This window comes from Lolium rigidum, chromosome 2 (genome assembly GCF_022539505.1).
Source record: "Lolium rigidum isolate FL_2022 chromosome 2, APGP_CSIRO_Lrig_0.1, whole genome shotgun sequence".
NCBI lineage: Eukaryota > Viridiplantae > Streptophyta > Magnoliopsida > Poales > Poaceae > Lolium > Lolium rigidum.
The window spans coordinates 195,767,343-195,829,907 of NC_061509.1; the positions used below are offsets into that span (position 1 = coordinate 195,767,343).

A 62,565-nucleotide genomic window follows, 5' to 3' on the forward strand; every position below is an offset into this window, starting at 1 on the left:
GGGGGGGCCTAAAACCCTAAACCTGCGGCGGCCTTTAGTCGCGGTCGGCCAGAAGAACCGCGACTAAAGGGCCTCCGCCCCGACGGTCGCCTGGCGCCTACGTGGACGGGCCTTTAGTCGCGGTTCGTAAGCGACCGCGACTAAAGGGGGGGGGGGCTTTAGTCGCGCTACTTTGGTCGCGGTTGCGCAACCGCGACTAACGGCAGTTGCGAACCGCGACCAAAGGCCCTTTTTCCACCAGTGTATGTTGCTATCTTTGTGTAGAAGTTTGGTAAAATTTGAAAATGTTTGACTCCCAAAAGAGGAAAACATACACTTATTCACGGACGAAAGGAGTACATCACCAAAGTACCTAGGATACCGCAAAAAGAACCACCCATTCTCAAAGGCCTCATACTTGATGGCATCAATGCCTTTGTAACTTCCAAGCGGGCCATAAGGCCGCCTTTCAATTCCGCCATTGCTCGTAGCTTCTTGACATCATGAACTCATATTTTTTTTGTTCGAGTCAATTTCTTTTCCATATTTGGAATATATCCAAGTTGATAAGTAACTTATGCATGTTGATACATCCAGAACATCTCACATGGACATATACTTGTCCTCCGTTGTTGCATATTGCGTGTTATTCAAATGGAAATAAAATTTCCAATTTAAGTGTGTTTCTATTATAAATTTGAGTTTTAGATTTAAATTTCATGTCTAATTCCTAGAGTCAATTTTCATACAAGCTTTTCGCATGGAATCCAAAATAATGATTTTACTTTGGTTTCTATTTGGAATTTCATATTGCAACGGAGTTGACGTAGTCATCCACTTAGTAAGATTTGTATCTACTATACCATCTTAATTCAGTGAGATGTTCCAGAAAAATGTATTTGATTTAATCAGTCAACACATATGAACTAAAAACTAATATGTTCCACGATGCATAAGAGCTCGAGCTACATTATGATTAAATGTTCCTTTTAACAGACTCAAATTTGGATGAAACATGTAAGTTCATATGACGAGTGGATAATTCCAATAGTCCAAACAGGAAAACAAGCCAAAAAAAATGAAATATTAGACAGATGCATCACTTCACACAATTGATTTTTGAACGTTAAATTTTTGGCCCTGTGCATTTTTCATGAAAATGTACATGTGGGACGAAGGCTAAGCATTGGATTATATTATAATTTTCTGTGTTTAAACCTTCTAAAGTTTTAGCATTAATTGGAATCATTCTGTAACAAATTTAGCTAAAAACTCTTATCACTAGTTTCACCACATATCATTGCCAAATTTTGAAGATTAATGAATATTCACTGAGCATAATTGCATGATGATCACCAAAATAATGCATATATGGTTCTCGTACTTACGTGCAGTTCAACTACAATTTCCAGCCATTGAAATCTTGATGTATACCTGCATGGAATGATATTGGTAAAGATGCATGGCTGCGGAAAAAAAACCCTACACTAGTAGTAATCGACAAGACCACAACACAGTGAAATATCAGTGTGCAAGTAGACATCGGGCAGCAATAATAGGCATCGGGCCTGGTCCACCCTCGCTACCAACCGAACCAATTCAAGGTGACCGGCCATTAGATGGAGAGATCCAGAAGGAGAGATGCAAACTTGTGCACGTCATGCTTTAGCCAATCGCATCGTCGTGTCGCTGCAGCCTCTGCTTTTGGTTGAAAGGGATGGGAATGGGATGGTCATGGTGGGTAGCTAGCTAGTTCATGTCTCGTATGCGTTCCCCGGTTCCTATCCACTTGACCCGGTTTTAGCTTGAACAATTCATTTCAAAATAATTATCTATTGTAGAAGTTCATAAAAAATACTCCCTATGTCCCATAAAATTTCTTTTAGATTTATCTAAATTATGAGTGGTGTTTGCACATGGGAGCTACACTCCCTCTATTTTGAAATGCTACACATAATTTGATTTTCTTAAAAAAAAATTGAACGAAAAATCCGCACGTACATCTTCACGCGCTATGCGCTCACAAAGTCGTTTAACGAAAAATCGACTTGTCGTGTAGCGTGTGTAAAAAAGATAAAATTTAATGTAAAAAATAAAGATTTTTGGAACATTTTCTCTTTTTTACATAGACCACAAAAAATATTGGTCCTTGCGAAACTTGACGAAAGCACATATGTTGTGGAGATGTACGTGTAGAAATTTTTGTCAATTTTTTTGACATTTCGAAATATAATTTTTTGGTAGAGGGGGAATATGCACCCGGGAGCTGAATTGAATTTCCAAGTGTATCCACTACAAAGCATCTCAAATATAATAAAAAATTACATTACAATATTTAAACCACCGACCGCCGTCAAAGTGAGCCGCCAACGCACCTTTGTTGCCGCTCCTTTGCACAATTGACATTGTCTATCTCACACTTCTTTATATACAATAGTTCATAAGATATTTGCACATCGTTTCAAGAATGCATGGTTTGCATGCAAACAACCGCTATCGTAGCTTGAGAAGGAGTAATCATTAGCAAAGAAAATTGAAATGTATCAAAGTTATCATCTCCCTACGGAACAAGAAAACATTTACACATGCCATTTTCTAGCGATGCTAATGACAAACCAAACCATTCTAGATGGGGAGCCAATATTTGGCGAGCATTGGACTCTTGGAAGCGAGGGCGAAGACTCACTAGAATTAAACCTCCTTGCACACTAGTTGATTGATAATTTGATATACTCCAAAATTTGAACCGAGATATCAAAATTGAATGTGATAACAAGAAGATTACACCCAAAAAAGCTCCCTGGTTCCACTTAAATGAAACCAAGAGTTTCACAAGAGAAAACGAGCCATCGAATCGTCCATAATAGGCTTACAAAACCGATAATACCTAGAGCTAGGAGTAGTCTAACACGTAAATGGAAAGACCGTGATAGCAACAAAGGAAACGACTATGAAGATGGATCAACGTAAACAAGCATTCTTGAGTAGCATCTTGCAGGCAGTTTCTTGGCACCATCGGAGGAGGAGGTCTGCTGCCGAGCCATCAGATTTTCAAACGGCACCCAACAACATATTTTGTAGCGATTACAAGGGAGACACATGCACGTGGACACATTACCTTTTTTTTTAGGGAACATGGACACATCCCCTTAACTAAATCAAGATAGTGTGCCCCTGGACACGGGATAAATCCGTGAAAACGATAATTTGAACATGTTGTGATGCTAGCGGTGATCTTGCACCTCGAATATCTCAATGAGATACTTCCTCCGACCAAAATTAATTTGTGCGGCCATATATATGTTTGAGTCACATTAATTAATTTGGATCAGATGGAGTAGTAGTTCTAAGGAGTACTATGTAAGTATGTTGATAATCGGTGCTCCAGAAAGAATCAAACAAGTTGCCAAAATGTCAAAGCATTCTCGTCAACTACGCAAATATATACTTTTTTTTTCACTTACGTGCAGTTTATGTCTGCTCCTTGCACGCCACACGTAGTGAAAGAGTTCCGTTCCAGTAAAAATACTCTGCTTGGCCGACTAATCGGATGCTGAAAATATCACCATCACAATTAACCTTCAAACCTACCAGCCTCCTCCTATCACAGTTCCAAAAAAACAACCACTCCCAAACTGGGCCCTCGCTGAACGCAAACCAAACAAACGTAGGCCACACATCCCGAGCCAGAGCCGTCGTCGGCCATTTACGGCAACTCGGCTGCGAGCCACGAGCCGAGCGGAGCCAGGTGCGTGCGTGCGTGGGAAAGGAAAGGCTCTGCCTGGCGGCAAACGCCGCCGTCATGTGACGTCGCGCACCTACGAGCCCCCTCACAAGACTACAACCAAACACCGTCAGCCTGCGAGGCCATAAACACACGCCCTCCTTCTCTCTCTGCCTCGTCTCCTTCTCCAACAAAAGAGAATCTCTCTCTCTCTCCCTCTCTTTGTGCAAAGGACACCAGAGCCTCCTCCTCCTCCATTGGGATAGATCCCAGGTGATTCCCTGGCTTCTCCCTACTCTGTCCTCCTTGCCTTCTCCAATATTTGGCGCTCTGTCATGTCGTGTTTTCTTTTCATTGTCTGTTTGTTTGTGTTTCTGTTGATATAATTTTGTTCGGTTGTGTGTGTGTGAGAGAGAGAGCTCTTGCCAATTGGTAGGATTCAGAGGCCTGGCTCCTGAATCTAGCTAGGGTTTGAGGTTTCTGCCATGGATGTTTTAATCAGGCAATTCACACACTTGTTTAGATCTGTCATGCTCATGTGTCTTGTCATCCTCCTCTATATTCTTCCTTTCGAATTGATGTGATTTAATTACATGGTCCTAACCAGCTTCGTTTATTGAGGGCTATTCTGTAGGAAGAAGGACAGCTACCCTTCTATCATTAGGGATTTCTTCTTTGTATGTCCTGCAAAGTTCAGACACCGTCTGTTCTTTGTGCTAGATAGATATGGCTTGCCACATGTGTTCCATTCCATTTTCATCTAGATCATATATAGCTCATGTATTTCTTGTTATGCAGAGGTATTTTCTGAAATAATTTCCTGTTTTGATGCAATTACATCGTCTCTTTCTGAAAATTCACACTCAATTATAGAAATACAGGAAATTTTGTCTTGTCTCATGTTTGACAACATATTCCTTAAAGTAGATCCTAGGTTGTTTAAACGGTTTCTTGAGTAAAGTTTATATGGGTAGTTGTAGTTCTGTCTCCTCTTGTAAGGTTGTGGTCAAGGCTGGTTCTTGGTTATTGCTCATATATGGAGCTTTGGTTAAAATTCAGAGCCACGAAGGTGGCATCCCCATACCTCCAACGATCTTTCTCCGAGGCCACAGGTACTGGAGCATCAGATCGTTTAGTCAACTGGATGAACACTTCCAATAAGCATTGAAAATTATGCTCGTTCTCGTGGCTATGAATGTTGACCCAGATGGTTGTACTGTAGAGGGATAATCATCTCTCATAGCTGTAGCTATTAGGTACGACTTGAACTAATCTGACTCCAACCTAATTAACTATACTTATATAAGTTGGGGGGCAATGGATGGTGTCTCACAGATTTATCAATTGTTATATATGCACTAGGGGATTTATCAATTGCTGCAACCTTCTTTCTAGAAAGGAAAAGAAATGTGATTCATTTATCTGTTCAATAGGGGTTGTGCAGGATTCGTAGGCTCAAAAGTTTAGCCTAGTTGTTTAAGTAAATTTTAGTATATTAGTATGTGGCTACTATGCAAAGGAAGCTTTGACTTATGCTATTGTGCACTTGATATGCCCTTTATGTCTCTTATTCTTAAGGCATGGACAATGATGAGCAAAACGTTACATATGTCAAATCATATGTCCAGGTTATCTGTTTTTGTCGAACCATATGTCTTTTTGTGTTGAATTCTGTATGTGCTCATTTGTCAAACTTTCGACTTTACCTCTCCAAGCTGACGCGAGCTTTATGGTTTGACGAAAGGAGAATAAACTTCGATTTCTGTGAGAAGGTTTTGGTTGGTGTTCTTATTTATCATATTGAGTCATTCATAATTCCGATCTTTTACTGATTCTGCGGCCAACTTGAGTTGCATCTCACGAATATTCACTCTACCGGTCCTCTGCTTGCCTACTAGTAGTTTGATTCCCATTTCAATCATTGTGTAAGATTCCGCAATGTTCTGTGGTTGGCATGGAGCCAAATAGTCAATCAGATCACTGGACGAGAAAGGTCCCAAAAAGGAAATAGCTAACAGAAATTCCATTTGACCAAATTATCTTTAGCTTCAGCAATTCAAGGCCCTTTTCTGGAGCCACTGATTTGTTCTTTTACCGATTTATATGCAGATATAAGTAGACCGTTCTTTCTTCTGATTTTGGTTCTTTTGGTTCATGGGTACTTGCTTTTATATGATACTGCTAATTAGGAGTCACATTAAGCTCTCTATATATAGCATGAGCACCACCTGACTTACCATTTCCGTTTTGTTGCAGTGCTGTTCTAATCTGAAGATTGCCCTGGCGCATACATAGCATTTTAGCTCCTCTGCTCCTAGTTGATGCACAACATCTAGTTGAAGAACAAGGAACATACTGAAAGATCAACTACCATATAAGATTATCAATGTACCGGATGGTTTAGTCTGTCAGAGCTCAAGTACCTGTGGGTCACAAAATTTTGCTGAAACCAGAAGGTAATGGACAGGGCAGACACATCAGGTTTTGTTAGCAGCGGATTCAACGGTACCTCGCTGCTGCTCATATTCTTCGACTTCGTCTACTCCACCCTGCACATATAAAATATCAGGAATCATCTGATCTTCTGTTGTTTCTTCCATCACCTACATTCAGTTCAAAGGAAAGCAAAAAAATCTCAGTTCAGTGTACAAAGCTTGATCTTCTGTTGTTTCTTCCACCACCTACATTCAGTTCAAAGGAAAGCAAAAAAATCTCAGTTCAGTGTACAAAGTTTACTTAGCCTAGATGAATAACGGCTTCGCGGATATCCGTCACCGTGGAAGCCAGCCCCTGATGGACAGCTCTGTGGTTTTGATGGCTGGTCATTCTGTGCCGAACTACACGACAGTCGGCCATGGCCCGACCTCATTTTCCTTGGACTTCCGGGGTTCAGCAAGTGACAACTGCAGCCGTGGCAACAGCAGGGGTGTCCGGAGGTCTGCACATGTTTCAGCACAAGATGATGCGTGCAGGCTGGTACTTGGATTGGGTCCGCCGCCTGAACCGAGCTCCGTGGATTACCAGCAACCTGCCGGAGGTGCCGGCCAGTCGAAAACGCCGGTGACTCTATTTGGTCGGAGCTTGTCGTTCACTGATCCTGGGACGATGAGCCATGGGCTTCATGATCAGAGGGGTAATGCTGAAGCTATTGTTCAGCGTTCTGAAGCGCCTGAAGGAAACATCATATCCTTCTCCGTTGTCGACGAGGGCTCAACCTCTTCCAGGAGGAGCTCCGGTGGCTACATGCCGTCACTGCTCTTTGATAGAGTGGCTCAGGTAGAAGCACACGATGATATGCTGGATTACACGGACAACGGAAATGGGCATGCTCAACATCACCTTCAGTTCAGCCCTGAACCTTCAGCAACGACCATGACAGAGACTTCTTTTGGTGTGAGCTCTGATGCTGTCACCGGTGTAACCAATCCTGGACAGCCGGCTCATCGCCGGCATCCGAAGAAATGCAGGTTCAAAGGGTGCTCCAAAGGTGCGAGAGGGGCATCAGGCCTGTGCATTGCCCATGGAGGCGGGCAGAGGTGCCAGAAGCCGGGTTGTTACAAGGGTGCCGAGAGCCGCACCGCCTACTGCAAGGCCCATGGAGGAGGCCGCCGGTGCATGCAGCTCGGCTGCACCAAGAGCGCCGAGGGTAAGACGGATCACTGTATTGCCCATGGCGGAGGTCGCCGGTGCGGATATAACGACTGTCCTAAAGCCGCGCGGGGCAAGTCCGGGCGATGCATCAAGCACGGAGGTGGGAAGCGGTGCGCAGTCGAGGGCTGCATCCGGAGCGCCGAGGGGAAGGTCGGGTTCTGTATCTCCCACGGCGGCGGCCGCCGTTGCCAGTACCCGGACTGCCGCAAGGGGGCGCAGGGCAGCACGCTCTACTGCAAGTCCCACGGCGGCGGCAAGAGGTGCGTCTTCGATGGCTGCTCCAAGGGCGCGGAAGGCAGCACGCCGCTGTGCAAGGCGCACGGCGGCGGGAAGCGCTGCATGTACGAAGGCGGCGGCCTCTGCCCCAAGAGCGTCCACGGCGGCACCAGCTACTGCGTGGCGCACGGCGGCGGGAAGCGCTGCGCGATTCCCGGGTGCGGCAAGAGCGCCCGCGGACGCACGGACTTCTGCGTGAAGCACGGCGGCGGCAAGAGGTGCAAGGTCGACAGCTGCGGCAAGAGCGCGCAGGGCAGCACGGAGTTCTGCAAGGCGCACGGCGGCGGCAAGCGGTGCACGTACGGCACGGGCTGCGAGAAGTTTGCCCGCGGCAGGAGCGGCCTCTGCGCCGCACATGCGACGCTGGTGGCCTCGCAGTCGTCTCAGCAGCGTCGACGCGACGGCGGGGCAGGGAAGAGCGGCGGCGGGAGCCTGATCGGGCCGGGCCTCTTCCGAGGCATAGTGTCGTTGTCGGCCGCAGCAGCCAGTGCCATGAACTACGAGTACTCGTCTTCGGGCGTGAGCACGGTGTCGGAGTGCGACGGCTCGCCCGTGGCCACGGCGGGGAGGCAGGAGCTAATACCTCCTCAGGTGCTGGTTCCCCTCTCTATGAAGTCCTCGTCGACATCCGTGCCGTCGCCGTCGGATAGGCGCAGAGAGGGTGGAGATCTCGCTGTTCCGGAGGGGAGGGTGCACGGCGGTGGTCTCCTGTCATTGCTCGGTGGGAGCTTCAGGAACGTCATCGACGTCGACGATCTCTGACAGTAGGCGCTCGCTCTGGTCTAAATTTCTGCCAATGATTATAGCTGTTCTTAAACCCACACACAAAGTTGAACGTTTTAAAGATCGTGTAGTAGATGTTAGATTGGTGGATTATAAGGGAGTATGGCACTTTATAGATTATGATACTATGATTGGTGGCATTTGTGACCAAGAGTCTAGACATGAATTTGTCAGGGGCTCTTGAATGCTTAAATTCTTGGCCGGTCCGCAAGTTTTTGGGATGGGAAAGCTTTCAGATTGTAATTCTTGTTGATCACACCGATATGTAATAATGCAACATTTATTTTGCTACAAATTTGATGGATTATCTCATCGATGATTCTCTCATGTATTCTGTTGATGATAAAGCTGCTGCCTGGGTTTAAATGAGATCCGAATGCATTTTATGTTGAGCTGTTTGTCATTTGCAACAACTTTTCGGTAGGAGATTTGGTGCACTTCAGCACTAGTGCTCCCGATTTTTGAAATATTTGAAAATTATACTTCTATATTTCAAGAAATCATAAAATTCCTTCCATGAATACATACACATGCCTTGAATACTGTGCGAAGTTTCGGTAGAAATTGTGTTGTATTTTGATGTACAGGGAAAATAATAGGGATAGTTTTTGTCTGAAATTTGTCTTTTTATATAGTTCATAATACAACATATTTTCTCCAAATTTTCACCATACTTTGAGAAGATTTCTATATATATGTGCGTATTTATGCTCTGTTTTTTTGGAATCTCAGAAATATGTTTTTCAAAAACCGGGAGCAGTGGTGCTCATGTGTGCCAAAAGCATTTTTCGCAACTTTTGTCACTAATTTAGTCTTGATATATGGTGTTGCCAACTTTGCTTCATGGTTCCCTTAATTAAGAAGATATGGAGTACCTAGTCCCTTGCCCCATAATATATGATGTTGTTATAATTGATATGCTTATATATTGGTCGTAATGACGCATCTTCATGCAGGCCTAATCGTTGATTCCCGTCGCTCCCCCAACTCCGCCGCCGTCACCTTCGTGGAGGTGCATGTGGCTGTCGCCGGTAGGATGAAGCGCAAACGACGGGGCGTTCACGTTGTGGGGATTGTGGTAGCGACAGGTTCTGGCCTTCCTATGGCTACGCCGCCGCTCCGGTTTTGTACCAAATCATCGAGTGAGGTGCCACGGAAGACGAAGTGGAAGGCTATCTGTGGCCCCGTGCCCCCTCCGGATACCCCATCCCCGACTTCGTCTGCTACCAACGGTTCCGCGGTGGTGCAAATTGGCACAATAGGTATACCTATTTGCCCTCACTCTTATCTTTTGATGTCAACAATTGAAATTGGGGTAGAAATCTTAGTTTGTAAGGTTGCACAGAGACAATTTGCATAGCATTCCGACCTCATTTCTCGATATGCTGGAGGGGAACGAGGTCGGCATTCATCGCGCACCACTCCAACCATTCGATGAAGGATATGCGTACGAAGCGCGGATGCGATCGACAAGAGGAAACTCGATAAGATAACAACGTGGGAAGCAATTAGAGAAGATGTGAAGAGAAGGTCAGAATTTTGAAGATAGAAATATCCGCCTCGAAGAGGAAAATGAGATCTAGGTGATGATGATGGATCCAAACAAAAAGGTTCCTCTAACAAAAAAATGGTGGGAGATAAGAATGACCGACGTATTGGAAGATAGAAAGACAAGAATAGAGGTGGCTAGAGCTGGTGGTGGTGGCGACAATGACATCGGTGCTCCGGCAACCGGTGGTGGTGGTGGCGGCGACAACAATGGTGAAGGTTCTTCTTGACCGGCACCATTTTCATCCCGAATTGCATGCATTTTTTTTAGAAACACAGTACAAGACTATGCATTTGATTGAAACATTGTTTTTAATTTGAATTATCTATGTTTATTTTGAATATTGATGTCTCACTCAAAGCCTCTTTATGTTGAAAACCCTCATTTACGGTATATCAAGTGTCGCGGTAGAATGGATCTAGAATACCCTCTATCGTAAAACAGAATATTGTAGTTTGGGGTGCTGCGATAATTTTTGCACCGCAAAATGGAGATGCGGTTACCCGTTACCGCATCCGCATTTAACGGTTCCATGTTAAGCGAGAGATGTTCTTATGCCAACATTTATGTGTACATTAGCTTGTGTTTGGAGACGACTATTGTAGTGCAGTGTCGCATACCAATAAACTAGCAGCAGCTAGGGCCTAGGGGCACCCATGCAAGGCGCACCAGCATGAAGCGAGCCTAGGTGGGTCTCACCTCACCCACAACTCCGGATGGCACGGGTATGGAGGCGGGTTTGCCACCTCCATACCCGCCCCGTGCATCTCTCCCCGCCACCGCCACCCGCCTCCATACCCACCGGAGGGTCAAGAACGCCACCATACCCGCCCCGTGACGGGTACCCGTGACCCGTTGGAGACCCGCCGATGCACAAAAGTACAGAAAATTTTGACAGCATGTTTGCTCATTTAGCAGCAGATTGACAACAAGATATTAACAAATATATTGACAGCAAATACATTGACTAGATTTCAACAATAACATTCTAACACATCATGATAGCAGTACAAGTTCACATATTACAACAAATTGTCCACAATAACAAGCTCCAGGAATCCAAGTGTCTAAGTCCAACACTCCAATATTACAAGTTCAACATAAAAGCAGAAACACATCACAAGCACGGTATTACAAGATCATTTCAGATCACATTTTCCGCAAGGCAACAAGTCCATCAGCTCCATGAGAACATGAACCAGTTTGCATCCGTTTCCATGCATGCTTCCATCCATCCATCCAACAAGACCAGAAATCATACAAAGCAGCATGCTTCCATCAATCATTCCAGCAAGGAAGCAGCATGCTTCCATCTCCATCCAGCAATCATACAAAGGTTATCTCTGAATCCTATGGTACACAGAAACAAGAGTGAGTTAATTTATTGTTTATCATTAAATTCATATAATTTGCATGCTAGAACAAATGGAACATACTAACCTCTTCTTGTATGTCTTGAAGACAAGACCAGAAGCTTTGTTCACCCAAATGAGCATCTGCAAAAAATAGATTTTCCATGCGAGTAAGACAGGTTAGAAGCATTAGTTGGAAGAGACATTGTAGAGTAGAGAGTAGAGACAGATGTTTTAAAAATGCATCATTTTCTCACCTTTATACTTGTTCCTAAGCCAATCTTGATAGCACATCAGAACCTCAAGCATGTGAGAAGTGAGGCGGCTCCTATGTTCATTCACTATTCTGCCACTTGTGCTAAATGCAGATTCTGAAGCAACACTGGTGATTGGAATAGCAAAAATATCTTTTGCCACCTTTCTTAGTGTAGGGTACCTTGTGCCAGCCACTTTCCACCAATCCAACACATTGAACGTTTCAGTATATGGCACCACGTCATCAGACAAGTAATGCTCTATCTCACCTTGAAGTCTAGCTGCTGCAGGCTTTTGTTGTGCTACAATATCATGGAAGAAAGACATAATGGCAGGGGCTGGCTTTTCAGACAAGGAGCATTCTTCTTGTTGTTGATATTCATCTCCATCCAGCTCATACTCCTCAATTAATCGATGGAGATCAGCAACAACCGAATCTACCTTTTCAGTGCATTCGTAAGAGGTTGAGGTAACGCCATGGAGCATTGCAAAACATGCTACCAGCATATGCTTCTTATATCTAGGATCAAGGAGTGTAGCTATGCCCATTAGCCCTTGGATATCTGTCCAATATTTATCAAATTTGTCTATCATGTTATTGGACATCTCTTGGATACATAGATCGAGTAGAGGTTGCCCACTGCCTAATTCTCATCTTGATTTCACGGATCTTAGGAAAGAAAACATTGGCAGTGACATAATCTGTGCCTGAGAATAATGTAGTTATCTCATAGAACAAACTAAGCCTAGGTACAACCATGGCAGCAAAGTCCCACTCATCAGATGTAGGCAGAGATTCATACTGCTTGTCTACTACTCTGGCTCTTTCAAAGACAGCTCTATAAGGCAAAGCTATGTCAAGCATGACGAAAACTTCTTTGTGATTTTTACCTTCTTATACTTAGCCATCTCTTCAAATTTCTCAACTCTCTTTGGTGTGGCAGTCCAATATGCAACACGCTCTCTAATATTGTGTATACCGGATTTTATCACATCTAAGCCATCCTTTACTATCAGATTTAGAATATGAGCACAACAGCGCATGTGAAGCATTGTACCTTGTAAGAGCGGCTTGGACTTCCCTATCTTGGAGATCATAAGGTCAACCGCCTTGTCATTTGAAGTGCAGTTGTCAACTGTCACAGTCAATAGTTTCTCATCCAAGTTCCATTGCATCAAGGTTTCATGGAGCTCTTCGGCTATAACATCTCCGGTATGCGGTGCCGGCACATATATAAACCTGCAATAAGCATACATACCCAATAAGAACAATTGAGCCATGTAGAGAGAACGATTCGCAGAGAGTAGAGAGCAATACATACCCCATAAGAATGCTTCGCAGCTTCCATGATTCATCAATGAAATGGCCTGTAACAGCCATGTAGCCCTTCTTTTGGTTGTCAGCTGTCCACATATCAGTGGTGACAGCCACCCTTGATTGCAGCATACTCATGTACTCGATTGCCTTTAATTTTTCCTTGTCATACCGACCTATTATATCCTTCCTACAAAACAACACAAAACAAGATTCATTAACACAAGGTAAGGTTAACAATCATCATGCACCAAACAATCATCATGTAGAGAGCTATACCTGATAGTATTCCTTGTATGCATCTTGAAGAGTGGCTGCAATGCATGAACAAACCTCCTAAATCCAGCATGGTCGACGATACTCAATGGGTAGTCATGCAGCACTATCATGTCGCCAAGCTCTTCTCTACAAGTTTCTTGATCAAAGGTATAGCTCTCTACATTGACCTTCCCTTCAGCTTGAGCAGTCATCCTCAACTGAGACTGACACAATGATTTTCCAGAAGTGGACCTCAACTTCAACATCCTTTGAGTACATATCTTCAGATGGTCACGTAGATGTGAAGTGCCACTCTTGGCTCCTGCAGTTAGTTCCTTGTGACAGTAGTTGCATATGGCAGTAGGCTTTCCACGCACCATCTTCTTTGACATCTCGAGCCATACATCAGATGTGAGCCTCCTTGTAGCAACAACAGGCACTTCCTCAACTTCATCATCAGATATTTCGTTGACAGATTCAGCTGGAGCTTGACTACTACAGCTTGTCCTTGTTTCACTAAACAAAAAACAAGTGCTAGCATATTAGTATTATCACAAGCAGCAAGCAAACAATAGTAAACAGCAATAAGCAAAAAATAGTATCTCATATAGTAAACAACAACAAGCAAACAATAGTAACCAGCAGCTACAATATTAAAAACAATACTATCCAGCAGCTTACATGAGCAAATTATCTCATACTCTAGCAGATTACATGAGCAAATTAAAAACAAGTATACTACTACAGCTTGTCCTTGTTTCACTAAACCAAAAACAAGTAATAGCATATTAGTATTAAGCAAGTAAACAGTAGCAAGCAAACAATATCAAAAACAAGTGCTGGCTGCTAGCAGTACAGTACCATATGCTACTAGAAATTATGACAGCAGCGACCAAACAATTTCGTTCAGATTCGTATAGATCGGAAACAAATCAGTACACAATTTCATTCAGATTCGTATAGACAGCAGCAAGCAAGCATAATTGTTTTAATTTTCCTGCTCATATTTCAGGAAACAAATCAGTACACAATAATTTCTCAGTACACAACAATTTTGTTCAGATTCGTGCTTCTCTTATGGATCAACTGCAACAATATGCACACATTTTCGTACAGACACAACAATTCCATTCTCAAATCGATCAACTACGAAAGAAAAATAAGAAGACATGATAGATGATACCATGGAGATTTCTCCTTCTGTGGCTGTGCATCGCCGGCGGCCTCCTTCCCTCTCTTCTGCTTGCTCTGTCGATGTGCGTCGCCATCGGAGGGAGGCTGCCGGCCCCGCTTCCGGGTGTTCCCACTCCCGCCCCCTGCTACAGCACCCACCGGAGGCAAACCAGACCGTGGCGCAGCATTGGATGCCGGCCGCGACGGGGCCACGCCGAGGAGGAAGCCCAACCGCGCCCCGCTCCGCGGCGCCGGGATCTGCAGATGCGGGGCATCCGCTCCAAGCGCCGGCGGCTCGGCCTGGTCGCTCTGTTCCTCGACCGGCATGGTCTCCATGGCAGCGGGCGTTGGCAGCCGGGAGGGAGCAGGGTGGAGGCTGGAGGGCGGTGCTTGGCGGCGGGCAACAGGCGGCCGCGGCGTGAGAGCAGAGTGGGGCGGCGGCGGCGTGAGAGGCTGAGAGTAGAGGGAGAGGGGGGCTCGGGGTCGGGGCTCGGATTTGGCCTTTGGGGAACGGTAGAACTAGGGTTTGTGCCGGTTTGGGTCTTTGGGGAGTGGGGACTGGGGAGTGGGGACGTGGGGTGTCTCTTTACTCAATGATAGGTGGGCTCCATATGTCTGAGGCGGGTCTACGGGTTAAAGGGTATGGGTTTCATACCTCCATACCCGCCTCCGCCAGACCCGTTGGGTCAGATAATTTACCATTAAGGGACCCATGGAGTTTTTTTCTCACCATACCCTCCTCCATTTGATGCGGGTACCCACCGGGTTAACGGGGGACGGGTACCCATTGCCATCCGGACCCACAACACATACCTGCAAGAACGATAGAAGCAGGAGAAAAGTCAGCGCCCAGCAGGCAATAGAGTGGGCTTCACCAACACGTTGTATAGAATCTTGATGAATGCGATGTGGAGAAATTACGCTAGCGACCAGGCTGAGCGTAGAGCTTGCCAGACCACAAATATCCACAATGCCAACATATTATACGCTTAAAACTCATGTTGTATGAAATCACAAGACAATTCATCACAATAGTACAATTTTCCGATAATGATCACAATCATACAATGTTTGTTGTTCATCAACCAAACACAGGCTGAATTAACGGTTCATCAATCACAAAACCACACTCTCTTGTGGACACAAGTGGAGTATCTGGACACGGCACACCCTCTTATTACAAACAGACTTCAAACCAACACAAATCCGTTAGGCTAGTGAACATCGCACCAAGCATGAAAGCTAGGACTCCAAGTAGCAGAACATCACACACCAATCCAAGCATACCAAGGACCAAGGTCATGTATCGTGGCGAAAACACAACTTTTATTCACCCGCGAGGCTGCGAGTACAAGTAGTAGTAGCAGTGCAGCACGGACCGAAAACTCGAACACAGACACACTTTGCGGACACACCTACGCAGTTGGGAACACCCCGGATCTGTGAGATCAGGACTTGTAACAACAAAGTGAAGCTTCACGTAAGCCCAACCTCCTCGCACCGCGAAGCAACACATGCCAGAGTAGCGCAACATATCACCTGACAAATGAAGAACGAAAAACAGATAATGAAGTTATTCCTTCTCCCGAAGGAAAAAATGAAACAACTTTTCTATCGACATATATGCATACATAAGAAATCTATGTGCAACGGACCTTAGAAACGAGACCATCGGGAGGGTCTTCCTGTAGTAGGCTGAGTGGCGCGTTTCGAAGAGCGATGGGTCATGACCGGCATCCAAGCCATCCCACTCGAGTTTGTTCCACCAGTCCTTCTCGCAGTCCACCACCGGCTTGGGACCTTCACGTGCTACGGCCGGCAGACGCCTGAGACCCGAGCAATCCCGGAGGCCGGTCGTCTGCAGCGCCGGCGCAGTCAATCTGACTTCGCATATCTGCCCCAAATTGTGAAGATGGTATAGCTTGATTTGCTTTAGGTTCTTGAATGTGACACCTGATGATATTGCTGGAGGGTACTTGTCGTCCAATGGAAAAACATCTGGGAGGTTACTGCAGTATGCGATCTGGAGGGTCTCTAAGTTGGGTAAGCTGAAGGAAATTGATGAGGACATCCCATCTCTTGATACAACCGCTGTACCTACAGCCACATAAATACAAGGACCAATCACTCGAGCTCGTGCCAAACAACTTAACTATCAGATACTTTCGTTTCTTGGAACTATTCCTCACATACATGAGAATATGATGCTGCCTAAATCAGATGGGTTTGTTATTCTTAGGAATGATGGACCAAGCATGGATGAGGAGGACAAGCATTGGAGCATGATCACGCATTGAGGAGATGGCAGCAAGCATTTGAGGATTGAAGATGATGCCGCAAGTGGAGATTTCAGAACTTTGAAGCCACCATAAGAGGAGATGAAGACATGGACGAAATATAGAGTTTTCCACTTCATAATTTCGTCCATAGCATAATATGGTGTTGCGTCACCTTTAGTTTTGGGCCAGGCCCACGGAAATTCAATTCGGCTCCCGGGCGCGTATGCTCCCTCTACTAAAAATATATATTTCAAAACGTCGAAAAATTTGGACAAAAAATTCTACATGTACATCTTCATAATATACGTGCGTTCGTCAAGTTTCACGAAAAACCAATATTTTGTGTGGTCTATATAAAAAAGATAAAGTTTATCTTGTGAAAAGCATTATTTTTAGCACTGAATTTTGTCTTTTTTACACACGTCACATGATAAGTCGATTTTTTATGAAACGACTTTGTGAGCATGTAACACGTGAAGATGTACGTGCGAACTTTTAATTTCAATTTTTTCTAAAATTTAAAATGTATGTAAGATGCATTTCAATATATAGAGAGCATATGGACCCATGTTCCAAAACACCGCTCCCCCAGGCCCATGTCATTTTCGCAGGAATTAAGTCAGCCACTTTTTAGAGTCCGTATTGAAGGGGGAAAGGCCTTCTAGGGTTTGGTTCGGCCACCATACGTATGGCTGGCCGAAACCTCACCTTTTCCTCCTTTAAATACCCCCAGATTAAAAGTTAGCCATCGGTGCAACTCTCGTGTACTTCTTTTGAGGCCAATGCCCAGAACAAGACCGACTATTCGGAATCCCACCTTTCTTTTTAATAAAGCTTTCATCTTTCATTCGCAATATTCTGATTGCATCTTTAGTTCTTACTTGTTCTCGATTTCAGGTAGGAATTAAGACCCTCGCTGGTCAGGCTGATCGCGCAACCGCAAGATCAGTAATTCCCGGAGATTGTCCTACCGATTGCATTGGCGCACGAGCTTTGCACGTGTAGTCGGATCATCAAGCACGAACTCCACCAACAAATCGACGTTATCATACTCTCATCGAAAGATCGGCCACCTTTGCGCTATCAAGTGGTATCAGATTTCAGGTTGCTCGGTGAGATTTTACTGTTTTCCTAGTGTAGATTGCATCTGCCATCATACCCATAAACCATGAAAAAGCCAAAAATACAGTTAGGGTTTAGATCATATCGTCCCATAAACCCCCTGCCACGCCTTGCATTGTCTTTTCAGTTTTGCATAGTTGAATTTGTGTCTGCATCTTCGTGTCGAGTTGCTGGTCTTAGCGTCTAGTTCCTTTAGAGTTTCGAGTTCTGGTCATATTAGTCACGCCGCCGCAGGCCGCTCACACCATACGCAGATCACCGCCATATACACCCACCATATACTTCCGCCACTGCCATATACACCCACCATATACTTCCACCACTGCCATATACACCCACCATGTACTTCCGCCACTTCCATATACACCCACCAGATCGTTTCCGCCACAATCATATACATCTGCCATATACCCTGTCTCCTACTGCGACACAGATTCGTGTTGTTTCTCTGCCGCGATAGAGTCCGTGTAGAATTAGGTTTTATTGTTTTTTCTACTTAGCTGTTACCTTCTGATTTCGTCTGTGCTGTAGAAAAATTTCCGTGAGATAAGTTTCCGTGAGAGTCTGGAACTGCCTCCGAAAAAAAAATTCTGGCTATACTGGTTTTTCACCTTGGCGATCGCTTTCGCGACTGGCCGTTATAGTGACTTTTTTTTTGCGCCTGCGCGCTTTCCGGAGCACCTCCGAAATTTCGACAATTTTTTTCTGAGGCTATACTGTTTTTAGACCTCGGGGATCAGTTTGAGACACTTGCCATCATAGTGATTTTTCGCACCTCGCGTCGCCACATCATCGCCACCTCATCACTGCTAGTTGCTTGTCTGTCGCGCCGTGACCTCGTTAGTATTCTAGGCTCGCGTCTCTAGTACGGTCTAGCCTAGGACCAGCACAGTACCGTCGTTGAGCATACTTTCAATACTGCATTGCTGTTTTGACAATTGCTGTTTTGCTACCATATTAGCCTTCCTACAGCTCTACATATTGTCTCCACGTGCACTGTGTCGACACCTGGTAATCTCTTTGGCAATCTTTGGAGACGCTGATCCTTGCTGGTTGTTACATCGTCTTCCTCCTGTTTGGTAAGAACTTGTAAGAGCTTTGTATTTTGCTTGACGAATTGCGCGTGAACCACCATATTCCGTAGTTTGTAGGCATATACATTTTTTCTTTTTTGTTTACTAACCATGTCAGGACCAGTTGATCCGGTCGCTGTTGACCCGGCCAAGATGACTAGTGAGGCGTTGCATGCTCACTTCACCCACCTTTTGGCATGCACGTGACGTCGATGCGTGCATTGGTGATGTGGACGCCAAACTCACCGATGCGCTGGACAAGCTGGATGGCCTCGAGACAGCTTTCAACTCCAAGCTCGACGCCAAGTTCCAGGAGCTGTTGACTCGGTTGCTGCCACCGCGCGACAACGTGCGACGACACGCACGTGATACGTCTCCAACGTATCGATAATTTCTTGTGTTCCATGCCACATTATTGATGTTATCTACATGTTTTATGCACACTTTATGTCATATTCGTGCATTTTCTGGAACTAACCTATTAACAAGATGCCGAAGTGCCGATTGCTCGTTTTCTGCTGTTTTTGGTTTCGGAAATCCTAGTAAAGAAATATTCTCGGAATTGGACGAAATAAAAGCCCGGAGGCCTATTTTCTCACGAAGCTTCCGGAAGACCGAAGACGAGACGAAGAGGGGCCACGGGGTGGCCAAACCCTAGGGCGGCGCGGCCCCCTTGGCCGCGCGGCCCCGTGGTGTGGGCCCCCGTGCCGTCTCTCGACTTGCCCTTCCGCCTACTTAAAGCCTCCGTGACGAAACCCCCGCACCGAGAGCCACGATACGGAAAACATTACCGAGACGCCGTCGCCGCCGATCCCATCTCGGGGGATCCTGGAGATCGCCTCCGGCACCCTCGCCGGAGAGGGGAATCATCTCCCGGAGGACTCTACACCGCCATGGTCGCCTCCGGAGTGATGAGTGAGTAGTCTACCCCTGGACTATGGGTCCATAGCAGTAGCTAGATGGTTGTCTTCTCCCCATTGTGCTATCATTGTCGGATCTTGTGAGCTGCCTATCATGATCAAGATCATCTATATGTAATTCTATATGTTGCGTTTGTTGGGATCCGATGAATAGAGAATACTTGTTATGTTGATTATCAAAGTTATGCTTATGTGTTGTTTATGATCTTGCATGCTCTCCGTTTCTAGTAGAGGCTCTGGCCAAGTTTTTACTTTTAACTCCAAGAGGGAGTACTTATGCTCGATAGTGGGTTCATGCCCGCATTGACACCGGGACGAGTGACGTAAAATTCTAAGGTTGTGTTGTGCTGTTGCCACTAGGGATAAAACATTGATGCTATGTCTAAGGATGTAGTTGTTGATTACATTACGCACCATACTTAATGCAATTGTCCGTTGCTTTGCAACTTAATACTGGAGGGGGTTCGGATGATAACCTCGAAGGTGGACTTTTTAGGCATAGATGCAGTTGGATGGCGGTCTATGTACTTTGTCGTAATGCCCAATTAAATCTCACTATACTCATCATGATATGTATGTGCATGGTCATGCTCTCTTTATTTGTCAATTGCCCAACCGTAATTTGTTCACCCAACATGCTGTTCGTCTTATGGGAGAGACACCTCTAGTGAACCGTGGACCCCGGTCCAATTCTCTTTACTCGAAATACAATCTATCGCAATACTTGTTTTTACCGTTTTCTCTGCAAACAATCATCTTCCACACAATACGGTTAATCCTTTGTTACAGCAAGCCGGTGAGATTGACAACCTCACCGTTTCGTTGGGGCAAAGTACTTTGGTTGTGTTGTGCAGGTTCCACGTTGGCGCCGGAATCTCCGGTGTTGCGCCGCACTACATCCCGCCGCCATCAACCTTCAACGTGCTTCTTGGCTCCTCCTGGTTCGATAAACCTTGGTTTCTTTCTCGAGGGAAAACTTGCTGCTGTGCGCATCATACCTTCCTCTTGGGGTTGCCCAACGAACGTGTGAAATACACGCCATCAAGCTCTTTTTCCGGCGCCGTTGCCGGGAGATCAAGACACGCTGCAAGGGGAGTCTCCACTTCTCAATCTCTTCACTTTGTTTTTGTCTTGCTTTATTTTATTTACTACTTTGTTTGCTGCACTAAATCAAAATACAAAAAAATTAGTTGCTAGTTTTACTTTATTTACTGTCTTGCACTCTATATCAAAAACACAAAAAAATTAGTTTACTTGCATTTACTTTATCTAGTTTGCTTTATTTACTATTGCTAAAATGGCCAACCCTGAAAATACTAAGTTGTGTGACTTCACTAGCACAAATAATAATGATTTCTTATGCACACCTATTGCTCCACCTGCTACTACAGCAGAATTCTTTGAAATTAAACCTGCTTTACTGAATCTTGTTATGAATAATCAATTTTCTGGTGTTAGTTCTGATGATGCTGCTGCCCATCTTAATAATTTTGTTGAACTATGTGAAATGCAAAAGTATAAAGATGTAGATGGTGATATTATTAAACTAAAATTGTTCCCTTTCTCATTAAGAGGAAGAGCTAAAGATTGGTTGCTATCTCTGCCTAAGAATAGTATTGATTCATGGACTAAATGCAAGGATGCTTTTATTGGTAGATATTATCCCCTGCTAAAATTATATCTTTGAGGAGTAGCATAATGAATTTTAAACAATTAGATACTGAACATGTTGCTCAAGCTTGGGAAAGAATGAAATCTCTGGTTAAAAACTGCCCAACCCATGGACTGACTACTTGGATGATCATCCAAACCTTCTATGCAGGACTAAATTTTTCTTCGCGGAACCTATTGGATTCAGCTGCTGGAGGTACTTTTATGTCCATCACTCTTGGTGAAGCAACAAAGCTTCTTGATAATATGATGATCAACTACTCTGAATGGCACACGGAAAGAGCTCCACAAGGTAAGAAGGTAAATTCTGTTGAAGAATCCTTTTCCTTGAATGATAAGGTTGATGCTATTATGTCTATGCTTGCGAATGATAGGACTAATGTTGATCCTAATAATGTTCCGTTAGCTTCATTGGTTGCACAAGAAGAACATGTTGATGTAAACTTCATTAAAAATAATAATTTCAACAACAATGCTTACCGGAACAATTCTAGTAATAACTATAGGCCATATCCTTATAATAATGACAACGGCTATGGTAATTCTTATGGAAATTCTTACAACAATAATAGGAATTCACCCACTGGACTTGAAGCCATGCTTAAAGAATTTATTAGTACACAAACTGCTTTTAACAAATCTGTTGAGGAAAAGCTCAATAAAATTGATATTCTTGTTTCTAGAGTTGATAGTCTTGCCTTCGATGTTGATCTTTTGAAATCAAAAGTTATGCCTAATAGGGATATTGAAAATAAAATTGTTACTACAGCAAATGCCATTCAAGTTAGAATTAATGAGAATATAAGATTAATGGCTGATCTGCGTGCTAGGTGGGATAGAGAAGAAAATGAAAAACTAGCTAAAGAGAAGAATATAGCTAAAGTTTGGACTATTACCACCACTAGTAATGCTAATGCTACACATGTTGCTGCACCTCCTACTCATACTAATAAAAGAATTGGTGTTAGCAATGTTTCCACTTCTAATGCAAAGCGCGAAAAACTGCCCGAAACTGCTAAAACCGCTGAAACCGCTCCGTGATAAAGTCGCTGAAATTTTTTCCAACATTGGGGATGATGATCCCATTGCTTTAGATTATAATGGTTTGAATTTTGATGATTGCCACATCTCTGAAGTTATAAAGTTCTTGCAAAAACTTGCTAAAAGTCCTAATGCTAGTGCTATAAATTTGGCTTTCACGCATCATATTACAAATGCTCTCATAAAAGCTAGAGAAGAGAAACTAGAGCGCGAAGCCTCTATTCCTAAAAAGCTAGAAGATGGTTGGGAGCCCATCATTAAGATGAAGGTTAAAGATTTTGATTGTAATGCTTTATGTGATCTTGGTGCAAGTATTTCGTTATGCCGAAGAAAATTTATAATATGCTTGACTTGCCACCGCTGAAAAATTGTTATTTGGATGTTAATCTTGCTGATCATTCTACAAAGAAACCTTTGGGTAAAGTTGATAATGTTCGCATTACCGTTAACAATAATCTTGTTCCCGTTGATTTTGTTGTCTTGGATATTGAATTCAATGCATCTTGTCCAATTATATTGGGAAGACCTTTTCTTCGAACTGTTGGTGCTATTATTGATATGAGGGAAGGTAATATAAAATATCAATTTCCTCTCAAGAAAGGTATGGAACACTTCCCTAGAAAGAGAATGAAGTTACCTTATGATTCTATCATTAGAACAAATTATGATGTTGATGCTTCATCTCTCGATGTTACTTGATACACACTTTCTGCGCCTAGCCGAAAGGCGTTAAAGAAAAGCGCTTATGGGAGACAACCCATGTTTTTACCTACAGTACTTTGTTTTTATTTTGTGTCTTGGAAGTTGTTTACTACTGTAGCAACCTCTTCTTATCTTAGTTTTGAGTTTTGTTGTGCCAAGTTAAGCCGTTGATAGAAAAGTAAGTACTAGATTTGGATTACTGCGCAGTTCCAGATTTCTTTCCTGTCACGAATCTGAGCCCACTGCCCTGCAGGAAGCTCAGAAAATTATGCCAATTTACGTGCATGATCCTCAGATATGTACGCAACTTTCATTCAATTTGAGCATTTTCATTTGAGCAAGTCTGGTGCCATTTTAAAATTCGTCAATACGAACTGTTCTGTTTTGACAGATTCTGCCTTTTATTTCGCATTGCCTCTTTCGCTATGTTGGATGAATTTCTTTGATCCACTAATGTCCAGTAGCATTATGCAATGTCCAGAAGTGTTAAGAATGATTGTGTCATCTCTGAATATGTCAATTTATATTGTGCACTAACCCTCTAATGAGTTGTTTCGAGTTTGGTGTGGAGGAAGTTTTCAAGGATCAAGAGAGGAGTATGATACAACATGATCAAGGAGAGTGAAAGCTCTAAGCTTGGGGATGCACCCGGTGGTTCACCCCTGCATATATCAAGAAGACTCAAGCGTCTAAGCTTGGGGATGCCCAAGGCATCCCCTTCTTCATCGACAAATTATCAGGTTCCTCCCCTGAAACTACATTTTTATTCGGCCACATCTTATGTGCTTTTTCTTGGAGCGTCGGTTTGTTTTTGTTTTTGTTTTGTTTGAATAAAATGGATCCTGGCATTCACTTTATGGGAGAGATACACGCTCCGCTGTAGCATATGGACAAATATGTCCTTGGTTTCTACTCATAGTATTCATGGCGAAGTTTCTCCTTCGTTAAATTGTTATATGGTTGGAATTGGAAAATGATACATGTAGTAATTGCTATAAATGTCTTGGGTAATGTGATACTTGGCAATTGTTGTGCTCATGTTTAAGCTCTTGCATCATATGCTTTGCACCCATTAATGAAGAAATACATAGAGCATGCTAAAATTTGGTTTGCATATTTGGTTTCTCTAAGGTCTAGATAATTTCTAGTATTGAGTTTGAACAACAAGGAAGACGGTGTAGAGTCTTATAATGCTTTCAATATGTCTTTTATGTGAGTTTTGCTGCACCGTTTCATCCTTGTGTTTGTTTCAAATAAGCCTTGCTAGCCTAAACCTTGTATCGAGAGGGAATACTTCTCATGCATCCAAAATACTTGAGCCAACCACTATGCCATTTGTGTCCACCATACCTACCTACTACATGGTATTTTCCGCCATTCCAAAGTAAATTGCTTGAGTGCTACCTTTAAAACTCCATCATTCACCTTTGCAATATATAGCTCATGGGACAAATAGCTTAAAAACTATTGTGGTATTGAATATGTAATTATGCACTTTATCTCTTATTAAGTTGCTTGTTGTGCGATAACCATGTTTATCGGGGAACGCCATCAACTCATTGTTGAATTTCATGTGAGTTGCTATGCATGTTCGTCTTGTCTGAAGTAAGGGCGATCTACACTGAGTTGAATGGTTTGAGCATGCATATTGTGAGAGAAGAACATTGGGCCGCTAACTAAAGCCATGATTCATGGTGGAAGTTTCAGTTTTGGACAAATATCCTCAAATCTCTAATGAGAAAAGAAATTGTTGTCAAATGCTTAAAGCATTAAAAGAGGAGTCCATTATCTGTTGTCTATGTTGTCCCGGTATGGATGTCTAAGTTGAGAATAATCAAAAGCGAGAAATCCAAATGCGAGCTTTCTCCTTAGACCTTTGTACAGGCGGCATAGAGGTACCCCTTTGTGAAACTTGGTTAAAGCATATGTATTACGGTGATAATCCAGGTAGTCCAAGCTAATTAGGACAAGGTGCGAGCACTATTAGTACACTATGCATGAGGCTTGCAACTTATAAGATATAATTTACATGATGCATATGCTTTATTACTACCGTTGACAAAATTGTTTCATGTTTTCAAAATCAAAGCTCTAGCACAAATATAGCAATCGATGCTTTTCCTCTATGAGGACCATTCTTTTACTTTCAATGTTGAGTCAGTTCACCTATTTCTCTCCACCTCAAGAAGCAAACACTTGTGTGAACTGTGCATTGATTCCTACATACTTGCTTATTGCACTTATTATATTACTCTATGTTGACAATATCCATGAGATATATATGTTACAAGTTGAAAGCAACCGCTGAAACTTAATCTTCTTTTGTGTTGCTTCAATACCTTTACTTTGAATTATTGCTTTATGAGTTAACTCTTATGCAAGACTTATTGATGCTTGTCTTGAAGTGCTATTCATGAAAAGTCTTTGCTTTATGATTCACTTGTTTACTCATGTCATACACATTGTTTTGATCGCTGCATTCACTACATATGCTTTACAAATAGTATGATCAAGCTTATGATGGCATGTCACTCCGTAAATTATCTTTGTTATCGTTTTACCTCGCTCGGGACGAGCAGTAACTAAGCTTGGGGATGCTGATACGTCTCCAACGTATCGATAATTTCTTGTGTTCCATGCCACATTATTGATGTTATCTACATGTTTTATGCACGATTTATGTCATATTCGTGCATTTTCCGGAACTAACCTATTAACAAGATGCCGAAGTGCCGCTTGTCGTTTTCTGCTGTTTTTGGTTTCAGAAATCCTAGTAAAGAAATATTCTCGGAATTGGACGAAATAAAAGCCCAGAGGCCTATTTTCTCACGAAGCTTCCAGAAGACCGAAGACGAGACGAAGAGGGGCCACGGGGTGGCCAAACCCTAGGGCGGCGCGGCTGTCGTGGTATCGTCACGGCATATGCTACGGGGTAGCTAAAGTTAGGTGGTTCCTGTATGGGCGTCGACGGTATCCGGATGCGGGATTGGTACACAGCACGCGGTGATGTACCCAGGTTCAGGGCCCTCGCGGTGGAGGTAAAACCCCTACTCCTGCATGTCTGATGTATATGACAGTATATGGTGTTACATAGTTGCTCCTTGAGCTGTTTGTCCTGAGGAGGAAGAAGCTACTGTGAGCTAAGAGGGAGCCGGGCCAGCTTGAAGAGAGCCTGGCCGGCTGCTCGTATCTGAGCCGAGTGAGAGAGAGGGCAGCGTTGGCCCTTGGAGAGAATGAGCCTGAAGGGCTTCCCCCTGGTGTGTCTTATATAGTGGCACCCAGGGGACAAGGGATGGCCCACATGCACTGTACATGATATGACTGCTGGGGTCTCATCAACTGTACACTACAGTGCTACTATTGCACCACAGTGAGTCTAGTCTACCTATCGATAGCCTGTACGTAGCTGCCTGGTCGTCGTCCCGATCGTACTCCTGACAGGGGATCCAATGCCTTGTATGCTTGATCGATCCTATCTTTGGCCTTGGATGCTGGGACGTGGAGCAGCTCATTGTATGAAGCCGGTTGATACGTAGCCTGGAGGAGCGGCCGGCCATGCATGATGCTTGCTGTACGTAGAGGTTGGAAGTAGTAGCAGGAGCCGGCCAAGACGTGCTCCCGAGCGAGCGTGGGCGCGCGTGAGGAGCTGCAGCAGCCGGTAGCTGCCAAGCTCGAGCGAGCCGGCCAGCGCTGGGGCGTCATCCGGCCCAGTGAAGGAGAAGCCGGCCGAGGGCCCGCGAGCCGGAAGCTGGCCTGGGATCGGCCGAAGCCGGACGCAGTCCAGCGCGCGGGTAGGCCCAGCCGGAGAGGCAGCCCAGCCGGCCGGGGGAGCCGGACCGGGCGAAGCCGGATGGGCCACAGGAGCCGGAAGCCGGCCCAGCGCACGGTTCTCCTTCTATTTCTTCTTTGCTTCATATCTTTTGATCCGTGGCACATTTTCTTGATCCGCGAAATGTGGCGTGCTCGTAAACTCGAGGATTTTGCCATACCGGGGGTAATATCCCCGTCATTAGCCCCCGAGCCTGCGTGGGACTCGAATTGCAGTCGAGTCGCGGGGAGGGTCCCGAACGCGATGTTGATGATGTAGATGATGATGGCGATGTCGATGTAGACCATGGCGTGGCGTGGGTGAGAGGCGCGGAGTCGCCAAGGCTGATCTCAACCATGCGTAAGGCGGCGAAGGCGCAGCCGGACGAGGCGAGGAAGGCGCAGTCGGACGATGGCGGAGGCGCAGCCGGACGAGGCGGCGAAGGCGCAGCCGGACGACGAAGGCACAGCCGGATGAGGCGTGAAGACGCAGCCGGACGAGGCGGCGAAGGCGCAGCCGGACGAAGAGGGCGTAGCCGGACGAGGCGTCGAAGGCGCAGCCGGACGATGGCCGCGAGGGCCCAGCCGGACGAGGCGACGAAGGCGTAGCCGGACGAGACGACGAAGGCGCAGCCGGACGAGGCGACGAAGTCGCAGCCGGACGAGGCGACTAAGGCGCAGCCGGACGAGGCGACGAAGTCGCAGCCGGACAAGGTGCAGCCGGACGAGGCGGCGAAGGCGCAGCCGGACGAGACGACGAAGGTGCAGCCGGACGAGGCGACGAAGTCGCAGCCGGACGAGGCGCAGCCGGACGAGGCGCGAAGGCGCAGCCAGACGGCGAAGGCGCAGTCGGAAGAGGCGCGAAGGCGCAGCCGGACGAGGCGACGAAGGCACAGCCGGACGAGGCGCAGCCGGACGAGGCGACGAAGGCACAGCCGGACGAGGCGCAGCCGGACGAGGCGACGAAGTCGCGGCCGGACAAGGCGCAGCCGGACGAAGCGACGAAGTCGCAGCCGGACGAGGCGCAGCCGGACGAGGCGACGAAGTCGCAGCCGGACAAGGCGCAGCCGGACGAGACGACGAAGGCACAGCCGGACGAGGCGACGAAGTCGCAGCCGGACAAGGCGCAACCGGACGAGGCGGCGAAGGCGCAGCCGGGCGAGGCGGCGAAGGCGCAGCCGGGCGAGGCGACGAAGGCGCAGCCGGACGAGGCGACGAAGGCACAGCCGGACGAGGCGCAGCCGGACGAGGCGACGAAGTCGCAGCCGGACAAGGCGCAACCGGACGAGGCGGCGAAGGCGCAGTCGGAAGAGGCGCGAAGGCGCAGCCGGACGAGGCGGCGAAGGCGCAGCCGGACGAGGCGACGAAGGCACAGCCGGACGAGGCGCAGCCGGACGAGGCGACGAAGTCGCAGCCGGACAAGACGCAACCGGACGAGGCGGCGAAGGACTCGGTGTCCGCCGGCTCGTGCTGAAGAGCACCCGGAAGTGGTCGCTGAGGACCGCCAGCTCGAAGGCTCTGGGCCGCTGGCAAGGTGGACTCGGTGTCCGCCGGCTCGTGCTGAAGAGCACCCGGAAGTGGTCGCTGAGGACCGCCTGCTCGAAGGCTCTGGGCCGCTGGCAAGGTGGACGCGGTGTCCGCCGGCTCGTGCTCAAGAGCACCCGGAAGTGGTCGCTGAGGACCGCCAGCTCGAAGGCTCTGGGCCGCTGGCAAGGTGGACTCGGTGTCCGCCGGCTCGTGGCCGAAGAGCACCCGGAAGGTGGACCTTGGGGTCCGCCAACTCGATGAAGTCCATCGGAGATAGTCATATAAGAGACAAAGTTAGTCAAGTAAAGACATATAATATATGGAGCCTTAGCAGTGCTAGCTTTATGTAGAGGGATGTTGGCTCGGTTTCGTCCGAGCCCCCTGGAGTCATTTTCATGTCCCCCCCGCTCTTTGGCTTTTTCTCTTGCCAGCCATACAGCCAGGTTGCGGTCTGTAGCTAGGTCAAGAGTGGGCCGCAAAGTGGAGCGCACGAGTACTTAGACTTTGAGGGGCGGACTCATTCGAGCTACATCGGCGAAGGCCGGGATGCCCAAGGTGATCTCTCTTTGGACGTTGTTCATGTGAGGCGACCTCCAGCTTTTGCTCTTGCTAGCCATGAAGCCGGGTTGCGGACAACAGCTGAGTCGAAGAGTGGGCCTTTGGTACCGTACACACTACTAAGCCGTCTGTGGGATAGAGCATTTTGGACCAACCGGCGAGCCCCCGGGACGAGTTGAATCGGTCCGGGGTTAAGCAGCAAAGTGCGGCGGAAGAGGGGTAGCCCCCGAGTGTAACTCGAGTTACCCGACTGAGCAGTGGTGCGGAGGGTTACTCAGCATTACTTACCTTTTGTTTTTGCTGTAGGGTTGATCTCGATAGTGATGACGAGTTGTTGAAGCCGTAGAGGCGAGGGAGTGGTTGGTGGCCTCAGCCGGTTTGGCTCCGGCCGGCCAAGCCATCAAACGCGCCGTGAATGGCGCCGAGGGCGCAGCCGGCAGGCGAGTCGGTGCAAGCGCAGCCGGAAGAGGGCGAAGGTGCAGCCGGTGTGAGAGGGGGAGAGCCCCCGAGTGTCTCTCGGGTTGGCCGATTTGCGCGCGCGGGGAAGTGTCGATGGCTGATGGCCTCGGGCGGCTTGATTCCAGCCGGCCAAGCTACCAAACGCGTTGCAGATGTACGAGTCGATGCAGATTCCGGCTGCACAGATTCAGCCGGACGGGCGACCAAACGCGCTCGGGCTGGTTCAGTCGGTGCAGGCTCCACTCATCCCATTCCCAGCCGGCCTGGACAGGCGGAACCGGTACGAGCGGAGTCGAGCGACCAACCAAACGAACCCAGCCCCAGCCGGGATAAGGACAACCCGCCCAGCCGGCACTGGCGCAGCCGGCTCGATCGATCGAACATCGAGCGGATTCAGTCGGCGGCATGTTTCAGCCGGACAAATTTTTTTTTTTTCAGCCGGCGGCTTATTTCTCTTTTTTCTTTTTTCTTTTGCTCCAACCGGCAACTTATTTTCCTCAGCTAGGAGGATTTTTCTATTTTCAGCCGGACACTAGTTCCCCTTTTTTTTTTCTTTGCTTTCTCCAACCGACCGCCATGCACACTCAACCGGCCCCATGTTTCTTTTCTTTTTTTCTTCACCTGCATACGCAAAGGAGGAGCGGGCCGACGCTCACGTTGAAGACGAGGCGCGGCAGCCGGAGGCGCGGCCGGCGATGCAGGGCGGCGCTTGAGCTGGAGCCGGGGGGGCGGCAGCCGGAGGAGATGGAGCGCGCAACGGAGCTGGGTGCCGCGGAGCAGCGGCGAGTGAAGCCGGCATAGGCGCGAGCCGGCGGCCGCCGTGGCGGGTGGCATGCGAGGATGCTGCGGGAGAGGAGCGCGGCGGAGCTGGCCGCTGCAGGAGCGGCGGACGGCGGCGACGTGCACGGGGCGCAGCAGCCGGAGGTGTGGCACGCGCGTGGTCACGCAGCCGGATGCGGCGATGGCGAAGGATAGAGGAGCTCGGGGGAGCCGCCCGCGGCGTACACGGGCGCGGCAGCCGGAAGATGTATGCAGGAGCGAAGCCGGATGGTGGCCGCGTAGGCCGTATCCGTCGGAGGTGGCCGTGCATGGGGCGCAGCTGGCCGCAAGCCGGTCGGGGCGCGGCAGCCGGAAACCGGAGATGGCCGCGGCGAAGCCGGACGTGCGCAGCAGCCGGAGGTGTGGGGCGCGCACGCGGCCTGAGTGGCGCTGAAGCCGGCCGGGGGCCATCCCGGCGGGCGGACGCGGCGGAGGGCGAGCCGGAGATGGTGCAGCGAGCCGGAGCTGGAAGCCGGCCCACGCGGGAGTGGACGCAGCGCACGAGCGCGTGTGGCGCTCGCAGGGCGGCGCGGATGGAGCCACTGCTTCTGCTCGATGGCGCGGGGCGTTGCCGCTGCATGTGTATACGTGCTTCTCATGCTAGCTTCTCGCGTACGCGCGCTGGGCTTCTGTCGCCTTGCGCTGTAGCTTGTCTGCACGGGGAGTGCTGCAGTTGCCGTCTATGGTCTGGCCGCTGCCGCCAGGTGTGCATGCGCGCATGCTGCTGCTTGCTTAAGTTGGTTGTTGCTTGATTGCTCTATCAAAAAGAGACAGCAACCGGTGAAAGTACAAGAAATAATATAGCTTCTTTAGATTGATAGGGAGCAATGCATGCGTAAAGTTAGCTGCCGCTCTGCTCTAGTTTTGCTTATGTGAGGTAGAAGATAGAGGGAACCAAGAGACTTAGCTCCAACAGCCGGCTATTGCGGACGTGGTCGTCGCCGCTGCATGGCGCCTGCTGCATGCGCGCGCTGCTCTGCTCACGCACGCCGGCACGCGTGCTGGATCGCGTTTGCGCGCTCGGCGGCGCTGCTGCTTGACGCTGTGCGCGCTCCTGGGACGGCGCCCGAGACGGCGCGGTGAGCCGGAGGTCGACGTGGGCGGCGCCGGGCTTGAGGGCGCGGGCGCAGCCGACAGCGACGACGCAGGAATGGTGCGGGCGAACGCGGAGGCGGTCCATGCGCTTTTCGCTATGCTCTGCTGCCCGCATGCGCGCGGGCGGTACGCGCGCAGCTCATGCGTGCAGGCATGTGTGGCTTGGCTTGCTGCTGGATGGTGCGGCCGGGCCAGCTAGGCATGCAGCAGTTCCCCGGGGCCAAGCCCCCGGGTTTTCTTACAGACACCGGTGTTGGTGAAGATGAAGAGCACGCGGCGGGGGCGCAGCCCGCGGCGGCGTTGGTGGAGAAGGTGGCCGCGGCGTCGAGCCCGGCGACGGCTAGGATGGTGAAGAAGCTCGCGGCGTTGAAGGCCGCGGCGGTGAGGACGTGCCCGAAGAGGGCGGCGATGCCGGCGGCGTTGAAGGCCGCGGCAGAGACGAGCCCTTGCTCGAGGAGGGCGGCGAAGCCGGCGGCGATGAAGGCCGTGGCGGTGATGATGATGAGGAAGGGTCCCGTCCAGACGAACTCCGGTCGGCGCCACTGCAGGCCCCACGGTGGGCGCCAAATGTCGTGGTATCGTCACGGCATATGCTACGGGGTAGCTAAAGTTAGGTGGTTCCTGTATGGGCGTCGACGGTATCCGGATGCGGGATTGGTACACAGCACGCGGTGATGTACCCAGGTTCAGTGGCCCTCGCGGTGGAGGTAAAACCCCTACTCCCGCATGTCCGATGTATATGACAAGTATATGGTGTTACATAGTTGCTCCTTGAGCTGTTTGTCCCGAGGAGGAAGAAGCTACCGTGAGCTAAGAGGAGCCGGGCCAGCTTGAAGAGAGCCTGGCCGGCTGCTCGTATCTGAGCCGAGTGAGAGAGAGGGCAGCGTTGGCCCTTGGAGAGAATGAGCCTGAAGGGCTTCCCCCTGGTGTGTCTTATATAGTGGCACCCAGGGGACAAGGGATGGCCCACATGCACTGTACATGATATGACTACTGGGGTCTCATCAACTGTACACTACAGTGCTACTATTGCACCACAGTGAGTCTAGTCTACCTATCGATAGCCTGTACGTAGCTGTCTGGTCGTCGTTCCGATCGTACTCCTGGCAGGGGATCCAATGCCTTGTATGCTTGATCGATCCTATCTTTGGCCTTGGATGCTGGGACGTGGAGCAGCTCATTGTATGAAGCCGGTTGATACGTAGCCTGGAGGAGCGGCCGGCCATGCATGATGCTTGCCGTACGTAGAGGTTGGAAGTAGTAGCAGGAGCCGGCCAAGACGTGCTCCCGAGCGAGCGTGGGCGCGCGTGAGGAGCTGCAGCGAGCCGGTAGCTGCCAAGCTCGAGCGAGCCGGCCAGCGCTGGGGCGTCATCCGGCCCAGTGAAGGAGAAGCCGGCCGAGGGCCCGCGAGCCGGAAGCTGGCCTGGGATCGGCCGAAGCCGGACGCAGTCCAGCGCGCGGGTAGGCCCAGCCGGAGAGGCAGCCCAGCCGGCCAGGGGGGAGCCGGACCGGGCGAAGCCGGATGGGCCACAGGAGCCGGAAGCCGGCCCAGCGCACGGTTCTCCTTCTATTTCTTCTTTGCTTCATATCTTTTGATCCGTGGCACATTTTCTTGATCCGCGAAATGTGGCGTGCTCGTAAACTCGAGGATTTTGCCATACCGGGGGTAATATCCCCGTCAGCGGCCCCCCCCTTGGCCGCGCGGCCCTGTGGTGTGGGCCCCCCGTGCCGCCTCTCGACTTGCCCTTCCGCCTACTTAAAGCCTCCGTGACGAAACCCCCAGTACCGAGAGCCACGATACGGAAAACATTACTGAGACGCCGTCGCCGCCGATCCCATCTCGGGGGATCCCGGAGATCGCCCTCCGGCACCCCGCCGGAGAGGGGAATCATCTCCCGGAGGACTCTACACCGCCATGGTCGCCTCCGGAGTGATGAGTGAGTAGTCTACCCCTGGACTATGGGTCCATAGCAGTAGCTAGATGGTTGTCTTCTCCCCATTGTGCTATCATTGTCGGATCTTGTGAGCTGCCTATCATGATCAAGATCATCTATATGTAATTCTATATGTTGCGTTTGTTGGGATCCGATGAATAGAGAATACTTGTTATGTTGATTATCAAAGTTATGCTTATGTGTTGTTTATGATCTTGCATGCTCTCCGTTTCTAGTAGAGGCTCGGCCAAGTTTTTACTTTTAACTCCAAGAGGGAGTACTTATGCTCGATAGTGGGTTCATGCCTCGCATTGACACCGGGACAAGGACGAAAGTTCTAAGGTTGTGTTGTGTTGTTGCCACTAGGGATAAAACATTGATGCTATGTCTAAGGATGTAGTTGTTGATTACATTACGCACCATACTTAATGCAATTGTCTCGTTGCTTTGCAACTTAATACCGGAGGGGGTTCGGATGATAACCCGAAGGTGGACTTTTTAGGCATAGATGCAGTTGGATGGCGGTCTATGTACTTTGTCGTAATGCCCAATTAAATCTCACTATACTCATCATGATATGTATGTGCATGGTCATGCTCTCTTTATTTGTCAATTGCCCAACTGTAATTTGTTCACCCAACATGCTGTTCGTCTTATGGGAGAGACACCTCTAGTGAACTGTGGACCCCGGTCCAATTCTCTTTACTCGAAATACAATCTATCGCAATACTTGTTTTTACTGTTTTCTCTCGCAAACAATCATCTTCCACACAATACGGTTAATCCTTTGTTACAGCAAGCCGGTGAGATTGACAACCTCACTGTTTCGTTGGGGCAAAGTACTTTGGTTGTGTTGTGCAGGTTCCACGTTGGCGCCGGAATCTCCGGTGTTGCGCCGCACTACATCCCGCCGCCATCAACCTTCAACGTGCTTCTTGGCTCCTCCTGGTTCGATAAACCTTGGTTTCTTTCTGAGGGAAAACTTGCTGCTGTGCGCATCATACCTTCCTCTTGGGGTTGCCCAACGAACGTGTGAAATACACGCCATCAGCACGCCGCGTTCCTCGTGCGGATGTGCCTGCGGGTACCGCTCCTGCTCCAGCAGCCGCACATGACGCGCCTTCTGATGAAGGATACGAAGACTATGAAGGGGATGCGGACGAGCAGGTCGAGGAGAACGTGCTGGATGGCGAGGAAGTTGAATAACCTGCACCTGGTCGTCCACGACAACTGAACCGCAACGCTCGCCCACCTCCACGTCCGGTACGTAATGATGATGATCATGTTGCTAAGCTGAAACTGAATATTCCGCCATTTGAGGGTAGATATAATCCTGATGCATATCTTACATGGGAATTGGAGGTAGAACAACGCTTTGCATGTTTAAAATACCCTGATCACTTGCGTGTTACTGCTACTACTTGTGAGTTCAAAGATTTTGCTTCTATTTGGTGGTCTGAATATTGTAGAGCACATCCAGCAAATATTCCTGCTACATGGGTTGGGTTAAAACTTGCTATGCGTACTCGTTTTGTTCCTCCATATTATCAACGTGATTTGCTGAAAAAATTATCTCGCTTAGAACAAGGAAAAAATTCTGTAGAAGACTATTATCAAGAATTGCAAACTTGCATGATTCGATGTGGTATTGTAGAGGATAATGAGGCTATGCTTGCACGTTTCTTTGGTGGTTTGAATAAAGAGATTCAACATATTTTAGATTATAAGGAGTACAACACTATTACTCGTTTGTTTCATCTTGCTTGCAAAGCTGAACGTGAAGTGCAGGATCGTCAACCACCATGGAGAAGAGCTAATATTTCTGCAAGTCGTACATCGTCGTGGTCTCCTCGACAATCAGCGCCACCATGTCGTGGTACTGCACCAGCTCCTACTACCTCCAAGTACACCGCGCCTGCATCACGAGCACCACCTGCTGCTACTCCACCACCATCTGCTGGTCCTCCTCGGAGTTCCTCTTCGATGGCCTCCACGGGGAAGACACGCGACATACAATGTCGCAAATGCTTGGGATTTGGACACATAGAGAGAGAATGCAGAACCAAGCGTGTGATGTTGGTGCGTGAAGATGGATAATATGATTCTGCAAGTGATTTTGATGAAGACACATTGGCCCTTATTGCTGCACGTGATGGCGCCAATTCTGATTCTGAGAGAGAAATGGAGGTAATGGAAGCTGACACTGCTGATCAGTACAGGAGCTTAGTTGCACAGCGTGTCTTGAGCGTGCAATTGAGCAAAGCTGAGCATGATCAACGCCACAATCTGTTCCAAACACGAGGCGTTGTAAAAGAGCGAGCTATACGGATCATCATTGATGGAGGGAGCTGCAATAATCTGGCTAGCGTTGACATGGTGGATAAGCTTTCTCTCCCTACAAGACAGTGCACACATCCATACTACATTCAATGGTTTGAGAGCTCTCGTAAGCTCAAGGTAACAAGAACTACACGTGTGCATTTTACTATTGGTACATATTCTGATTTTGTTGATTGTGATGTTGTACCTATGCAAGCTTGTTCTTTGTTACTTGGTAGACCTTGGCAATTTGATAGAGAATCTGTTCATAATGGTAGAACTAATCAGTATTCTCTTATGCATGATGGAAAGAAAATTGGTCTCAAACCTATGACTCCTGAATAAATAGTTAAAGATGATCTTGCTAGAGCTAGTAGAGTAAAAAACGAGGAGAAACATAAGAGTGAAAATCAGATTATTGCTGCAGATTTTGTGCCACATAAGACTAATACTAAATCTGATTCAAACCATGCTACTGAAATTCGTTTGAAAAATCCTTGTTTGCTTGCTAGCAAATCTGATATTGCTGAACTTGATGTGAACACTACTCAATGCTATGCTATTATTTGCAAAGAAGTTCTGTTTTCATTTGAGGATATGCCTCCTTCTTTGCCACTTGTGGTTGCTAACCTTTTGCAGGAATTCATTGATGTGTTCCCACAAGATGTTCCACCTGGATTACCACCTATTAGTGGGATAGAACACCAAATTGACTTGATTTCAGGAGCTTCGCTGCCCAACCGTGCACCATATCGTACCAATCATGAAGAGACCAAAGAGATTCAACGACAAATTCAGGTTCTCCAAGATAAAGGTTACATTCGTGAGTCTCTTAGTCCATGTGATATCCCTATTATCTTGGTACCTAAGAAGGATGGTTCTTCACGCATGTGTACTGATTGTAGAGCTATTAATAATATTACCATTCGATACCGTCATCCAATACCTCGTTTAGATGATATGCTTGATGAATTGAGTGGTTCTATTATGTTCTCTAAAGTTGAGTTGCGTAGTGGTTACCACCAGATTCGTATGCAATTAGGAGATGAATGGAAAACAACGTTTAAAACTAAGTTCGGTTTATATGAGTGGTTAGTAATGCCTTTGGGTTTAACTAATGCACCTAGTACTTTCATGAGACTGATGAACAAAGTTTTACATGCTTTTATTGGACGTTTTGTGGTGGTATACTTTGATGATATTCTGATTTATAGCAAATCTTTGGAGGAACATTTGGATCATTTACGTGCTGTTTTCAATGCTTTACGTGATGCACGTTTGTATGGTAATCTTGAGAAGTGCACCTTTTGCATCAATCGAGTTGCGTTTCTTGGCTATGTTGTTACTGCGCAGGGAATTGAAGTTGATCCAGCCAAGATTGAGGCAATTGAGAGTTGGCCGCAGCCAAAGACGGTCACACAAGTGAGGAGTTTTCTTGGCCTCGCTGGTTTCTATAGGCGCTTTGTGAAAGATTTTGGATCCATTGCTGCGCCACTGAATGAGCTTAGCAAGAAGGATGTGTCCTTTGTTTGGGGTGATGCACAACAAGAAGCCTTCATGGTTCTGAAAGATAAGTTAACACATGCTCCATTACTCCAACTTTCTGATTTCAATAAGACTTTTGAGCTTGAATGTGATGCTAGTGGAATTGGTTTGGGAGGTGTGTTGTTACAAGAGGGCAAACCTGTTGCATATTTTAGTGAGAAATTGAGTGGGCCTAGTCTGAACTATTCTACTTATGATAAAGAATTATATGCGCTGGTTCAGACATTAGAAACTTGGCAACATTATTTATGGCCTAAACAATTTGTTATACATTCTGATCATGAATCTTTGAAGCATATTCGTAGTCAAACTAAGTTGAATCGTCGCCATGCAAAGTGGGTTGAGTTTATTGAGTCTTTTCCTTATGTTATCAAACACAAAAATGGTAAAGATAATGTTATTGCTGATGGTTTGTCGCGCCGATATACTATGCTATCTCAACTTGACTTCAAGATTTTTGGATTAGAAACCATAAAGGAACAATACTTGCATGATGCTGATTTTAAAGATGTGTTGCTGAATTGTAAAGATGGTAGAACATGGAATAAATTCGTCATCAATGATGGATTTGTGTTCCGTGCTAACAAGCTATGCATCCCAGATGGTTCCGTTCGTCTTTTGTTGTTGTAGGAGGCGCATGGAGGAGGATTGATGGGACACTTTGGTGTGAAGAAGACGGAGGATGTACTTTCTGCACACTTCTTTTGGCCACGTATGCGTCGAGATGTTGAAAGATTTGTGGCACGCTGCACGACATGTCAAAAAGCTAAATCTCGACTTAATCCACATGGTTTATATATGCATCTTCCTGTTCCTAGTGTACCTTGGAAGGATATTTCTATGGATTTCGTTTTGGGTTTGCCTCGTACACATAAGGGGGGATAGTATCTTTGTTGTTGTGGATCGGTTTTCTAAGATGGCACACTTTATTCCATGTCACAAGACTAATGATGCTACACATGTTTCTGATTTGTTCTTTCGCGAAATTGTTCGTTTACATGGTGTGCCTAATACTATTGTTTCTGATCGTGATACTAAGTTTCTTAGCCACTTTTGGAGATGTTTATGGGCTAAGTTGGGGATTAAATTGCTGTTTAGTACTACATGTCATCCCCAAACTGATGGACAAACTGAATAGTAAATAGAACTTTGTCTACTATGTTGCGGGCTGTTTTGAAGAAGAACTTAAAATTGTGGGAAGGATGTTTACCTCATGTTGAATTTGCTTACAATCGTTCGCTGCATTCTACCACTAAGATGTGCCCATTTGAGATTGTTTATGGTTTTGTACCACGTGCACCTATTGATTTGTTGCCTTTACCATCTTCTGTGCAAAATAATTTGGATGCTACAGACCGTGGTGAATTGATACTAAAATTGCATGAGACTACTAAAGACAACATAACACGCATGAATGCTAAGTACAAAATTGCTGGGGATAGAGGAAGAAAGCATGTTGTGTTTGATGTTGGTAATCTTGTTTGGTTGCATTTGCGCAAAGATCGTTTTTCTGAATTGCGCAAGTCTAAACTAATGCCACGCGCTGCTGGTCCTTTTAAGGTGTTAGAGAAAATAAATGATAATGCCTATAAACTTGAGCTTCCTGCAGAATTTGGTCCGGTTAGTCCTACTTTTAACATTGCAGATTTGAAGCCTTACTTTGGTGAAGAAGAGGAGCTTTCGTCGAGGACGACTTCAATTCAAGAAGGGGGCATGATGAGGACATCCCATCTCTTGATACAACCGCTGTACCTACAGCCACACAAATACAAGGACCAATCACTCGAGCTCGTGCCAAACAACTTAACTATCAGGTACATTCGTTTCTTGGAACTATTCCTCACATACATGAGAATATGATGCTGCCTAAATCAGATAGGTTTGTTATTCTTAGGAATGATGGACCAAGCATGGATGAGGAGGACAAGCATTGGAGCATGATCACGCATGGAGGAGATGTCAGCAAGCATTTGAGGATTGAAGATGACGCCGCAAGTGGAGATTTCAGAACTTTGAAGCCACCATAAGAGGAGATGAAGACATGGACGAAATATAGAGTTTTCCACTTCATAATTTCGTCCATAGCATAATATGGTGCTGCGTCACCTTTAGTTTTGGGCCAGGCCCATGTCATTTTCGCAGGAATTAAGTCAGCCACTTTTAAGAGTCCGTATTGAAGGGGGAAAGACCTTCTAGGGTTTGGTTCGGCCACCATACGTATGGCTGGCCGAAACCCCACCTTTTCCTCCTTTAAATACCCTCATAGACGTCACGTTTAGACTCGGATTTTGATTAGATTAAAAGTTAGCCATCGCTGCAACTCTCGTGTACTTCTTTTGAGGCCAACGCCCAGAACAAGACCGACTATTCGGAATCCCACCTTTTTTTTCAATAAAGCTTTCATCTTTCGTCCGCAATATTCTGATTGCATCTTTAGTTCTTACTTGTTCTCGATTTCAGGTAGGAATTAAGACCCTCGCTGGTCAGGCTGATCGCGCAACCGCAAGATCAGTAACTCCCGGAGATTGTCCTAGCGATTGCATTAGCGCACGAGCTTTGCACGTGTAGTCGGATCGTCAAGCACGAACTCCACCAACAAATCGACGTTATCATACTCTCATCGAAAGATCGGTCACCTTTGCCCTATCAGAAATGGGGAGGACGTACACCAGCCTAGGGCAGTTGTACATGTATATGTGTTGCAGTCGTGCGAAACAACTATTCTGAATAATAGTGCCTCTACTCCAGATGCAATAAGCCACCAGGAGATCAGAAGCTGAAATTATTCTTATATGTCCAAAGCTCTCTCGTCCATATCGGCGAGAAAACACATATTGTAGCTTGGGGCACCTCACAACATGACACCATTCAAGCATGTCCCAGTTTGTTCCATTTGCTGGAGGGATAGCAGTGATTGAGGAATTGTCATGGACATGCAACGATTGAACATGACGTGCAAATAAATTGAAATTTGATTTGTCCTGCATACTCTCTACATTATAGCTTCCTTCACCAATCTCGATATGCACATCCAAAGTTTGAAGCTGTTGGTGGTTCCACAGGAAAGATGAGCACGTAACATCTTTAGTAAGAGCAACATTATTATAAGGTAAAATCAGACTTGTTGGAACCAAACCCTCTTGGCTAGGGCCAATCTCCTTGATACTTTTGGTATTGTTGGCTTGGCTATGGCTCATGCAAGAGATAAGGAGGTACACCATTGAGAGACATTGTGATATTCGGTGATAGAGTCCCTCAATGAACCTGAAAGTGAACCTTCCATCTGTAAAAGCAATAAATGCATGAAAGCTCAAAGATCTCTCTATTCCACAATAGACCATTGATCTTTGCTTCCACTGCATGTCTATACGTAGCACTTCCAACTTAGGTAATGCACGCCAGATTAGGCTACGGAGATGTTGACAACCCAGCAGGAACAACTTCTTGAGTTTCGGGATATCCATTGCAAGGAGGTCAAGTGTTTGAATGGCTGTACCAGAGAGATCCAGATCCTCCAGATTAGGCAATGCACGCAAAAATATGTTCTGCAATCGACCACAATCATGCAGGGAGATCTTGGTAACCTGGACTGTTTCGATGGGAGCTATAGGAGACTGCAGGCGCAATTCCTTTTTTGGCAGTTGTATGGAATGATTCCAATTCTCTGCTGGCCCATAACCATCAAAGCTGAAACTTTCGAGCAGTGGAGGAGCTCCTTCCAGTACAACGTTCTCCAAGCTGGAACAACCATCAAGAACAAGCATCTTCAGGCTTCTTGCGGATGACAATGTCGGCAAAAATTCCATGTGAGTGTTGCTAGATAAGTCAAGGAGTTCCAAATTCATCATATCTATGGAAGAACAGCTGTCCACCGTGAACACATCTGAAGATTTGGTAACTCGGAGCTTGTAAAGTTTTTCTAGCTTTTTCCAAACATGACTCATAGTCTTCCATGAGACTCCCTTTGTATTTAGCTCCCTGAGATTGGTCATGAGTTCAACCATCCGAGGCAATAAAACATAATCTGTGAAACGTAAATCAAACACCAGCAGGTCCGGAAAAATCGGCACTCCACTTTGCTCTTTCCCTGTGTTTGTACAATGTTCAAGCCAAAGGAATCTTAGGCTGCGGCAGCACTGGAAAGGAGGGAATGCAAAATTGAAGCTGCAGTTCAGAGTTTTAGCACACGGAGGTTGTTGGCTACTTGAAACAAATCATTACATACATATACTGGATCATCTCTCTCAAATGTTACAAAATAAGATGATGCGTTATGAGGGACATTAGGGATATGATCTCCTCCGCATTTGTTGGAGGTGACTGAATACCAGCCTTTATAGGAATTTTTTCTTCCATTCAAATAGGATGCCAAAAGTCTTGTGCTATCCGTAGAATTGCTCAACTGTGGTATCGCCCCATACAGGGCATTACCAATCTCCCAAGTCCTTTCACCTCCAACGATTCCATCACAAATCCAGTAGTTGCAAGCATGAGTAGCCCAATCATACTCAACACCAATAGAGCTTTTAAGTAGTTGTGTTGTCAGGAACAGTGAGTACAAGAAGCAATCCAAAACTATTTCTGGGTTAATGCCATCTATACCGGTATCACGAATCACTCCAGCAGCTTCTTTGAGCAATATATGGTGGGTTTGTGTACCAGTATCTGTGCTAGGGTTGGAACCCATAAAAATGTAAATCATATGAAAAATGGACATCTTATAGTCCCGCTGTTCGACCTGAAATAAGCCACCAGGAGGGCATAACAGTACACCTTTACCAAAAAGAGGAATGCCACAATTTACCAGATCCATTTCTTCAACTTCTCCATAGTAAAAAATCACCAGAAACCTTTCATTTCTTAGAGACTCATTAATCAAACTTCCAATACTTGATATCTCTTTTTGAAGACTGTCGTCCACACCTCTGAAATCATCATCTTCATCTTGCTTGTCAAATAAGTTCATTACATGGCCAAGGTTCAGCTCCTCCGCGATTGCCCTTTGCATGGTCCTTGTGTTTCTACACAAGGAGCGGTCCACATAGACAATTCTGCTAAAATGCTTTGTCGTGTCAGAAACATCACCTACTGTGGATTTTAGGAGTTTGGCTATAGCTCCAAGAACAACTGATGTTCTAGAAAATCTGGCGAACGAGTGATAAAGGACAAGTAGTTTAGTTTTGCCTTCTGCAGTACCATAGCTTTCACGCAAAAGGCCAGCCAATTTTTTGACGGCGTCATCAAAATCCTTTACATCCTATAGTAGTCAATAACTATTATATATGACTGTCACAATACATTTATTTGTACTACAGTTTAGTTTAATTAATTTCGCATATGAATAAACAAAAGCAAAAAATATGCTTAATTATAATATTAAAAACAATATTGAAACATACAATGTAAATCAGTCACCGGGCTTTGTGAGAGAAGAGGTACCAACCAAGTAGTGCTGAGTTCGAAGTTCTGACATGTTGAAGTTCTCGACAGAAAGCTAATATCAGCAGAAGAAGGCCATGATATATAATCTAACCCATCAGCTGCAAATTTCTCGACCCCCTGCAAAAGCAAGATGCCTGATCAGAAGCTGTGAAAACCTATGGCAAGAGAAGATTGTATTATATATTGTACAAGATGCAACTGCAGTAGGTACCTCTAGAGCTGCGAGGCTGCAGATCGAGTTGAGGAGGAGCGAACTAATTAAGACTTCTGGATAACATAGAAGTTATTTTCAGTGAAATCCAATCCTACATCTGAAGATATATCACCCAATCATCTTGCTCAGAACCTGTAAAAATATCACTTGGGCTTAGCCGGCTGCAGAGCTGGGGAACGGAATGCACTGGCATCGCACCACAAAGGATTATATATATGAGTATATGACTGTAGGTATGTACAAGATGCAATTGCAGCACCTCTAGAGCCACCAACGGCGAATCGAGTCGAGGAGGAGTGCACAACACTTTCAGAGAAAATAGCAGTTATGTCCAAGAAATCCAGTGAGGGTGAACATACACGATCACTCACGATCTTGCTTGAAACAAAATACAATTTCACTCTGTCATGTGGTAGAGCCCTGGCTGCAAGAGATAGAGCAAGACCTATATTTGTGTTTCAGAAGATGGGGTGGTGTAATGGTAACGGCACGAGCTTTAATTTGGCATCTCTCAGCTTTCCTCTTGCCAAAGCATTCATGGTTCCCTGCTTGCTCTCGCAGATAGTGTCGTGTTGATGCTGATCCACTTTGTGGCCTTTTCTTTTCTTCCAATCTCCTTTGCTTCTTTGTTTTTTTCGTACAGAAGAATATGTCTGTTCCGTTTTGTTCAAGCAACATAGAACTTCAGGCATTACATAAATGGAATCAAACCGTAAGGTAATCGGGTAGTATATTCCATTCTTCATACTTGTGCTGTCACCTCCGGTCCTCGCCAAAGGCAACCAAATCCAATTCCATGGTGCAGTGATGCAGAGCGACTCCTTGTGCAACGGCGATGCCATTGGCCGGTCGAGCATGGTTGGCCTTCACCTGAAACACATCCAGGACCAAACGAAGATGCGCCACGCCGTATGGGAGGGATCGAGGACGGGCGGCCGCGGTCACCAGGGCGCGCGCACGGCACGCTTGCCGTCGCCGGCGTGCTCTTGGCAGTGACAGGCAGGGACGGTGGGATGCGCCGGAAGGCGGCTAGACTGGGCCACGTCCGCCTCGTCAGTGAAAGCGCCGGCTAGGCTCCTCCCAGATCTGCTCCAGAGGAGGACTAGGTAATGTGGTTTCCTTCATAGAGTACTCTCCTTTTTCTCGAAATATAGTGTACTCTCCTTCGTATGGCAACAAATACATATTCCCCGTATATCCCAGGAAGAAGAAAGTGTATCGCTTTTACCCGGCTCTTCTTCCCCTCCGCTTCGATTCTCCTCATTCGCTAGTGTTGTCAGGGCATCTCCAACCATGACGCAAATGAGACCGTTTGCGGCGCAAATATCCGGCATGTTTGCGTCTCCGTGGACTCTGCGCGGTCGCGCCAAGCGTCCGCTCGCTTCCCCCACGGGCCCGCCTGGCAGTGACACTGTATTCCGCGCCCAGTGCTTCCGCGGTCAGCATTTCCGCGTCTTTGTCGCAGCCTTCGCCTTCAATGTCGCGGTTGCCTGTTCTGCCCGCGCACTGGCGGGCGGCGGCTAGGCTTCTGCGCCGCCTTCAATGGCATCGTATCCCGCGCGCGACCGGCCTTAAAAGTCGATCGGCACAGTTCTGCACCTCCACTCCCACCTCCACCACCGCGCGTCGCCGCAACACCATGGGGAAGAAGAAGAACGACTTCGAAGCGTCCGGCAGCGGCGCCAAGAAGGGGGAGCGGATGCAGAGGGTGCCGCTGCCCGTCAACGTGGGGAGGCTGATGCACGGAAACTGGACGCCGTGCGACGCCTGGTCGGGCGTGCAATTGCCTGGCTGCTTAGCTACCGCCGGGTGCCCGTCCCTCCCGTGTCTGCGCGCGAGCCAGATAGGACCGCCGAGATCCGGTGAAGGAGGCGATACCTGCCGCCGGACCTCCGCGCCGATCCGGCGTACGCCATCGACTCCGACAGGTGGCGCACGTATCTTGTGTCCGAGAGGGATCGGAGGAGGAGGGCGGACTTCATGGGCGACAGGGACTTTCCCTTCGACCGTCCACTGCCGCCTCGTCCTCGAACATAGCAGGCGCCGACGCGTGCGCACCAGGCGCCGACACGCGCGCAGTACGACGACGACTACATCGAGGCGCTGTCATACCACAAAGAGGAGGTCAAGGACGACAGCGACGACTACGTCGCGGCTGTCTTCCTGGAATGGCAGCTGGCCATGGCGGAGGGCCGCAAGTTTGAGTACCCGGACAACATGACGGACGACGAGATCGCGAAGCTCGGCGTCCTCGTCTCCGAGAACGACCGACATGTGCAGCCGCCGCTGCCCCGGTACGCCACCGGCTTCATGCCGCCGGGGCGTGTCGGAGGATGAAGCCCTAAGCTTGGCACTACAGGACTCGGCCACGCCACAACCGCCGCCGTACAACCGCTGGACTCCTCAACCGCCGCCACATCCCTGGGCACCTCCACCTCCGCCAGAGCCACATCCCTGAGCGCCTCCACCTCCGCCAGAGCCATAGCCCTGGGCGCCTCCACCTCCGCCGGAGCCACAGCCCTGGGCGTCTCCACCTCCAGCACCGTCAGCACGCCCGGCGTACGTTCCGCCGGTTCCCAACTGGCCGTGGGTGGTACCGAAGCTCATTGTGCTCGACAGCGACGAGGAAAAGCAGTAGGCGCAGGCGTTTAGGGTTTATTTCCATGTGTTCAACTATATAAATTATGTTTTCGTGTTATAAAAAATGGAAATTCGAGCAAAAAATGTGTCGTGCCGCTGGAGCCACCTCCGACGCAAACGGACGTGCGATCGATTTCGACCATTTCAGCCGCCGCAAACGGACGCGCGTGAATATTTTCGGACGCTGAAATGCGTCACGCCGCTGGAGATGCCCACACGTAGCCTTTACTTTAAAAAAAAAACGCTAGTAACACTGCCGATACACAAAGTTGTCTAGCAAATGCAAATTCATACAGCAACTTGTAAGTTGAAGTGAAGGTACAAGAACTTCTGGTCTGGTGCAAATTCGTCCAAAATTATCATGAAGCTAAGACGTTTTTCTTTTTCGAAAACCCCCTGTATATCTTTCTTTGAGCTTGACCTCTTTCCCCAATCCATCTCGCGGTAGGCACGTGGATGTCGCAGCCTTCATGCCCAGCCCGATTGGCCAGCTCGTTGAGCTTGCGATCGACATGCTCAACCGTCGAGGACTGATACATTGCAAACGAATCTATAATTATTGATGCTCTATGGTTGTTTTACACCAATTTCTATATATTTTGTTTACACTGTGTGGTATTTTTATGCATTTTTTGTAACTAACCTATTGACAAGATGTCACAGTGTTAGTTCTTGTTTTCTGCTATTTTGTATTTCAGAAAATTTGTACTGGAAATATTATCGGAATTGAACGAAACAAAATCCAAACCTCCTATTTTTTCCTGACACGAGGACGGAGTCCAAAGCAGAAACGGAGGAGGGCACCAGGGGAGGCACACCATGCCTGGGCGCGACCTCCCACTGGCCACGCCTAGGGTGGTGTGGGGCCTCCTGGCGCCCATCGACCTCGCCCTTCCGCCTATAAGATGCCTCCCGACGCGAAAACCCTAAATCATGCAACCTCCGTCCACGAAAAGTTATGTACCTCCGCCGTCGTCACAGACAAGTTTCGGGAGACAGAAATCTCTGTTCCGGCACCCTGCCGAGACGGGGAATTTCCCCCGGAGCTATCTCCATCGACTCCACGGCCATCTTCATCGTTGTTGTTGTCTCATATGATGAGGAGGGAGTAGTTCTCCCCCGAGGCTGAGGGCTTTACCGATAGCTATGTGGTTAATCTCTCTCTTCCATGGTGTGATCTTTATGTGATCGTGAGCTTTATAATGTAGTTGAATAAGTAGATATTATTCTTCAACTATTATGCTACTCAAGTGGTTTTATTATGTGATCTCCGGGAACACCTTGTCCCACGGTGTGAAGGTGACAGTGTGCACACCGTGTTTGTCTCTTAGACTAAACTTTACAGAAATAGTTATGAATTCTGGTATCTTGTTAGTACCATCTTTGTATGCTCAAAGTGATAGCGTGGGGAGTCCATAGATTGAGAACGCGAACTTGAAGGAGTGCTTATGCAGCCCTACGCAGTGAATTTGTGTTTGTTATCCAACCGGAGAGTGGTTTAGAGTAGCATGTGTGAAGAGATAATATTTATGTATTCAATTATGATATTATTGTTGAGAGTGTCCACTAGTGAAAGTATGATCCCTAGACCTTGTTTCCAAGCATTGAAATACCGTTTACAACCAGCTCTGCTACATGTTTGTTTGCTGTCATTTTTATTTAAGATTACAATTACCACTCATAATTATCCATATTACTTGTATTTCACTATCTCTTCGCCGAACTAGTGCACCTATACACCCGACAAGTGTATTGGGTGTGTTGGGGACACAAGAGACTTCTTGTATCGTAATTGCAGGATTGCTTGAGAGGGATATCTTTGACCTCTACCGCCCTGAGTTCGATAAACCTTGGGTGATCCACTTAAGGGAAACTTGCTGCTGTGCTACAAACTTCTGCACTTGGGGGTCCAACAATGTCTATAAGAATAGAAGCGTACGTAGACATCAAGCTCTTTTCTGGCGTCGTTGCCGGAGGGTAAGGTAAAAGGTACTCACATCCTCTGGCTACTAAATCTTCTAGTTGCCGGTGAGTGCTCGAAGTTATTTCATTTAGATTCTGCAATTATATCTTTTTGTTTCTTGTTTTTATTTTCACTAGTTAGGCTTAATGAAAAACAACAACAAAATTAGAGAGAATTATAGTATTTATCTTGAGTTAGGACATGAGGTGTTTGAGAAAATTAAAAAACCTATGAAACTTTACTTGCATGCTAGTAGCAATTTTATTAGTTTGAATTTTTTGAACACCATTATTGCTAATTCTATGGAAAAATCTAATCTAGGGGAAACTAGTTTTTATGAAAATGGTCTTTTTAGTTCCCCAACTTTAGAGGACGAAATTTGCTATGATTATACTATGCCTCCAATATATGATGATTACAATAATGATTATGTTATTTTCAGTTCACCTACTATTGAGAAGAAAATTAATTATGATTACAATATGCCTCCTATATTTGATGATTATGGTGATGAGAATAATAATGATAGCTATTTTATTGAATTTGCTCCCACTACAATTAATAAGAATGACTATACTTATGTTGGGAGTAGTAATTATTTTATGCATATGATTCATGATAAGAATGTTTTATGTGATGATTATATTGTTGAGTTTATTCATGTTGCTACTGAAAGTTATTATGAGAGAGAAAAATATGGTTGTAGAAATTTTTTAATACCTGGTGTTTGAAACGAACTAAAAAATTTACTTAATATTATTTATGAAATTTCTTACACCATTGTGATCTACACAAAATTGGGCAGTACCGTTACCAACAATAGTGGTGGGTTACTAACAATCTGCTTAGTGCTCGCCAAACCTGCAAGTACTCCACCTATCTACCAGGACATCGCGTGACTACTCTTGCTACATGCATTTGCCTGATTACATCGCATATTCGGTCACTCAAACCCTGATCATGTATGATCACCATACTTGTAAGGCATGTAGTCTCACGAACACGCATGTACAGTCACAGTCAGAGCAGCACCATCCGTTTGTTCCGATCAAAGAAGCGCCGCACAAGATAGTCACCGAAGAGGGGAGGAGGCTAGTCTGCGGCTAATTTACGCGGCACGAGGCAGATCGGTGCAGGACCATATCCATAACCATACCCAGACAGAAGACTAGATATTGGAGGTGGTCACACAGACCAAGGAAAGGAACTACGAGGCCACTTTATATCTTCTAGCCTCCGCGCACGTCTGCATAAGCAGCTAGCACCAGTGCTCTTCTAGGTGACTCTGTAGATTTCTTACACTGCAACACCTTGTGATGAAAATGGCGAGAGCCCTCCATCCACTGTTTGTCGCCGTTCTTGCCTCGTGCCTTGTGGCGGCGCTGGGTCTGTCCGGCGGCGCTGCCAATGCGGCGGCCGGGAGGAAGATGGTTGGCGTCTATGAGCTCAAGAAGGGGGATTTCTCCATCAAGGTCACTAACTGGGGCGCTACTCTCATGTCTGTCGTTCTCCCCGACTCCAGAGGTAATGATATGCTTCTTTCTTACCGGAGTTCTTTGATCTGTTCTTAACTTTATCTACATGAGTTATCCGGACCTTGACAATTTTTTCGAACCTTCCATTTTCATTGTAGGAAATTTGGCAGATGTAGTCCTCGGCTACGATACAGTTGCTGAATATGTTGTAAGAACATAGATCCCTCTGTTCTTTATTGTCTTTTTAGCTGGCACTAGTATTTATAGAGGTGCTAGGCAAATATTGTGCATGCAGCTTGTACTCTCAATTTTCGTGTCCAATTCAGAATGCATCTGGTATTTCTTCATCATGTTAAGTTATGTACATAGCATGTATTCCCCCTTCCTTGTCTCTCCGCATCTTAAATCCTAACCTGTTTGCTTAATTCATCCTCTGCTCCTCATCTGCTAACCATTTCCTTTTTGTCGAACGATGCCAATCACCATTACTCACTCCATTCATAAATAGATGTCTTAGATTTGTTAAAACCACGTAGTATTTGATATCTTGAAGTGGTTGAAACCTCAAAATTATAGCACTTTTTTGTTTCCACTCTCAGTCTCAAATCTGGCGTTTTATGTGCAGAACGGCACGGCCTACTTCGGAGGGCTGATCGGCCGCGTTGCCAACAGGATTTCCGGTGCCAGGTTTACGCTGGACGGCAAAGCCTACCGGCTGTTCCCCAACGATGGCAAGAACACCCTCCACGGTACGTACGGTACAAGAGGATTTCCTTTTTCTTTTCTTTTCCCCCTCTTGCAAGAGGCCATGCTAGGAGCTGTGATCGGTCATCTTTTTTCCCGTTGTTGTTCAGGTGGCCACCGAGGATTCAGCAAGGTCGTATGGACGGTGAAGGAGCACGTCGGAGGTGGCAGCTCCCCGTTCATCACTCTGTACTACCATAGCTTCAACGGAGAGCAAGGTAAGGAGTTTTGGAGCAACCATAGGCTCATAGTTACAGCTCTTTGAGTTTCCACTTGCCCTTGCAATTTTCTGGTATGACCAAGCGTTTTTCCTTTTTCTTTTCTATATCACGAGTGCGTGCGCAAGTAGCTAGATGGGGTGTGCCAGGATACATAAGACTTGTTACCTCCTTTTGCAATGAAGAACTTTGGCACCTGTGTTGCAGCTGCCTGCAGATTCCTGTGTTTGATATGTATCACAATATGGGGGAAATCATTTTGCGTGCGTAGGTATTGGCCCTTTTTCCCCTTCCTTTTCATTGTGGAATAGCAACAACAGTAGTGACTAGTGAGCTGGTCTCATGCGCATCATGCTGGTCAGCTGGCATATACACTTGTAGACGAGCCTAGTGGAACAAGAATGATATGACATGATCCAAGTAAATTTCAGGAGGCAAAAATTCCGACTCGTAGAGTGTACTATACCCACTTTCTAGCGAGAGAAATTCCTGAAATTAATAGTATAAAAAAGGGTTATTTGAAGCACAATGCTTGAGACATGTTTTCAGTAGATTGGTGGCCCAGTTCTCTAAAACCTTACCTTTAGAGATGGTTTAGTGAAGATGCAAAAGATGGAGCTCGAGTGCCTCGAGTCCACTTCGAAAGGCTTTGATGTAATTCATGTTGGTATAACAATTAACAACTCTTCGTTGCAGGTTTTTGTTGGGGTGTGGCTATTTCCCAATCGACTGAGAACTAACCTCGTTCTCAGTCAGATGATGTCATTAAATTTTAGTTACAATAATTTTTTTAAACCAAACTCATAAAAAATATAAAAAAAAGTTATCGCAGGAGATATGTATTGACAGCGCAATGCAACATGAAGGATGATTCTTTGCACCGTACCTAACCATCACGCCACTGATAGGTCTCTGTTAAACATAGTATAAGTTAGCTATTTTATAGAAATTTCAATTTAAAATTCAAATTAAGCCAAGTTTTATTGGCCGGTATTAGCATTTCCTGAGGGTAACGAAAATTTCGGTTTTCGGCCGGTTTCTGAAATTCTCGGCCAAAAACAACTCATAACTAGCATGAATCACGAAGAAAATCTAACGATCTGGATCATTTTTCCTTAATTGCTTCAGTGGCGAAGCTAGAGCATAGTTTTATTGGGTTCAACTCTATTGCTTATGACACAATCTTTCGCTAAAAAACGTTGGCAGGTCTAAGTTAGTGAATGATCTGCAAAAACCATTGGTTCATTTGCGCCCCATCCTATACCAGCTCCAGTCACTGGTTGCATCATCACTTACAACTAAACGAATCTCAGTTGCAACTCTACTTAGAACTTATATACATAAATCACAATGCAATCAAACGGTAAACAGTGCAGAAGTTAACTGAGCATAAACTAAGTTCTTAGCTAGCTGAGAACTAGCATATTCCTTTTGTTAGACCTAACAATTAATAACTCGTCCAAACATTTTGTGTAAAATACCATTGGCTATTGCATAATTAAGGGTGTATTTTACACCCCAGCAGAAATAACACCACCCTCACTACAAGCAACCTTTGTTACATTTACCTGTAGTTTTTTTAGTATTATAAAAGCCATATAGATCAATTGATGCAGAGGGTGTGTTCCCCATTTCGGAAAAAAAATGTAGTTCTCTCACCGTTATTGCGCTATTGTCACTTTTCCTAGTGACATGATTGCCCTATTGTTACTGAATTGATGTATTTATATGCATGGATTTTAACCAAGTAGAGCTGAACTTCAACAGGTTTTCCAGGCGACCTGGACGTGTATGTGACGTACCAGATCTCGGACGCGCACGTGCTGAGCGTGCACATGAACGCGACGGCGCGGGACAAGGCCACCCCGGTGAACCTGGCGCACCACGCCTACTGGAACCTCGGCGGCCACGGCAGCGGCAGCATCCTCGGCGAGAAGGTCCGTCTCTTCGCGTCCCGGTACACGCCCGTGGACGCCGCGCTCATCCCGACGGGGCGGCTCGCGCCCGTGGCCGGCACGCCCTACGACTTCCGCAAGCCGGCGGCCGTGGGCGCGCGGATCGGCGGGCTCCTGCACCGCGGCGTCACGGGGTACGACACCAACTACGCGGTGGACGGCGGGGAGCGCGGCGGGCTGCGGCGCCAGCTGCGGCGGGTGGCGGTGGTCCGTGACGGCGCGTCCGGCAGGGCGATGGAGCTGTGGGCCGACCAGCCCGGGGTGCAGTTCTACACGGCCAACGGGCTGAGCGGGGTGAGGGGGAAGGGCGGCAAGGTGTACGACCGGCACGACGCGCTGTGCCTGGAGACGCAGGGGTTCCCCGACGCCGTGAACCGCCCCAATTTCCCGTCGCAGATCGTCAGGCCCGGGCAGGTGTACAGCCATGACATGGTGTTCAAGTTCTCCTTCTAGCTAGTGCTAGTAGTGGTGCTAGAACTCCACTGTTGGCCAGGATTTGGTGCATGCAGCTGAATCGCTTTGTTAACGTGTATCTTCAGAATTTGATCGCTTGAGTTTGAGCTTGAAGGAGAGGAATAACAGCATGCATGCTGCAGGTTTCAGGCTAGTTTTGCGTAGATGGCGATTAGGCACCTCGATCACTTTGGGGAGCAGCGAAATTGGGGAAGCTGCCCTTGTTACCGATCCGATAACTAGCATATAAAACATTGACTAGCCCTTACAAGCCCCGGTGATCCAGATAAGAGTAGCTATAGTTGATTCAAGTTAGAGGCTTGCTCTAGTACAACCAACCCTTGATGAGTTTGAGTTTGCGGGAAGAGGGTCGTATTGGGCACTAGCAGAAGGAGATAGATTTCGAATGAGCTAATCCAGCAGGATACAATCACTTATTACTGTGTCCATGGACCAATTTCCACCATACATGCAGCTAGCACAATAGAAGCACAAGCTAAATATCATAGGCCATTGATAGAACCCAGGTAAGCTACACTATCTGGGTGCCAACTCACCCACAGACATGGCTAGTTAACCTGGCCAAAGATAACTTTTGAGAACATGTGACGGACACCTAGATCGCTAGCTCCGGCGGAGACCTTGCGAGGCAGGGCACCTGCCGTGGCCGGTCCTGCGGCGGCGATGAGAGGGGCGTCCCCGGGGCCACAGCATTCGCGGTCGCCGTTGCAACAGTTGAAGCGGCAGCAAGGGGGCGGCAACACCTGGCCATCGCTGTGGGTGAGCGCCAGCAGGAGGACCAGGAAGAGGGCGCCGATCATCTTGGAAGCCATCGCCGTCCCAGTGGTAGCCTTCACAGGTGGTTTTGTTATAACTTGCTTGTTCTACGGGGCTAAAACCTCTCTGTGATGTGAGCGGCGTTGGTATGTGTGTGGTGTGCTCACTCTTGGTCCGCTTCCTCTTTATAGACCTGAGCAGCAGGTCCTCTTGGTCACATTGATGGAAGAAATTGAACCGGAGATCTGAAGCATTAAAGATCATTAATCCAGCCATGATAGCATTAAGATTACACCTCAATGAATGAGTACAAATAGATGGTTGATATCCATGACAGGTGGTCACAAGCTATCATGGATCGTCCGAAGATTTGTATGGCCAATTACTGTACCATTAGAAGTAAATATTGACATATGCCATTAACAGAGGATACCAAATATAGGAAATAATTAATGATTGCAAATCTTTTGACAGATATTTTGATGTCGAACGTTTAAAGCTAAGGAAGCGCTAAGCGTCCCCCGGTATTTGGTGCGCGTACAGAACGTAGAGCAACTCAGGTGCATGTGGCTGGACCCCACCACCCACATGACCGCACAAGTTTATAGAGAAAGGAAAAAAATCCTCCTCGTCTCCGCAAGCTTGCAACGCCCGTACACTTTCATCAGCAGTAGCAACTCCGGCGAGATTGCTGTTGCTCGGAGCAATGCCGCCGCGCTGGCAGCACCATGACTCTTTCCTCACGCCGCCGCCAGCAACCTCGCAACAGCGGTGGCGCCAGGAAAATGGTGGTGGGTATTCCACCAGCTCCGCAGGAAATTTTTTTTTTTTGCCGCAGTCGTCTTGCCCCTTCGGAAATCCGAAGAAATTAAAAGGAATCGGTGGGTAATGAAGCAATGAAGCAAATCAACTAATCAAGGAAGCAAAGCAAATCAAGCAACGAAATTGGGCCATTGGTTTGGGGGCGAGGCAGGCGGGCGTACCTTCTGTGCAGACTGCGCTGCTCGGGGACACTGGGGCGGGGCTGGGCGGACGGGAGGGGCGCGGGGCCATCAACTGCTCCAGGCTGCATCTGCATCGGGCCGGCGGCTCCTGGTCTAGGTCGAGGAACGGAGGAAGGAAAGGGACCCTGCGCGTCTGCGTGCGATGCGAGCGACGGATCGAATAAGCGAGCAGTGCAGCGAGATGGGCTTCTTTTGCGTTTCTGACGGAGCGAATATGTATACGTATTTTTTTTCTCGTCCAAATCTTGGGTATGCCTGGGAATATAGGGGCATACCCCTAGCGCCGCCCATGCCTCGCAACAACACAACCTTGTCAATGGCAGCTTCTCGCCCACCCGTGATAGCACCGTCGACACCGACGGCGGCACTCCTGCCCTTACTTGGTAGCACGGCCGCATACCTAGGGTAGAAATGATGCCCTTCGATCATGGCACTGCCGGTCGCCGGAGAAGACGTCGCTGGTCGTCGAGAAGACGTTGCTTGTTGCAGCATCGTGGAACGCTCTTAGCACCGCTGGTCAATGGTCACGCATCACAACACACCTACAAGCATTCAACGCTGGACTTGAAAAAAAAATCCTGAAATCCCTGCTAAAATTGTCATGCAAATTTGCATCAAAACAAAAATAAATCTGCTACAAGAGTGTAGACGGATTTGCATCTCCCGGAGATAAATTGTGCCATAAGAAGGAAATTCCCGCTACAATTATTATGTTGAATATATAAGCAAATATCCATATGAAATAATACGTACAAGTAATTGATAAATCATGACTATGAAAATAACGGATACACTAATCGTGCAGACTAATAAGGTAGATGAAAAGATCACATGTAAACCAGACAACCGATCGCATCTACCACAGAAACTAGAAGAAGAAACTCTAACAGAAACTGAAAGAGAAACGACAAGATCACATACTTCGCAGTAGCGTCGTTGTCGCCCATGTTGAGGTTATCGAAGAAGTCGGTGAGGTCCGGGAATAAGTTGTCAGTGTGGAGGAACTCGTCGTCCGATGACGACGTCGTGATGCCAGTAGTCGCGCCGGAGCGCTCCCCAAAAACCTGATTGCCCCTCACCCGTACAGGTTCACGAGAGGCAGGTTCCGGAGGCCTACTGTCCCGGCAGTCGGTGCACGCCGACGGACGGGATGAGGAAGACGAAGGCGGCGGCGCAATGAACTGGAAACAGGTAGTCGCGTATGTGTCTCGTCAGCGGCTAGGGTTGCACAGAGTCTTATATAGTGCGGTTCGGGAAGGTCGTGGGGCGCAGCCAACGTCCGAGTCAGCACAGCCACGATCCAGAAAAACTGGAAGGCAAAACGGCTGAGTAGTGCATCCGTTAATGACTCAAAATTGATTACACAATTAATTTCCCAAACAGCAAAAAAGATAAGCTCGGCTCGGCGAGATTCTCGCAACCCGCGGCGTGACGAGGCGAGGCGAGGCGAGGCGAGGCGAGGCGGGCGGCGGAGGAGGAGGAGTGCGCGAGGGCTCTCTCTCTTCTCACTCACTTACTAGGACTAGAACAGCCCACCTTATATACCACTCCAACTCTCTCCCAACTAGCAATGTGGGACTAAACTTTAGCCCCCACTAGTTCTGCCACTGATTTTTGGAATGGGCCATGTGAGTTTCAGAATTTGATAATGGGCCATGGGCTAAAGGCCAAATGCCCCAAATTCCAGTAATCTCCCACAAACTCTCATTGGCACATCTCATCAATAAGTTTCCAGAACATTGTTTTATATACCGGTATGTCGTGAAGACTGTTAAGTTGAACTTCCACTTAAAACTTCATATTACACTAGATTGCAACTTGGATAGTGGACTATGCCTTGAACTACAAGTTTTCTGCGCACTAGCTTCATACAAAGCCTAGACCGATACTAGGTTGCCGCGAGGCTTCCTCACGGTTTGGAACTTATACGTCATACTCTAGGGCCTTTCATGAGTTTACTAGAGAGCACCCAACTCTCATAGATTGCGACGTTTAACAATCAGACTCATATAGGTGTGTTCTTCAAAAGATGTTCTGCAGGACAACATCTCTGCTAAGATAAGCCACTTAGAACACATTATGATAATTATCAACCTGCCATGCAGATTAGGAGAGTATTGCATCTTACGGAGTGGTAAAATTGCTATAGGGATATATACTCTCCTCCCAGCTGACCAATAGCTTGTCTCCCAGCTCTAATTCATGGGATCTCCGATCACATAGAGTGGGTTACCACCGTGGGCAGCTTATAGTGTGGGTCTCATACCCATCTCCCTCGATGCATTTTCTATCACATTTCGTGATAGTCCCTTTGTGAAGGGGTCTGCCAGGTTTCTAGACGTATGGATATAATCCAACGCTATAACTCCGGAGTTTCTCATTTTCCTGACAGTTTTCAGTCTCCTCTTCACATGCCTTGATGACTTCATATTATCCTTAGAACTGTTTACTTTGACGATCACAGTTCGATTATCACAGTTCATAGGAATAGCGGGTATTAGTTTCTCAACCACAGGTAAGTCCATCAAGAGCTCACGAAGCCACTCTCCTTCAACAGTGGTTGTGTCTAATGCTGTGAGTTATGCTTCCATAGTTGACCTCGTAATGATGGTCTGCTTGCAAGACTTCCAGGAAACAGCGCCACCTCCAAGTGTAAACAAATAACCACTTGTGGCCTTAGTCTCATCAGCGTCAGATATCCAATTTGCATCACTATAACCCTCAAGTACCCTTGGATACCTAGTATAGTGAATGCCATAACTCGCAGTGCCTTTCAAATAGCGCAGAACTCTCTCAAAAGCATGCCAATGAACATCTCCAGGTCTAGACACAAAACGGCTGAGTTTACTTACAGCAAAGGAGATGTCAGGCCTCGTGGCGCTGGCTAAATACATAAGCGAGCCAATGATTTGTGAATATCGCAATTGATCTCTAGCAATTCTTTTATTCTTACAAATTATCACACTAGGATCATAAGGCGTTGGAGAAGATTTGCAGTCGCTATACCCGAAGCGACTCAGGATCTTTTCCACATAGTGGGACTAAAGCAATGTAATCCCACCATCGTCATCCTTCAACAGCTTGATGTTTAAGATCGCGCCGGAGCGCTCCCAAGTCCTTCATCTCAAAACAACGAGATAGAAACTCCTTGACCTCCTTAATCACAGTAAGTTTGGTCCCAAATATCAATATGTCATTGACATAGAGACAAAGAATAACTCCCTCACCCCCACCATGGCGATAGTATACACACTTGTCAGCTTCGTTTACAACAAAGCCTTCAGCGGTTAAAGTTCTTTCAAACTTATCATGCCACTGCTTAGGCGCTTGCTTAAGCCCATACAAAGACTTCAACAACTTACACACCTTTCCTTCTTGACCATCTACTACAAATCCATCAGGCTGCTCCATATAAATTTCCTCATCGAGCTCTCCATTTAGGAAAGCTTTCTTAACATCCATTTGATGAACGAGAAGACCATGGGAGGCATCCAAGGAAAGTAGTACTCGAATAGTGGTCAGTCGAGCTACAAGTGAGTATGTATCAAAGAAGTCTTCGCCTTCTTTCTGAGTATAACCCTTGGCCACAAGTCGTGCCTTGTACTTTTCAATAGTACCATCAGGCCTAAGCTTTTTCTTGAACATCCACTTGCATCCTACAGGTTTGCACCCATAAGGACGATCAGTAACCTCCCAAGTTCCATTAGCTAAGATGGAATCCATCTCGCTACGGACAGCTTCCTTCCAGGAGTCAGCATCCCGAGATGCATAGGCTTCTGAAATAGAAGTGGGAGTATCATCCACGAGGTACACAATGAAATCATGACCAAAGGACTTTGCAGTCCTCTGTCTCTTGCTCCTTTTGGGAGCTTCATTGTCATCCTCCACAGGATTATCAAAGTGTTATATAGCCATGGTAGGTTCAGGAAATAATTCCTGAGTAGATGAACTGAACATCTCCTGAATTGATGAGCTAGACGTTTCTTTCATAGGAAAGATGTCCTCAAAGAAAGTCACATCATTCGACTCCATAATTGTACCAACATGCATGTCAGATACCTCATATTTTACTATCAAAAATATGTAGCCAATGCTATGAAATGCATATCCCAGAAGAACATAATCCACGGTTTTTGGTCCAAGCTTGCGCTTCTTGGGTATCGGCACATTTACTTTCGCCAAACAGCCCCAAGTTCGTAGGTAAGATAGTTTCAACCTTTTCCTTTCCCATTCCTCAAAAGGGGTAATGGTTTTGTTCTTTGTGGGGACACGGTTTAGGACATTACATGCAGTCAATATCGCCTCCCCCCACCATGCCTTAGATAGACCCGATGTATCTAACATGGCGTTAACCAAATCAGTTAGAGTACGGTTCTTTCTTTCGGCCACTCCATTTGACTGAGGTGAGTAGGGAGGCGTCCTCTCATGGATAATACCATGTTCCGTACAAAAAGAATCAAACTCGTTGAAAAAATACTCTCCACCACGATCAGACCTTAGCCGCTTGATCTTTCGATCAAGTTGGTTTTCTTCTTTAGCTTTAAAGATTTTGAAGTGATTAAGAGCTTCATCTTTAAATTTCAGGAGGTACACATAATAATATCGAGTAGAGTCATCAATTAAAGTCATGAAGTATCTTTTCCCTCCTTTTGTCAATTCACCATTCATTTCACAAAGATCTGAATGTATAAGCTCCAGCGGTGCCAAGTCTCTTGTCTCCGCAGTCTTATGAGACTTACGTGGTTGCTTAGCTTGCACACATACTTGGCACTTAGATTTCTTGACAATAGCAAATTTCGTAATTATATTCATATTCGCTAGCCGCGTCATGCACCCAAAATTAATATGACAAAGTCGTGAATGCTAAATATCGGACTCACTATCATTGCAAACATGATTATGAAGGAGATATGCCCTAGAGGTAATAATAAAGTGGTTATTATTTATATCTTTATGTTTATGATAAATGTTTATATATCATGCTATAATTGTATTAACCGAAACATTAGTACATGTGTGATATGTAGACAACAAGAAGTCCCTAGTATGCCTCTTAAACTAGCTTGTTGATTAATGGATGATTAGTTTCATAATCATGAACATTGGATGTTGTTAATAACAAGGTTATATCATTATATGAATGATGTAATGGACACACCCAATTAAGCGTAGCATAAGATCTCGTCATTAAGTTATTTGCTATAAGCTTTCGATACATAGTTACCTAGTCCTTATGACCAATGAGATCATGTAAATCACTTATACCGGAAAGGTACTTTGATTACATCAAACGCCATCGCGTAAATGGGTGGTTATAAAGGTGGGATTAAGTATCCGAAAAGTATGAGTTGAGGCATATGGATCAACGATGGGATTTTTCCATCCCGATGACGGATAGATATACTCCGGGCCCTCTCGGTGGAATGTCGTCTAATGTCTTGCAAGCATATGAATAAGTTCATAAGAGACCACATACCACGGTACGAGTAAAGAGTACTTGTCGGAGACGAGGTTGAACAAGGTATAGAGTGATACCGATGATCAAACCTCGGACAAGTAAAATATCGCGTGACAAAGGGAATTGGTATCGTATGTGTATGGTTCATTCGATCACTAAAGTCATCGTTGAATATGTGGGAGCTATTATGGATCTCCAGATCCCGCTATTAGTTATTGGTCGGAGTGAGTACTCAACCATGTCCGCATAGTTCACGAACCGTAGGGTGACACACTTAAAGTTGGATGTTGAAATGGTAGAACTTGTATTTGGAATGGAGTTCGAATATTTGTTCGGAGTCCCGGATGAGATCCCGGACATCACGAGGAGTTCCGGAATGGTCCGGAGAATAAGATTCATATATAGGAAGTCATATTCCAAGTTTGGAAATGATCCGGTGCATTTATGGCAGGTTCTAGAAGGTTCTAGAAAAGTCCGGAAGAAATCACCATGGAAAGTAGAGTCCCGGAGGGACTCCACCTTGCATGGCCAGCCAACCCTAAAGGGGAGGAGTCCAAGGTGGACTCCCCTAGGGTGGCCGGCCAACCCCCTCATGGAAGGGGGAATCCCACCCCAAGTGGGATTCCCACCTTGGGTAGGTTTCCCTACATATGGGAGGTTTCATTGTTGGGGTCTTATTCGAAGACTTGGATACCAACACTTGGGGATTTCCACCTATATAATGAGGAGGAGAGGGAGGGGGCTGCCCACTCTTGGCCGCACCACCTAGGGCTGCCCTTGGCCGGCGCCCTAGCCTCCCCTCTCTCCCCAAACCCTAGCGGTATCTCTCCTCCACCACATCCCGCACGCTTAAGCGAAGCTCCGCCGGATTTCTCCACCACCACCGACACCACGCCGTCGTGCTGTCGGATTCAAGAGGAGCTACTACTTCCGCTGCCCGCTGGAACGGGGAGGTGGACGTCGTCTTCATCAACAACCGAACGTGTGACCGAGTACGGAGGTGCTGCCCGTTCGTGGCGCCGGAAGCGATCGTGATCAAGATCTTCTACGCGCTTTTGCAAGCGGCAAGTGAACGTCTACCGCAGCAACAAGAGCCTCATCTTGTAGGCTTTGGAATCTCTTCAAGGGTGAGACTCGATACCCCCTCGTTGCTACCGTCTTCTAGATTGCATCTTGGCTTGGATTGCGTGTTCGCGGTAGGAAAATTTTTGTTTTCTATGCAACGTTATCCTACGGTGGTATCGCAGCCGTGTCTATGCATAGATGGTTGCACGAGTAGAACACAATGGTTTTGTGGGCGTTGATGCTCTTGTTGTCTTTAGTTTGAGTACTTTGCATCTTTATGGCATAGTGGGATGAAGCGGCTCGGGCTAACTTTACATGACCGCGTTCATGAGACTTGCTCCTCGTTCGACATGCAACTTGTATTGCATAAGAGGCTTTGCGGGTGTCTATCTCTCCTACTATACTGAAGATTCAATTTACTCTTCTATTGACAACACTAGTATCACCGTTGTGGTTCATGTTCGTAGGTAGATTAGATCTCTCTCGAAAACCCTAAACCACGTAAAATATGCAAACCAAATTAGAGACGTCTAACTTTTTTTTGCAGGGTTTGGTGATGTGATATGGCCATAATGTGATGATGAATATGTATGAGATGATCATTATTGTATTGTGGCAACCGACAGGAGCCTTATGGTTGTCTTTAAATTTCATGTTGAGTAGTATTTCAAAGTAGTTGTAATAGTTGCTACATGGAGGAACAATCATGGAGACGGCGCCATTGACCTTGACGCTACGCCGACAATGATGGAGATCATGCCCGAAGATGATGGAGATCATGTCCGTGCTTTGGAGATGAAGATCAAAGGCGCAAAGACAAAAGGGCCATATCATATCACATATGAACTGCATGTGATGTTAATCCTTTATGCATCTTATTTTGCTTAGATCGCGACGGTAGCATTATAAGATGATCCCTCACATTAATATCAAGATAATAAAGTGTTCTCCCCTCGTATGCACCGTTGTACAGTTCGTCGTTTCGAAGCATCTCGTGATGATCGGATGTGATAGATTCAACGTTCACATACAACGGGTGTAAGCCATGTTGCACACGCGGAATACTTGGGTTTGCTTGACGAGCCTAGCATGTACAGACATGGCCTCGGGACAACGGAAACCGAAAGGTTGAACACGAGTCATATGGATGATATGATCAACATGTTGATGTTCACCATTGAAGCTATATCATCTCACGTGATGATCGGTTTTGGTGTAGTGGATTTGGATCGTGTACCACTTAACAACTATGAGGGATGTTGTATTAAGTGGGAGTTCATTAGTAATTAGATTAAAACATGAACTAATTATCATAAACATAGTCTGAGTAGTATTTTGAATTAATTTTGTAGTATTGGCATCCGTTTTCTATCATGCGCTAGTCTTGTAATTGAGATAGAAATACTCGTTAAAATCTGACAAGAAACTTTACGGATTGGTACCGTATTGTTAAAGAATCAAGAATTGATTAAGTCCTATTGCAAACTTTTAGTAAACCTCACATTGTTGATTCAAAGAGCTATGGTTTCAATTAGTACTTAAAGTTATCTTGTCTCCGTGAAACTTGAAGTTCAAATCTGTTTGAAAAGTAAGGAGCTGAAAATTTAGTTTTCAGAAATAATCAAGGTATGAGATATATGTGATATCTAAGACCTTATTGCAAGATGATAGAATATAATTTGGTGAGACTACATGAACTCATAATTTTTATGGGAATGTACGAAGGTTGAAGACTGATACGTCTCCGATGTATCGATAATTTCTTATGTTCTATGCCATATTATTGATGATACCTACATGTTTTATGCACACTTTATGTCATATTCGTGCATTTTCTGGAACTAACCTATTAACAAGATGCCGAAGTGCCGGCTCTCGTTTTCTGCTGTTTTTGGTTTCGTAAATCCTAGTAACGAAATATTCTCGGAATTGGACGAAACGAAGACCCAGGGGCCTATTTTTCCATGGAGC

The 62,565-nt window shown here is 46.6% G+C and overlaps 4 protein-coding genes across 4 annotated transcripts; 2 read left to right on the top strand and 2 right to left on the bottom strand.

Annotated features, from left to right (window-relative positions):
* The first annotated feature begins 3,931 nt into the window (after positions 1-3,931).
* On the top strand, positions 3,932-8,417 carry LOC124692789. Its single transcript, XM_047226219.1, has 2 exons — positions 3,932-3,976; positions 5,960-8,417. The coding sequence occupies exon 2, from the start codon at positions 6,449-6,451 to the stop codon at positions 8,390-8,392; it is 1,944 nt and encodes a 647-aa protein (XP_047082175.1). The 5' UTR covers positions 3,932-3,976; positions 5,960-6,448; the 3' UTR covers positions 8,393-8,417.
* A 2,882-nt stretch (positions 8,418-11,299) lies between these two features.
* Positions 11,300-13,273, bottom strand: LOC124690438 (zinc finger BED domain-containing protein RICESLEEPER 2-like). Its single transcript, XM_047223825.1, has 6 exons — positions 13,164-13,273; positions 12,892-13,074; positions 12,628-12,809; positions 11,615-11,871; positions 11,403-11,458; positions 11,300-11,312 (listed from the first exon to the last, which is right to left on the bottom strand). Exons 1-6 carry the CDS (start codon positions 13,271-13,273, stop codon positions 11,300-11,302), a joined length of 801 nt encoding a protein of 266 aa, XP_047079781.1.
* A 2,577-nt stretch (positions 13,274-15,850) lies between these two features.
* Positions 15,851-45,325, bottom strand: LOC124690439. Its single transcript, XM_047223826.1, has 7 exons — positions 45,200-45,325; positions 42,630-42,680; positions 41,408-42,434; positions 39,837-41,210; positions 38,939-38,945; positions 15,971-16,363; positions 15,851-15,854 (listed from the first exon to the last, which is right to left on the bottom strand). The coding sequence occupies exons 1-7, from the start codon at positions 45,323-45,325 to the stop codon at positions 15,851-15,853; spliced, it is 2,982 nt and encodes a 993-aa protein (XP_047079782.1).
* Positions 45,326-48,761: 3,436 nt separating this feature from the next.
* On the top strand, positions 48,762-52,290 carry LOC124687922 (galactose mutarotase-like). The gene is made up of 5 exons (XM_047221647.1): positions 48,762-48,969; positions 49,079-49,128; positions 49,546-49,669; positions 49,775-49,882; positions 51,650-52,290. Exons 1-5 carry the CDS (start codon positions 48,762-48,764, stop codon positions 52,288-52,290), a joined length of 1,131 nt encoding a protein of 376 aa, XP_047077603.1.
* Positions 52,291-62,565: the final 10,275 nt, after the last annotated feature.

What these genes read in the sequence shown, in the direction of transcription:
- LOC124692789 (XM_047226219.1), top strand. Translation starts at nt 6,449, where the DNA reads ATGAATAACGGCTTCGCGGATATCCGTCACCGTGGAAGCCAGCCCCTG.
- LOC124690438 (XM_047223825.1), bottom strand. Translation starts at nt 13,273, where the DNA reads ATGATAGTGCTGCATGACTACCCATTGAGTATCGTCGACCATGCTGGA. An exon ending in CATACAAGGAATACTATCAG is followed by an intron (nt 13,075 to 13,163) that starts GTATAGCTCTCT and finishes GTTGTTTTGTAG; the next exon opens with GAAGGATATAATAGGTCGGT. An exon ending in GTCCAAGCCGCTCTTACAAG is followed by an intron (nt 11,872 to 12,627) that starts GTACAATGCTTC and finishes ATGATATTGTAG; the next exon opens with CACAACAAAAGCCTGCAGCA.
- LOC124690439 (XM_047223826.1), bottom strand. Translation starts at nt 45,325, where the DNA reads ATGGCTCTGGCGGAGGTGGAGGCGCTCAGGGATGTGGCTCTGGCGGAG. An exon ending in TTGTGGCGTGGCCGAGTCCT is followed by an intron (nt 42,681 to 45,199) that starts GTAGTGCCAAGC and finishes TGCTGATATTAG; the next exon opens with CTTTCTGTCGAGAACTTCAA. An exon ending in TTCGAACTCAGCACTACTTG is followed by an intron (nt 42,435 to 42,629) that starts GTTGGTACCTCT and finishes TAGGATGTAAAG; the next exon opens with GATTTTGATGACGCCGTCAA.
- LOC124687922 (XM_047221647.1), top strand. Translation starts at nt 48,762, where the DNA reads ATGAAAATGGCGAGAGCCCTCCATCCACTGTTTGTCGCCGTTCTTGCC. An exon ending in ATACAGTTGCTGAATATGTT is followed by an intron (nt 49,129 to 49,545) that starts GTAAGAACATAG and finishes TTTTATGTGCAG; the next exon opens with AACGGCACGGCCTACTTCGG. An exon ending in TAGCTTCAACGGAGAGCAAG is followed by an intron (nt 49,883 to 51,649) that starts GTAAGGAGTTTT and finishes GAACTTCAACAG; the next exon opens with GTTTTCCAGGCGACCTGGAC.